Source organism: Hyla sarda, unplaced genomic scaffold (genome assembly GCF_029499605.1).
Source record: "Hyla sarda isolate aHylSar1 unplaced genomic scaffold, aHylSar1.hap1 scaffold_38, whole genome shotgun sequence".
Taxonomy (NCBI): Eukaryota; Metazoa; Chordata; class Amphibia; order Anura; family Hylidae; genus Hyla; species Hyla sarda.
Genome location: NW_026610399.1, coordinates 954,204 through 1,026,292, shown reverse-complemented (window position 1 = coordinate 1,026,292; position 72,089 = coordinate 954,204). Strand labels below are relative to the sequence as shown.

General features: G+C 42.9%; 2 protein-coding genes across 3 annotated transcripts in view; one reads left to right on the top strand and one right to left on the bottom strand.

Moving 5' to 3' along the window:
- SYT10 (synaptotagmin 10) overlaps positions 1–4,235 on the top strand; it is a 51,146-nt gene extending 46,911 nt beyond the window's left edge. For both annotated transcript variants that reach the window (XM_056553741.1, XM_056553742.1), the window contains exons 5-7: positions 125–296; positions 436–565; positions 2,919–4,235. In XM_056553741.1, coding sequence (XP_056409716.1) covers positions 125–296; positions 436–565; positions 2,919–2,990 — 374 coding nt within the window. In that variant the 3' untranslated portion in view covers positions 2,991–4,235. The remainder of the gene's footprint in view (positions 1–124; positions 297–435; positions 566–2,918) is intronic.
- Positions 4,236–33,651: 29,416 nt separating this feature from the next.
- Positions 33,652–47,013, bottom strand: LOC130332641 (uncharacterized). The gene is made up of 5 exons (XM_056553806.1): positions 46,819–47,013; positions 45,318–46,788; positions 44,351–44,477; positions 41,313–41,432; positions 33,652–33,810 (listed from the first exon to the last, which is right to left on the bottom strand). The coding sequence occupies exons 1-5, from the start codon at positions 46,976–46,978 to the stop codon at positions 33,652–33,654; spliced, it is 2,037 nt and encodes a 678-aa protein (XP_056409781.1). The 5' UTR covers positions 46,979–47,013.
- Positions 47,014–72,089: the final 25,076 nt, after the last annotated feature.

Genomic DNA, 72,089 nt, shown 5'->3' with positions numbered 1-72,089 from the left:
TCCTATATACAAGAATGTAACTTCTATAATACTGCTCCTATATACAAGAATATAACTACTATAATACTGCCCCCGTGTACAATAATAACGCTGCTTTTTATTACTCTATTTTCTCTCCTCCTAGATCCCTATGTGAAGGTGTCACTCATGTGTGAAGGCCGCCGATTGAAGAAACGCAAAACCACCACAAAAAAGAACACATTAAATCCAGTGTACAATGAGGCGATCATATTCGACATCCCCCCGGAGAACATGGACCAGGTCAGCCTCTCTATAGCGGTCATGGATTATGACAGGTAATCACCCTCCTCGCTATAAATGAAGGATATGTGACTGTTATTTCTCCAATTCCCCTCTAATACGCTTGTTTTGTGCGGAGGGGATCAATCTTCCCTCTGTGGGTTTTTGTTTTGGTAACTGCGCTTTATCTCACAGGGTGGGACACAATGAAGTCATTGGAGTGTGCAGAACCGGAGTGGATGCCGAGGGGCTTGGCAGAGACCACTGGAATGAGATGTTGGCATACCCAAGAAAACCAATTACCCATTGGCACGCATTAGTGGAGGTAACAAGAGTTCACATTCTCATCCGCCACACATTAAGCCATTTTATCTGATTCCTATAATGCGGATGATGTAGCCCACGATGGCGGTGGTGGCTCTGGCAATGCCCATGAATCACAATAAATGTATGAATTTACCAATTTCCATACTGACCAAGTACAAGCTAAGCAGAAGGGTTCCTCCTATCGGTAAAGCACAACTTTTTGGAAACTCCCAAGGAACCCTTTGGAAACAATCAGACGGCTCCTTTTATTTTCAAATGGGCCTTAGAAAATGGGAGCTGAAATCGGAATGGTTGACATGGCCAATGGATGGAACATCTGCCCATTTAATAAAAATAAAAAAAATGGAGATCCCCTTGTCGGGTCCTTTTATTGAATGTTTTTTTTTTTTTCTAAATGGGCCGATGTTCCATTCATTGGGCATGTCAATTGGTCATGTCTGCCTACAGAGGTTGTTCCAAAATCATAACTGACACCCGAGAACCCTATCCACCATGACAATGAAGGTCCCTTGTTCCTTGAATGAATGGAGCAGATGTCACGTGTGCTTGTTGCCACTCTATCAATCACTATAGGAGCACTGTACTAAACTATCTTCGGAGGTCTTATCGTAAGTGAATGGAGCGACAGCCAGCATGTGCCCTAGTGCCCTATTCACTTATGGGAACTCATTATCTTTTCCCCATTTTGTTCCCCCCACTATTTGTTACAGTCAATGACTCCACTCTCTCCCTAGTTCTTCAAGTCCGCTGTCTTTGGATCACCTTCTATTTTGCCCTGACCTTCACACCACCCATCCAGACTCTCACCACCTCCTCTCACTTCCACCTCTCTTGAATTTACTTCTTTCTCAACTTTGACTCCACTAAACTACTGGTACATTCCCTCATTATCTCCTTCTTGGGTCACTACAACTTCCTCCTCTGTGGTCTTCCATTAAACACTTTTGCTCCCTTCTTATCCATCCTGAACTCTGCTGCCCAACTTATCCACATCTCTTCTCGCTCCTCCTCCTGCCTCTACCCTGTGCCAACCCCATCACTGGCTACCCGTTGCCCAACAAATTCAGTTTAAACTCTTCACAATGACATACAAGGCCTTCCACAACATGTCTCCTCCATACATCTCCCGATCCCGCCCCTTATGTAATCTCCGATCCTCTCAAGACTTCCACCTGTGCTCTCCCCTTGTCTGCACCTCACACAACCTAAGATTTTTCCCATGCTTCCCCCATACTCTGGAACCCGCTACCCCGACACATCTGGCTCTCACCCACCATGTCATACCTTCAAAGTAACCTAAAGAACCATCTCTTCAAAACTGCCTACAATAACCCTACCTACACTGTATCACACTATGAACAGCTGTCCTCCTCACCTACTGTTTCCCTCCCCTCCTCTTGTAGACTATAATCCCTTTCAGGCAGGGCCCTCTCCCCATATATGTCTGTCATTTACTGCTTCATGTTTAATGTATTTTTTTTGTGTTTTGATCCTTATCATTTGTACAGTGTGGAGTCATTGACTGTTCAGGGTGCTCTATAAACAAATAATTTTCTGCTTCTTCTCCTTCTTCTTCTTGTTTTTCTTCTCCTTCTTCTCCTTCTCCTTCCTCTTCTTCTCCTTCCTCTCCTTCTCCTTTCTCTCCTTCTCCTACTTCTTATTCTTCTCCTTTTCCCCTAATTCTCCTTCTTCTACTTCTCCTCCCTCTCCTTCTTCTCCTCCTCCTCCTCCTCCATTTCCTCCTCCTCCATTTCCTTCTTCTCCATTTCCTCCTTCTCCTTCTTCATTTCCTCTTCCCTCTCCTCCCTCTCCTTCATTTCCTCCTCTTCCTTCTCGTTCATTTCTTCCTTCTCCTTCATTTCCACCTCCTCTTTCTTCATTTCCTCCTCCTCCTTCTTCATTTCCTCCTCCATTTCCTTCTTCATTTCCTCCTCCATTTCCTTCTTCATTTCCTAATTTCCTCCTCTTCCTTCTCCTTCATTTCCTCCTCTTCCATCTCCTTCATTTCCTCCTCTTCCTTCTCCTTCATTTCCTCCTCCTCCTTCTCCTTCATTTCCTCCTCCTCTTCCTTCCTCATTTCCTCCTCCTTCTTCATTTCCCCCTCCTACTCCTTCTTCATTTCCTCCTCCTCCTCCTTCATTTCTCTGTTCTCATTATCCGTGAAGGTCCTAGTGGTCAGACATCAACCAATCAGTTACTTCTCACCTGTGGATAGGTGATAAATATCTTGTCAGGAAGATTTTATTCATTGATAATTTTTTTTAAGAATGTCATAACTAAGATTCACTTAAAAAAATAATAAATAAAATAATAGTAATAATAATTAAAATAAATACATTGTATATTTCCAGATGCCAGGCAGAGCAACCAGTTTTGACAGTCAAGGATCTTGCTCTTCTCCAAAGCCTCCTCTGACACCTTAGAATAAACCGGAAGGTCTTACACGTCAACCGATTGCCTAACACACACCCGACCGAGTCAAGGAACTTGGTGTACAGCAACCAATCAGAAGTGAATTTATTGTGCGATGTGACAACACTCAACGTCTCCAGCAGGAGGCACTCACAGTCCCAGCGGCACAAGCAGAAGACCTGCCGCTGATGCGAGAATCGTGAGGTCACTTATGTTATTCCTTGTGGTGGGTCTTTCCCTGTAATGTGTGGTACTTAACACAAACGCACTCAGGAGTAATATTTCTATGTCGTTTTATATATATATATATATATATATATATATATATATATATACACAGTGTATCAATACCTAAATGTCTGACCAAAAGAGTAGATGCCCGCAGAGGAAGCGGTGAAACTTTTACAACTCCTCCCACAGTCAATGGGGCTTAACATCAAACCAGCACTAGAATTTTGACTGCGTTGAATGAGTTCAGCCTTTAAGTAAAGTCCAAATCTTATGCAGAGTTAAAAGAAAACTGCCTAAAAAGTTAGAAAAAATTTGAAAAGATGGCTTAAAAAGCGCTAAATTATTCATATTGTCTTTGACATTTTTTTTTTTTTATTATTTCTATTCATCGCTATAAGGGCTGGGCTCAGGGGAAATGTTCAGCTTGAGTTTTTTTTTTTGAATTTGATGCTTCCCTTTTGGACTTTTTTGGTGGTTATAAAACTTGAATTAGTTTTCTCAGAGTTAAAATTCAGAATTGTCATCGGGAAATGGAGAACAAAAAAAAAAGTATCTAGAAAAATTTTTGGCCCATTGAAAACATTTTTGGGTCTATGACACCATTGAAAAAAGCCAAGAACAGTGGTCGGTCAGTCCTGTAGATGGTGAAGTCATGGCGGTCACTCGCTGAGACTCTACTGGTCAGTCACCAGTCTGCTGAGTATCACATGGGAGCCTAAGAAGGGCGGGTAATTGACCAAATAGTTTTGGCCCACAGGGGTGCTACGTTTGGTGCTAAGTACCATATTGATTTGCTAGGTACCCTATTAGCTTCAGTCATGGCACCCTTCATATGCTCTCATTTAAAGGGCTGGCTTCATTCAGTTTTCTAACTCAAAAACTTGCGCCAGTCAACAGCAGCCAAAACTAATATTGCTGCCATTACCCAGCATGCTAGTCCTGATTGGCTGCCATGCTTTAGTGGGATTTTGCACAAAAAAAATGCCATGCAAATTGAGTATGAATGTTGACTTAAAATTATATTAATAAAGTATTCTGGCTTTTCCAGTTCTAGATTATTTATATATATATATATATATATATATATATATATATATATATATATATTTATCTTTTTTTAATTTTTTTTTAGTTTTTTGTATTATGGTATAGGTTGCCATGTTGCTGTAGTCTACAGCCAGGAAGCCTCCTGTGCATGCATTAAATGCTTCCCCAATGTAGTTAAAGGGGTCAGGCTTCTTATGCGGGGTGAGGCTTGTGACGTCAGTCATGCCCCACTCGTGACGTCAAGGCCACGCCCCCTCACTGCAAGTCTATGGGAAGGGGCGTGACGTCTGTCACCCCCCTTCCATAGACTTTCAATGAGGGGGCGTGGGCATGGCGTCACGAGCAGGGTGTGATCGTGATGTCACGAGCCTCCAGCGCTACAATCTATGCTCTAAACGAACATCGGGTGCAGCATGGAGATCGCAGACCGGGACCCCTGCAATCAGACATCTTATTCCTTATCCTTTTGATAGGGGATAAGATGTCTAGGGGCGGAGTACCCTTTTAAGTCTAATCCAAACCTGTTGAAATCCTTTCACACCCCACTTCTTTGTTTTTTAATGTAATGTTCCTTTAAGTGCATCATATTGAGTGTCCTCTGTATTTTTGCGCACTGGTATAAGATTACATCCGGCATTCAGTGAAGATCATAAAGTACAAGCCAATTCCTTCTTTAAGATGTTCTAGGTCCTATACCTGGACGTTTTCTGGGACATGGTCAAGTGATACTTCATACCATTGGAGTTTGATGCTGTCACTGCTAGGATCTATGATCCTGTTAGGAAATCATTTAATATGTATGGGGTCCTCCTGCCCCCCCCCCTAGAGGACAGCGCCTCATGTAACCCTGTGGGTCACCTGGTGAGGTCACCAAAAATGTTAGGACCCTCATCTGTTGATTGATTTGTGTGTAGGCAAATCAACCACACATGGGTTAGATTGTGCTCTTGGGGCAAGGCTCCTAGCCATGTTAAGACCATTCCTGGATCCAGCAACCCAACCCGTGAGAAGCAAAGGATTGAGTCGTAGAAAAATTCAGTCTAGAGAAGAGGGAATGCCGTTTGAAATCTTAAAAATGTCTAATGTCTTCTGGAGAAATCTGGCCAAATGGGCTATTTTTTGTACTAATTGACCATTGACTCCCCCCCCCCCCCCCCCAATGCTAGATGCCGAAGATGAGAGGGGTCAGGCATGTTGGATTTGAACGTGTTGGATCCCATTGAGGAGATAGGCCTGGCCGAGCATGTAGGTATATGGGGGCATTGGGAGAGATGGCTGAACAAACTGAGTTTGGAAAAGTATGGCCAGATTTGGGGTCTGTTGACAGTGAGTCAATAGTGATGTTATGATGGGTAATCAGACGTCTATAGGTCTCAGTGTTGCTTCATCTATAGTAATGTCCTAATGCCCACATACACATGGATTTTCGGTCCCCCCCATACACATGCATGTTCGGTCCCCCCCCATAGACATGCATGTTTGGGAGTCTGATGAGGGGTCACCGAGTAAAATACGTACCTTAGATCCAGAGATATGCCCCCCAGAAAATCCACTGCTATACTCCTGGAATCTCACACTCGTGGCGGGCCCCATATGCTCAATTTGCATATTCATTGTCACTGGTTAGTTGAGCGCTCACTAGGACGTGGAGTCTCAGACAATGAATACTCTATCTAAGCCGGCAGTGACCCCTCATCGGACTCCTGTTCACTCCCACTATAACCCAGTGTATTGGGATTAGTGTGGGTGAACAAGATGACCGCGTTTTCCTTTTAAGACGGCCATCAGGGTAATAAAACAATATAATAATTTACCCAATTATAAATTAAAAAAATAATAAAAATGTTAAATTATGAGGCCCATCTGGGTGAAAAGTTTTTATTTTTATTTGGGAGGCCCATCTGGGAAATGTAAGGTGAATCAGAACAAATCATTTACCCAACTCTATTTATAAAATTAAAAGTTTCTAAATTTTCTATTAAAGAGGGTCATAGAACAGTCATTTAACCAATTATGTACATTACTCTATACATTTTTATGCATTACAGGTGCGCAGTGCCTTATACCTAAATGCTTTGTGCCCACTTTTTGGAAACTTCATTTTTGGTTTGAATTTTTTTTTTTAAATTTCAGATACTTTTTCGTAAATTTGTTTACAGAATTAAATGCATCTTCTCCAGGGAAACAAATGATCTGTTCTCGGTACGAATACGATGCTATTTTTAGCACGTCGCCGCTGACCTTATGATTTTCTGGTACCTTCATGGGAATACATTAGACCCATCGCCTATTAGAACGTTGTTGAGAGCCAATTGACTCGGGGGCTGTCTGTTGCTATGACACGAGCCATTCAGTGCCTACATAGACGATGGTGCTTGTTGTGCACTAGTTATTAGTACACAAAGAGCCGTCCCTGCGCTGTGTGGCAGAGAAGAGATTTTTATAGATAGGGAAAAAAAAAAAAAAAAAAACAGGGAGGTCACTGCTTATGTTTTTCATGTAGGTCTATGACAGGAGCTGTGACATTAGATACATTTGTCCCAAATGTTTTTGATAATTTTTGGCAACAAAGTGTTAAAATATTTATAAGCTGCAGTGGGCTCCATGCCAACGACCAACAGCTATCAGGAAAGAGATGGTCGAAGAGTTTTTAACCATCCATCAGTAACCATACGAGGACCTTTATGGCTTCTGTTAAGTTAAACAAGTGGAACAATAATTTTGGTGGGGTTTTGGTTGAATTTTCGGTCTTCTTTCAGCTGGCAGACTTTCCTCTGTGACCAACTTAGGGAGGTTTGAATATTTAAATGGACACTGGCACTTTAAAAGAAAACTTTTCATATGTTGTAGAGACAGACCCAAACCGGTCAAAAAACTTTTGAGCTGAGTGTTCAGGCCTTGACCGATCAATAGAAGGATCTGGGAGAAGAGCTTGGCCGTGCGTTTCATGGCTCCGACTCAGCCGCCTACTTTTCACCAAAGGATAGGGGATAAGATGTCTGATCACGAGGGTCCCGTTGCTGGGGACCCCCGCGATCTCCCTGCTGCACCCGGTGTTCGTTTAGAGCCTCAGATGCAGTGCCGGAGGCTGGTGATGTCACGGTCACGCCCCCTCAATGCAAGTCTATGGGTGGGGGCGTGACGTCCGTCACGCTCCCACCCATAGACTTGCATTGGGGGGACATGGCCGTGACATCACGAGCGGGGCAAGGCTGTGACGTTACGAGCCTCCACCCCACATGGCCAGTCATCCAGCATGGAGCGAAGTTCACTCTGTGCACCGGATATCTGGGGTGCAGAAGCCGAAATTGCGGGGGTCCCCAGCGGCGGGACCCCCCACAATCTGATATCTTATATTCTATCCTTTGGATAGGGGATAAGATGTCTAGGGGCGGAGTACCCCTTTAATTGTGGCTCACAAAAAATAATTCAAATTTTATACAGAATTGAAAGATTTGGCTGTCAAATTTCAAAAACGTTGAGAAAAATAGTTTGACTTCATCCATGAGTTTGGAAAACAGGGTCATTTAAATGCCCCCCCCCCCCCCCCCAAAAAAAAAAATATATCCAAATTTTACACAAAATTTAAAGGGTCGGCTTTACATTTTATTTTTTTAATGTTTGAAAAATTTATAGAATTTATCTTTAAATTCTGAGAAATGAATCCTTTTCATCACCCAAAAACATATTGTAATTTTATACAAAATTGAAAGATTGTGAAAATGTTAGAAACATTTTCAACATTTATCCTTCAGTTTAAAAAATGTAATTCTTTTGATCCTCACTATCCTGAAGCATTTAATGTTTGCACAGTGTTGGCTATGGCAAGTTACACACAATTTTGCCCACTTCTGGTTAATATTGATGACAATAGTCTATTTTGGAGAGACTAATGAAATCCAGCGATGCAAAAATAAAAAAATATTGTTTATTTTATATCTTTTTATTTTTATTTTTTTATTAATTAATGAATTCATTATGTTTTTAAGTACCCAAAACCATGAACAAAGGAATGTAGCAATTCATATCTATCTTTATAAATTTTATTCCGGCCTGTAACACTTTATTTGAATGTGTTTTATGTAGTTTTGTTGTATAGCGTTTTGTGTCTTTTTTGAACATCACAATATACTGTAGCAGCAATATCTCAAGACTGTTATAAATCAATTCCAGGTAGTATGGTTTGATAATTACCAATACAAGTATTAACTTCAAATCTAAATAGATATATTTACGCTTCAAAGCAGCCATTTTCTGGCTTAAAAAAAGGGAATTTTTATTGATGATAAAAAAAGCACAATTTTTATTATATTTTTGCATTTATCTGTATTAATGGGTCTTTAAAACATTATTATCTTACATTTTAAGTTGTAAATTCTTAAACATATCAGAATGAGATTTTTTACTATTGACTGAATTGCCAGTAAATAATTTTGAATGTTAAATATAATATAAATAAGTAAAATTTTTATTTAAGTTTTATTTTTATTTATTGTTTTATCTCTCTCCACTTCTTGTTCCCTTCTCGACACACAGGAAATGCATCTTATCGAATCACTGGCTGAGGTGGGTCACTGCTGTGGTCAGTGATTGGCTGAGCAGGCATTTCCTGTTTGTCCAGACAGGAACAGGAAGTGGAACTTGGTTAGCACCAGAATTGAAGCAGTGTGTTATTAGTGAGGTGAGTAACACTAACTTTTTGTGTTAACTGAGTCTGACCCCTTTGAAAAAATAAATAAATAATTCCACCAGACAACCCCTTTAATGGTATCATAATGAAATTGGCATAAAAAAAAAATACATTGGTCAGGTTGAGTGGCTGACTTGCAGGCCCATTGGAAACAGAGATGCTGTACACAGTTTGGAGCAGTACCGGATTGGAAAAATAGTAGGGGTGGGGGGGGGGGGATTTTAATATAACACCAGATTGGCCAACAACCAGCCCAAAAATTCCAACGTGGTTGGTAATCGAAAGAACATGGTTGACCTATGGGCAGCAAATCGTAAACAAAGTTAAGATAGTCTGTATTGCCCATCATTTATCCCATGTCAACAGCCAGTTTTTGAAAATCAATTTTTTGGCCAAGTTAATGGAGAAATTGTAAACAGAAATAGTAAACAGATATGTTCCCCAAAATCTCTTGCCCCATGTGATCAACATTCATAATCTACCGACTACAAGCCAGTAATATCAGTCTTTGTTGGCAACAGTAGCATAAGTCCTGTCACCCAAGATTTAATTAATGGGGTCATCACATTAGGACATCCTCTGGCCATATGTTACTTCTCAACCCAACCCAGTCCTCCAGGCCCACCAATGTTCCAGTTTTTTTTCCAGTTACTCCATTGGAAAAGCACAAGGAAAATTGGTGTTGCTGTTGGTTGGCCTTGAGGTCTTGGTTAGGGACCTCTGAGTAAGGGCACTGAGGGGACCCCAGCTTGGGCAAACTCCTGTCTTACATGGACAACCATTCATCCGAGTAGCTACAATACCCCCTCACCCCACCCTAATAGTGGTCACTAAAGCAGAAATGACTGGCCAAAGTTCCTTGCTTACTTTAGACAGTTTTTGCATTGAATTGTATAATAAATCAGTCTATAGTGGGCTATTAAGCTCCCTCCAGTGGTGGCCGCAGGCTGTTAATACAATCTTCTAACTCCATGGCTGTATAGGGCATTTTGTTTGCAGCTCGGTACTAGTTCAACCACTCTAAAGATCTATTAAGAAACTAATCTGCTCACAATATGGACACGGTGATAAAATGTGGAGATTCACTTTAAATTAATATCCCTTATATTGTAATATATGCAAAGAAGAGACAGAAAGAAAGAGGAAATCGGGAACATGGGCGGTAAGAGTTGATTCTTTCCTAACTAAATTGATACCTGTCAGCTGAATGTAGATCTTTTCAGATTGTAAAAAAGAAAAAAGTAGTTCTCAGCTAAAAAGTTATTTCTCTACCAGACGGAGGGGAGAAAAAAAAAATATATATAAAAAAAAATAATATATATATATTAACAAAAATTCTTTATTATTATTAATACAAAAATGTATAATAATAAATAATGTAGAATATTTGACAATAAAAAAACAAAAAAGAAATAAAATCATAATTATTTGTTTAAATTATTTAAAAGAAAACATGTTCTCAACTAAAAAGTTATTTATCTACCAGATGGCGGGGAAAAAAATATATATAGTATAATTTTTTTAAATTGTCAATTATACTAAATAATTTGTTTAATTATTTAAATAGAAACACATTTTTTGAAATGATCCAAAGTGTAATATTCCATTATATTACTTCAATATTTAATCTTATAATTAAGACACTCAGTAATGTTACTTTTCTGATAGGTCCGTTTACTTAAAGGGGTACTCTGCCTCTAGACATCTCATCCCCCTATCGGAAGGTTGGGGGAAAAGATGTCTGATCGTGGAGGGGACCCCTGCAATCAGACATCTTATCCCTTATCCTTTAGATAGGGGGATGAGATGTCTAGGGGCAGAGTACCCCTTTAAGTCTCTGCAGTAAGGACTCCACTTGTGTTGACAAGTTGACTTCCAAATGGTCTTGTTGATTTTTGAATATTTTAGAATTTTTGGATAATTATTATTTTTTTGGCTTCAGATGTCCCCTAAAATGTAAAAGAATGCAATAACGCTTCCTATAACGTCTACATGCCAAGAATATTTAATTACCTCGCCACCGCCGGTGGTTGCCGCAGTAATTCGGGGGCCGAGAACCTAATTGAGTTTTCCATAATTCACATGCAATATGATCTGCCCGGATTATTAGACCAATCTACACCTTAATTGGAGAACGATGGAGGAGACAAATAAGAAAATCTTATTAGCGTCCGATAATTACATTTCTGATCTCTAAGGCGGCAAAACAAAAGTTTGTCTCTCTGACTACACGTACCACTTTGTGTTGTCCTTCTGCTGCAGTGCGGAGCAAGAACTTGTAGTTTGACCAGACATTAAAGGGGTACTCCGCTGCCTCAGTGCGAGGAACATTTTGTTCCGAACACTTGGAGCGGGCGGCTGCGTTCGTGACATCACTGCCACTCCCCTCGTGACATCATGTCACGCCCCCTCAGTGCAAGTCTATGGGAGGGGGCTTGGCGGCCGCCACACCCCCTCCCATAGACTTGCATTGAGGGACGTGACATCACGAGGGGGCGTGGCGGTGACGTCATGATCCCCACTGCCCCACACCAAGCGTTCTGAACGAACGTCAAGTGCTGCACAGAGATCGTGGGGGTCCCAGCTGCGAGACCCCCGTGATCAGGCATCCTTTGGATAGGGGAAAACATTTCTAGGGGCGGAGTACCCCTTTAAAGGAGAATTTCAGCCAAAATTAACTTACCCCCAACCCCAGGATAGGGGATTCCCGACCGCTGGGACCCCCCTCGATCTCCGGAATGTGATCCCAGCCGTGTGCCATCTACCGCTCCTCACTGAGAGTTGGGGTCCTATTCTGGATCAGCTACTTATCTTCTATCCTGTAGATAGGGGATAAGTTAATTTTGGCTGAAGTTCTCCTTTTAAAATGGATGGTATCTATTCCCGTCCGTCCTGTCCATTGACCATGGCATTTGGTTGCGCACACTGCCTGCTCATTGTGAGTACAATGTGGCTGTTCGCAGGTGCACTGTGCTTTCAGTCCCTGGCTAGCATTGATCTATATGATCCGTGCAGAACTAAAAGGGAAGCTGAATATTAGGGGCACACTGCGTTCAGCTTCCTGTCAGAAACAATATATGAGCAGGTGTAGTGTTGCTTCTGGACGAAATTAGTTATTTATCTCTATTTTGAACCTCTAACCACCAAGGAAATAAGTCTAATTCCTCCGTTACGCTAGACCACCAGGGAAACAAATGTGTTTTTTTTTTCACCCTAGACTACAATGGAAACAAATAATAAACCTTCAATTACTGTAGACCAGCAGGTAAGCAAATATGAATAATGCCTTTGTTACACTAGATCACCAGGGATGCATACAGAATATTATTCCCTTCATTACCCAAGACTACCAGAAAAGCAAATAATAACATGTCTACTACTCTAGACCACCAGGGAAGTATATCTAACTCCCTCCATTACACTAGAGTGCCAGAGAAGCAAGTGCTAATTCCTCCATTAGTCTAGACCACTAAGTAAGCAAGTAATAATGATACATTTACTACCCTAGACCACCAGGGAAGCATATACCAATCCCTACATAATCCTAGAACCCCATAGAAATATTTATCTCTTCATCACCATATACCACCAGTGATAATAATACCATCACTACCCTATGCCACAAGGGAAGCAAATACAAATTTTTTATTACCCTAAACCACCTGGGAAGCATATATATTAATTGCCCCGTTACCCTAGACCAACAGTGTACTAAATAATAATCAATCCATTACTCTAGAGTACCAGGAAAGCAAAAAAATACCCTAGACCACCAGGGAAGCAAGTAGTACATCTACTACCTGAGACACCAGTAAAGTAAGTAACACATTCACTACTCTAGACTACCAGGGAAGTAAGTAATACATCTACTAACCTAGATCACCAGGGAAGTAAGTAATACATCTACAACCCTAGAACACCAGGGAAGTAATAAATCTACTATCCTAAATCACCAGGGAAGTAAGTTATACATCTACAACCCTAGACCACTAGGGAAGTAAGTAATACATCTACAACCCTAGACCACCAGGGAAGTAAGTAATACATCTACAACCCTAGACCACTAGGGAAGTAAGTTATACATCTACAACCCTAGACCACCAGGGAAGTAAGTAATACACCTACAACCCTAGACCACCAGGGAAGTAAGTAATACATCTACAACCCTAGACCACTAGGGAAGTAAGTAATACACCTACAGCCCTAGACCACCAGGGAAGTAAGTAATACACCTACAACCCTAGACCACCAGGGAAGTAAGTAATTAATTTAATAACTTAGTTCACCAGGGAAGTAAATAATATGTCTACCACCCTAGACCACCAGGGATGTACGTAATACATCTACTACTATAGACCTCCAGGGAAGTTAGTAATACATCTACTACCCTAGACAACCAGGGTAGTAAGTTATACATCTACCAACTATACTACCAAGGAAGTAAGTACTACATCTTCTGCTACTCCCAGCAAAACATATATGTTAATCCCTTCATTACCCTAGACCACTGGGAAGCATATCAAAATTCCTCCATTCATCTAGACCACCAGGGAAGCAAATAATAATCCCTCTATTACCCAATTTAACCCACCAAGGAAGGAAACAATAACCCATATGTTACCTTAGACAAGCAGAATATCAAATAATAAGCGTTCCATTAGTGAAACACTGTGTACAGCATCCTCGGGCGGCCTGGTACATACCTGACATTACTAAGCATTAGGCTTTTGTATCCATTCAAAGATGTTCAATACAACTGACCTCACATGACCGCAGAAAACCAAAGTGTGTTTTTGTTATTTTTGTTATTTTTTTTATTTCTTTATTTTAAATATGTTCTAACTTAGCTAGAATTTTCAGTCAAAAAGTAACTTTATTGGTAAATCTCACTGGTATTCCTGTTCTTACTAGTATTTGGGGTTGGATTAGGGGGATGTAGGGTAATAGTTAGTCTAGTTCTTTCTTATAAAGTACCAATAGTAGTTGGAAAGTCTAAAAGCAAATTAAAGGGGTATTCCGCTGCTGGACATCTTATCCCCTTATCCAAAGGATAGAGGATAAGGTGTCTGATTGTGGGAGTCCCGCTGCTGGGGACCCCCATGATCTTCTGCAGCACCCAACGTTCTAAATAAATGCCAGGTTCCTGCGGCAGTGGTCGTGATGTCACGGCCCCGCCCCCTCGTGACATCATGCCACACCCCCTCCATTCATGTCTATGGGAGGGGGCGTGTCGACTGACACGCCCCCTCCCATTGACATGAATGGAGGGGGGCATGGCGTGACCATGACGTCACGATCATGGCCTCCGGCTCATAGTGTTCAGAATGCTGGAGCACCAGAGTACCCCTTTAAGGTTAAACCGGTAAAGTATAATAAATATATTATAAATATTAGAATAACATAAAAACTATATTTTCACAAGTATTTTTACTAGTATTTAAAAATATAGAGCAACTCATAGGCGAAGCTAAAGGGGGTTCAGAGGTAACAGTTACATATGGGCCCTGGTGCCTTAAGGGGGCCCATAGACCTCAACGTCACATTACCCCAATGCTATAAATACCACATGGATGGGGGTTGCCGGTAACAATGCATTGGGGGCCGGTTACGCCTCTGATGCTCCCAGAATGGCTGCCCAATAACTAAATAAATAACCTTTATCTGTGCCTCAATGTCCCTTACAGGGGGATGTCCTGTTTTTGCTTTTCCCCCCAAATATATTGCTTCTCTTTCCAATGTAGCATCTATTATATAGATTTTTTTTTTTATTCCCTGATGTGGTTGTTGTGTTGTTGTATATATTTGATTATGTATATAAATTCATGGTGAGCTTAATATTTCATACAGTATTATATTCACATGGGAAGTGCAGAGATCTGCAGAGATCAATGGTAATAAATATATCTCAATATATATAAATATATATATATATATATATATATATATATATATATATGTATATATAAATAATATATATATATATATATATATATATATATATATATATCAATTATATATCAAATATATATATATATATATATATATATATATATATATATATATATATATATATATATTATACACACATATAGTGCAGCCATGTAATCTGGCCAGTTTAACTCTGGATGCACGGGTAAAAAAAATAGATATATAAAACAATAAAATAAAAACATATTTTTATATTTATTAAATTATTTACCATATCATGTACTATCAATATGTCTTTAAAAAGGTCCTATATCGACTTGTTCATACCACCGTGTTTTTTTTTTTGTTTTTTTTAAATATTTTTTTATGTGCATTGTAGTTCATTTTTATTATTATGTCTTTTAGTGTTTCTAATATACTAAACAAATGGCCAAACTGGAATTATTTTCATTAAAATGTAAAGAGGAAGTTTAAAGGGGTTGTCCAACACTTAGGGATTTTATTTCAATGGGCGAGATTGGGTTTAGGAAAAAAAAAACTAGTCAACTTATTTCATCTTCACCTACATTAAAGGGGTTATCCAGGAATATAAAAAAAAAGAGCTAATTTCTTTCAAAAAACGCTCGCCGTCTGTCTCCAGGTTGGGTGTGGTTCTGCAGCTCAGTTCCATTGGAAAGAAGGGAGCCAAGTTGTAATACCATACACAACCTGGAGACAGACAGGGAATGGTTTTTCTATTCCTGGATAACCCCTTTAAGGAGATGTCTGCTCAGCCAATCAGTGATGACTTCTCATTTCCTGCCTGGGATCAGGAAGCTGGGAGCAGTGATGAACAGGCATTTCTGGCATGTCAAGATGCGGACCAGAAAGCTGGGAACCCTCCGCATTCAGTCATTGTCTGAGGTCATTTCCTGTGTTTCGGACCAGGAAGTGAGAACCCTGCTTCAGCCAGTGACTATTAAAGTGGTCATGTCCTGTTTGTCTGAGCAGGTCAAGGAAGCTGTGAGCAGTGAGGACCCCACATCAGCCAGTGATTGTCTAAAGGACATTTACTGTGCTTCGAGCCTGGTCCCTGCTTCAGTCAGTGAATATCTTCGAGGAGTATCCCTTTAAGTGGGGACATGGAAGTGAGGAAGGACCCTGCCTCAGCCAGTGACTATCTGAGGGGGCATTACCTGTGTGCCCAATTTGGGACCAGGAAACTATGAGTAGTGATGATTGGCTATGCAACCTTGAAATAAAATTCCTAAACACTGACCAACCCCTTTAAAAAATGTGGTTGTGTTAACAAAAGTTAAAAATGAAAAAATTCTAATTCTCTGCTGCTGATGAGATATTTTGTAGTGTGAAAATAGTTTTTTTTTAAATTGGCCAATCACTGGCTAAAACGGGCTGCATGGGACTGGCTAAGTGTTGAAATGGGACCAGGAAGTGGAGTTCAGCGAGGACCTTGTGATCATGATGAGCGATCAGGGAGGTTGTTATTGTAATAATAATAATAATTAATTATTGTTATTATTATCATTACTACTATTACTTCTATTATTAGTATTATTTTTATTATTATTATGTTTTTATTATTATTATATATTTTTTGTTATTTATTTATTTATTTTTTATTTTTAATCCAGTCAAATCTCTGGCCACATGAACCCCTAAAATTTTCTGGGTTTTATGTTATAAAAATGTATTAAATATATATGCAATTCTTAATAACATTTTTGGCAAAAATATGCAAAACGATTATGCAATTTTTTGAAAATGCATTCCGAATTTTTTTTTTTTCAACCCAGAAGACCATTTAAATTTGTTTAAATTATAATTTTTCGCTTTTATTTTCTGAACATAAAAATAAAAATGCCAGGTTACACTGCTGCACTTTAGGAAATAGTAAATTTATTTCTTTATTTGTATATTCGATAACACTCGATGGAGGATGGAATTTTAGGAAAATTTGGTAAATGGAAAGAAACATTGGTCAGAAGAAATGGAACCTTAAGAACCTATCATGCGGGATGTCAAATCTTTGTGCTAAATGTCGTCGGCTGACTTGAAATACTTGAGCGTTTTGTACACTTTTTTCCTCGTGTCCAGCATAATGTGAATTTTTGTAATGGGGTTTGTGATTTGATACTTGCCTAATGTTGAAGTCAATATCTCCAGCTTCTGTACTATTTACGATGAGAAAAAAAAAAAAAAAAAAACTTTTTGAAAAATTGTGTATCTGGCTTTTTGTATGCGCTGACACTAATGTTTGTGAAATTTGAGCTACAGAGAATATATATATATATATATATATATATATATATATATATATATATATATAAAATCTATTTATTGTATGACCTACAATCTACGTTTTTGTTTTATTTGGTTTGTTTGCACTGGCCTGGAAAAGATGTATCGCATTTTCAGTATTTTCCTAATTCGTCCGCTCTGGAAAGTGTGCAAACTATTTGTCTTATTACAGATGATGAGTACTGTAACAGCAAAACCTCAAAATTTATTTGTCATGGAGTGTACAGTTTGTGATAATTTTTTCTAATAAAATAAAATATAAAATAAATTGAAAAATATTTAAATATAATTCTGTTTCATATGTATTTTAAATAAAGAATAAAGATAATATTCTAAATTCACAATTTTGTGTTTTGCGTTTTGGTGTTTATTTCTTCAGTTGTTTGTCAGTTAATATTTAAATGAATTTTTGAAATTGTTTTGGTCCTTATTTTTCTTTATTTTTTTTAGGCCAAGTTTCAACTTGGATTTTTTTTTAAACTCCCCCAAAAACACCACACAAAAAATCGCAACAAAATTCAGTGGCAGTTTTTGTGATGTGTTTTTTTTTCTGACATTTTTTGAAAAAAAAAAAAAAATTCTAATAAAAAAGTGTGGAAATTTTGCCTTAAAAGCAATTAGAAAAAAATTATAAAAAATAAAAATAACTGCCAATAATTTTAAAAACAAAACTGCCAATTTTTTTTAAATGTTCTTTTTCTTTATTATTTTTTTAAACTATTGGCAGTTACGGTATTTATTATTTGCTTTATGATATTATTGACTGCTATTTTTATATTTGTAAAGTCACAAGAGACCCCCTTGTATTAACTCCTAATGTTCTAATATGGGGTTTAGAAAAGGGTTTTATACCAATCAACCCTTCAGAGCAGTGTCCTGGGACTGTAATATTGTTAGCCTATCCATAGAGGGGTACTATTATTGAAGGACTCTGCTCACTAAACCTCAGGATAGGGATCAGTGTCTGATCAGTGGGGGTCTGGCCAGTGGGACCCCCACCAATCTGAGATTCAGGGTGCTGTGTCCTGTGGTCGGGCATGCACTGTAGGCCTGATGGAGACATAAAAGTACAGTGCTAGGCACATGTCTAACCACTATTCCATTCAACTAGAGGGACATGAGACCCCTGTTCTCGTTATTGATGGGGGTCCCAGTAGTCAGACCTTATTCTCTAATCTGTACATAGGTAAAACGTGTTCTTCATTAAAAAATAAATAAATAAATAAACCTTTAAGATAGACTATCAACATCTGATAGAATGGTGTTTGACCGACACTGCTATTGAGTGAACTAATGAAGATGCTAGATACCATACTCTTGGTTGTGGCGGTGCCTGGTATTGCAGCTCCCTTGAACTGAGTTGCTGAGAGCTGCAGTACCAGGCACAGCCACTACATACCTTTATGGCACTGTAAACAACTAAAACAAATATCAAGATCCAGCTGACGTGTTGTGACCCCTATTCAGAGGGGGGGGGGGGGGCATGGTAAGTACAGAAGGGGGGAGGGGAGGGACTAAGACTTAACTTTTAATATAATACAATTAAAAGAGCAAAAACGCAAAAGTGAATGTAGATATGGGGTAGAGCTGATAATGTCTCCCCAACAAAAGACGCATTAGGTAACTTATAAACACTGTTAAATGAGCAAGAGTGTCAGATAATGCTTATATGTGAATGGTTATCCCCACAACGTCCGACGCATTTCGGTCACAGTATATGACCTCATCAGGGATAATTGGGATATCATTAAACCATATGGACCCTATTTTAGCAGCTCCGTCATTAACTGAGGGTGGTATGGTTGGCAGAAAATGGACCCCCACAATTTGATAGGATAGGCTACCAATATCATATTCCAGTAAACCCCTTTATTCTGAAGCCTCCATCTCCATTCGCTCCTCCGGATGTTCATTTCACTGTTTGCTTTTTCACTTAAACATTTATGAAATTTCTGATTAAAAAACACAGTAAATTGCTTCGTTCTCGGCTTCACGTAATGAGACGTCAATACGGTCTCCATATAAAATCCTGCATTATTTAACGCCGAGCTCCAACATTACATTACCCGCTGCCTAGCAATAGAAAGACCCTATAATTTAGGAAATATATTTCCTCTCAAACGGCTGAATAGGAAGATAAGTGTTCATTGGTAATGATACGGAAAAAAAAATACATAGGATGTTTTTACCATCTATGAGTTGTCCCTCGATATAAAAAACCGTTCACATGACTGGAGATCTGAACCATCTTTAGATAATGACCAATGACTTGATAGAAGACAAAGTTGTGTTGACCCATAATGGTGAGAGGTAACAAAGGGATATTCTGTCTGGTATCGGGAAATTATATTTAAAAAAAAAAATTAGCCTAAGATTACTATATGTACTGGATTCAGCATGTTTTTGCTTGAACCAGAAAGTTGTGTAGTCCCCTCATTATCAGTGGGGTGTTGTCTCAGCAGCTCTCTGGCTCCTTCTGCTCTCCTGAACAAAGTTGTGTAGACCTCTCAATGTCAGTGTGGTATTCTCTCAGAAACTCTCCAGTTCCTCCCTCTTTCCTGACAGGAAGTTGTGTAGTCCGCTTATTTTCAGTGTTGTGTTGTTTCAGAAGTTTCCTGTCTCCTCTCTTTCTTCTGATGAGAAGTGGTGTAGTCCTCTCATTGTCAGTGTGGAGTTGTCTCTGCAGCTCCCCGGCCCCTCCCATTCTCCTGACATGAAGTTGTGCAGTCCTCTCATTGTCAGTGTGGTGTTGTCTCAACAGCTTTTACCTCTCTTCAAACAGAAAGTTGTGCAGTCCTCTCATTGTCAGTGTGGTGTTGGCTCCACAGCTCCCGACTCTTCCCTCTCTCCTGACAGGAAGTTGTGCAATCCTCTTTTTGTCAGTGTGTTGTCTCAGCACCCACCCCAACTTCTTCCTTTCACCTAACAAGAAGTTGTGTAGTCTTCTCATTGTCGGTGTGGTGTGATCTCAGAAGCTCCTGGCTCCTCCCTCTCTCCTAAAACAATGCATCATCCTCAGCTGTCTTAGAAGGCATTGCTGGATCTTGTCTCTAAGCTCTAGCCCCGCCCCCTGAGTGATGTCACCACCTCTGACAGCCCCTACAGCTACATCACCATCTCCCTGTCATATACACATATATTTTTATAGGGACTTTTAGGAAAGAATAAGGTGTGGTTACAGCATTTTGCCTTGTATTGAACAAAGCAACAGGTAGAGGAGCAGACAGGGAAAGAATACAGCAGACTGTTTGGCTGTTTTACGCAATATTCTACTGAAGTTCTGGGGGAACTGACAGGAGTGCTGAGGGTAGAGATTAGGCAGGGTGAGAGGACTCTGATGAAGAGTTTAGGTGAAGCTAAGCATTCTGGGCAGTGTAGTGCTGAGCAACTGCTCAAGCAAAAAGTACAGCACTAAGACCACCCAAACAGATGCATTTATGGTTGTTTCAGATCTGCGGCAGATAGAAAAACAATGCTATATGCTTTTACATTTTTTTTTATCTGATGGAGTACCCTTTAAAAGAGTCCAGAGATTCGAGGATGATGATCCCCTGCTGACCGGAATGATGGAATAACACTTAATGTCCCTGACTGGTGCCGGATTGGAGATCACAGTGGCCAGAACCAATCATGCCTGCCCCCCCATGCGATCAGACATCTTATCCCTATACATAGGATAGAGATAAGATGTCTAGGGGCGGAGTATCCCTATAAATTATGCCCTATAAGTACATCTTACTTCTCAAGCTCTGACCCGTCAAGGCGACGTAGACCTGTGATGGTGTCCTGTTGTATCTGCACCAAGATGTCAGCAGTAGATCCTTAAAGGGGATCTCCAATGCTCCAGCACAAAATGGAGCTGGAGGCTGTCACCACAACGCCCCTTGTGACCTCATGCCACGCCCCCTCTATTCATGTCATTCGGGGGCCCCACTGCCATGAAGGGGGGGACTTTTTCTGTAAAATGGTTAGGTAGGTGGTACGTGTGGTACTGGAACATTCACATGATGCCAGGACACAAGGTCTCCAGCAGAACATTGGCCACTACAACTATTTGTCTTCTTCCCATTAGGCATCCTGCTGTTTCATCCCAGGTAAGTGACCACTCACACCCAGCTGTCCACTTTATGGAAAAGGTGATCCATCAGACTAGAAATTGGAAATATCCGCAGCACACTGAGTAGTAAAATTCAAACAAGTTTTATTCCATCACAGTGGGGGTGTCCAGAACAACGTTTCAACCAGCTCCCTGGTCTTTTTCAAGCTCCTTTTTCAAGCTGTTCTGGACACCCCCACTGTGATGGAATAAAACTTTTTGAATTTTACTACTCAGTGTGCTGCGGATATTTCCAATTTCTGCTTATACATGGATCCCTGACCCGGGTCTGGACTCTGCGTGCACCGAATTTTTCTTTTTTTTGGGTGCTGCTCTCCTTCTACTATATGATCCATCAGACTAGATAGACTAGCCTTAAAAGGGTACTCTGCCGCTAGATATCTTATCCCCTATCCAAAGGCTAGGGGATAAGATGTCTGATCACAGGGGTCCCGCCGCTGGGACCCACCGCTGCGGCACCAGAGGCTCGTGACATCACGGCTACACCCCCTTGTGATGTCACCGCCGATCAGACATCTTATGCCCTATACTATGGATAGGGATAAGATGTCCAGGGGCGGAGTACCCCGTTAACCCCCACAAATTCATAAGCCTTGGGCCCCATGACCCTGTTGGATGTTCTCTAGTTGACCTTACTTGTAGAATTTTAGGTAGGTACTAACCGTACGGGATTATTAATGTTATAGTTTATTAGTTTGGACAGTTACGACAGTCGATACCTTTTATGTTTATTTTGTTTATTTTTTATTATGTTTACATGCTTTTTATATGGAAAATGGTAAAAGGGGGGGGGGGTGATTTGAACTTTTAACATGGAAGGGGTTAATGGGTGTTTTTTTTTAAACCTTTATAAACTTTCTTTTTTTTTTTTTTACACTTTATTGGTCCCTTAGGGGACTGTTAGGAGGAATCATTAGATTCCTTATACAGATCAATGCAGTTCCATAGAACTTCATTGATCTGTGTGCTCTGTGCGGTCATTTGGTAGAGTCTGGTGCAGTCAGGCTCCATCAAATGCAGAACTGGGACCGGGACACAAGGAGAGGTAAGGGGAGGGGGACCATCCACCCCACAGGATCACCAGGGATGGTTTAAATCTCCCTTTAGATGCCACTGTCAGTTTTGACAGGGGCGATCTAAAGGGTTAATAGCTGGCTGCGGTTATCGCTGCATGCCAGCTATTAGCAGCAGCCCCCAACTTCAGGAATCATCTGATGGCCACCAGGTATGGAGAGGGCTCAAGTCAGGAGCCCACTCCATACACTCTGAGTGGCACCAGGATGGACTAGGTCCGCCATGGGTAGCGAAGGGGTCAAAAATGTGCCGCCCCTGTGAAGGTGCTTCCTGGATCCAATGGACTCAGCGGGACCCATTGTGGGGCTGGCCCTGGGTCAGTGGTTGTAATGTTATGGCTGATCGCTATATCTTCAGTATTCCCTATACATTGCTGGCTCAGGCCTTGGGATGTGGAGAATGAAGGGCACAATGACCTCGCGATTATTTAACATTCTGTGAGGGAGCTGTGATTGCAGATCTGACAGTTCTTCTGACAGTTCTCAGGAACAAGATGACAAAGCCATCAAGTGAAAAACTAACATTATATTATATGTTGTGTTATCACAGACGTCCATTCAGCCCCCACCTTGTAAGACATGAACGACAGACGATCCATGTGCGGTAGGTCGGAGCTGGCAGGATACAGGGGCTGGTAGGACTCGTATTTGACCCATTAGTTCCTTCTTGTCACATAGGCCTCAGAAAGCCTGACCTCCTGCCCCACATAAAGAGGAAGCAGACAGGGCACCACTGTACACTGTACTGTCCTGGAAGAAGGTGTGTGGTGGGCTAATAAAGTCAGACAACTTTTACTGTGCAGAAGCTTGATGGGTATTTGGTTCAGGAATGGTTACAGCCCCCAAACTTTGGTCTGTCCGATGTTTGGACAAGTCCATGAGGCTGCTAAATGGTGTTCTCCCCATCCTCCCATAACTTTAGACAGAGGTGTAACATCTGAAGCCTACCAGCCATGTGGACCTTTCATGAGAGGAGAATCGTGCACAAAAACGTATCCCCTATCCAAAGGAAAGGGGATAAGTTTTAGATTGCAGGGGGTCCGACCACTGGGAGTTGTGGTTTTGCAAAAGCTGGGGACACCGTTTGGATATCACTGATCTATGGGATTGGAACTCTGTTTGATTGTATCTTGGGGTTTGGAATGCCAAATTCTGCTTCGTTATATCTATGGGATTGGAATACCAACCTCTGTTTCATTGTAGTATGGAATTGGAATACCAACCTCTGTTTCATTGTATCTATGGAATTGGAATACCAAACTCTGCTTCATTGTATCTATGGGATTGGAATACCAAACTCTGCTTCATTGTATCTATGGGATTGGAATGCCAGATTCTGCTTTGTTGTATCTATGGAGGTGGAATACCAAACTCTAATTCACTGTACCTAAGGAATTGGGATATCAAACTCTGCGTCATTGTTACCATGTGTTGGAATACCAAACTCTGCTTCATTGTAGTATGGGATTGGAATACCAAACTGTGCTTTACTGTATCTATGGGATTGGAATACCAAACTATGTTTCATTATATCTATGGGATTGGAATACCAAACTCTGCTACATTGTATATATGGGACTGAAATCCTAAACTCTGCTTTACTGAATCTATGGGGTTGGAATATCAAATTCTGCTTCATTGTCTCTATGGGGATGAACTAACAAACTCTAATTCCCTTTACCTAAGGGATTGGGATATCAAACTTTGCTTCATTGAATCTATGGGATTGGAATACCATACAGAACAATGCACTTTTATATGGCGACATTATCTTTTCATTTTTGCTACATGCAGATAATAGAATATCTGTGATTTATCAGAATGTGGTGATAAATTACCAGGTAAATGGCCAAAGATATTTCCAAGAACATTTCACACATTCCTCCACTTACATTTCATCCCCATCTACCAGCACTGAAATAACTCGGCAGCGTCTTCTCATTAATCTTCACGAGTCACCGACATTGACACCAGACAAATAGATTATCTTCCCCGTCCGTGTCATCTTAGATTGTATGGGCCGGAAAATCAATGCAGCAAATAAGTCGCTTGTCTTTTCTGCCTGCCAACAAAACTGAGCACAATGACTGATATCTAAGATAGAGGGATTTTATAGTGAATATAAAAAATAATATATAACTTTAATATAATACTGCCTCATATATACAAGAATATAACTACTATAATACTGTGTCATATATACAAGACGAACTACTATAACACTGCTTCCTATATACAAGAATATAACTACTATAATACTGCTCCTATATACAAGAATATAACTACTATAATACTGCTCCTATATACAAGAATATAACTACTATAACACTGCTTCCTATATACAAGAATATAACTACTATAATACTGCTCCTATATACAAGAATATAACTACTATAATACTGCTCCTATATACAAGAATATAACTACTATAATACTGCTCCTATATACAAGAATATAACTACTATAATACTGCTCCTATATACAAGAATATAATACTATAATACTGCCCCTATATATAAGAATATATAACTACTATAATACAGACTTTCTCTCTCTAGAGACGAATGAGAATTGTGTAATACTTTATCTTATCTGTGGAGGCGCTGATAGTCTACTCCATATTTTACAACTGAACAGTAATAATAGTGTGAGAATTGGGATATTCTACGATCATCTTCTTGTAGGGAACTGTTTTAATAAAAGGGATTGTTCAGGGTGTACGACCCCTTTAATTTCTATTTACTGAAAACACTAAGGAGCCTGAACCCCCGGAGATTATAATCTGTGATCTGAATTATTGATGTTTTCTCCATCTGCCCTATGCGTTGTACCTCAGACAACCATGACTGATGGCGCCCCCCTGGGTTCAATCATAAGATATTTCAATGGGGTAAAGCTAATTTCTTATGCAAATGGAATAGTCCCTCAGACCTATAAGAAGTTCTGCGGAGTAACGGTGGAAAGTTCACAGTGCTCATTCCAGGTAATCCTTTGCTGCTTCCATCAGGTCCAATACACATGGATATCATGTGACTTATAAGACAAGTGTGCCGCATCCCTTTCTTACTCATCTATAGTTACATCTTCTTCAGTCACCTTCATGAATCTGTGAGACAAAAAAACAGGCGCCAACTGCACTTTGTAGCCAATGTGTTACGCCGAGCGCTCCGGGTCCCCGCTCCTCCCCGGAGCGCTCGCTTCACTCCCTCCGCTGCAGCGCTCCGGTCACGTCCTCTGACCCGGGGCGCTGCGATCCTGCTGCCAGCCGGGATGCGATTCGCGATGCGGGTAGCGCCCGCTCGCGATGCGCACCCCGGCTCCCCTACCTGACTCGCTCCCCGTCTGTTCTGTCCCGGCGCGCGCGGCCCCGCTCCCTAGGGCGCGCGCGCGCCGGGTCTCTGCGATTTAAAGGGCCACTGCGCCGCTGATTGGCGCAGTGGTTCCAATTAGGGTTTTCACCTGTGCACTTCCCTATATTACCTCACTTCCCTTGCACTCCCTTGCCGGATCTTTTTGCCTTAGTGCCAGTGAAAGCGTTCCTTGTGTGTTCCTTGCCAGTGTTTCCAGACCTTCTGCCGTTGCCCCTGACTACGATCCTTGCTGCCTGCCCCGACCTTCTGCTACATCCGACCTTGCTTCTGCCTACTCCCTTGTACCGCGCCTATCTTCAGCAGCCAGAGAGGTGAGCCGTTGCTAGTGGATACGACCTGGTCACTACCGCCGCAGCAAGACCATCCCGCTTTGCGGCGGGCTCTGGTGAAAACCAGTAGTGGCTTAGAACCGGTCCACTAGCACGGTCCACGCCAATCCCTCTCTGGCACAGAGGGTCCACTACCTGCCAGCCGGCATCGTGACAGTAGATCCGGCCATGGATCCCGCTGAAGTTCCTCTGCCAGTTGTCGCTGACCTCACCACGGTGGTCGCCCAGCAGTCACAACAGATAGCGCAACAAGGCCAACAGCTGTCTCAACTGACCGTTATGCTACAACAGTTGCTACCACAGCTTCAGCAGTCATCTCCTCCGCCAGCTCCTGCACCTCCTCCGCAGCGAGTGGCCGCTCCTGGGATACGCTTATCCTTGCCGGATAAATTTGATGGGGACTCTAAGTTTTGCCGTGGCTTTCTTTCCCAATGTTCCCTGCATCTGGAGATGATGTCGGACCTGTTTCCCACTGAAAGGTCTAAGGTGGCTTTCGTAGTCAGTCTTCTGTCCGGAAAAGCCCTGTCATGGGCCACACCGCTCTGGGACCGCAATGACCCCGTCACTGCCTCTGTACACTCCTTCTTCTCGGAAATCCGAAGTGTCTTTGAGGAACCTGCCCGAGCCTCTTCTGCTGAGACTGCCCTGTTGAACCTGGTCCAGGGTAATTCTTCCGTTGGCGAGTATGCCGTACAATTCCGTACACTTGCTTCAGAATTGTCCTGGAATAATGAGGCCCTCTGCGCGACCTTCAAAAAAGGCCTATCCAGCAACATTAAAGATGTTCTGGCCGCACGAGAAATTCCTGCTAATCTACATGAACTTATTCACCTAGCCACTCGCATTGACATGCGTTTTTCTGAAAGGCGTCAGGAACTCCGCCAAGATATGGACTCTGTTCGCACGAGGCGTTTCGTCTCCTCGGCTCCTCTCTCCTCTGGTCCCCTGCAATCTGTTCCTGTGCCTCCCGCCGTGGAGGCTATGCAGGTCGACCGGTCTCGCCTGACACCTCAAGAGAGGACACGACGCCGTATGGAGAACCTCTGCCTGTACTGTGCTAGTACCGAACACTTCCTGAGGGATTGTCCTATCCGTCCTCCCCGCCTGGAAAGACGTACGCTGACTCCGCACAAGGGTGAGACAGTCCTTGATGTCTACTCTGCTTCTCCACGTCTTACTGTGCCTGTGCGGATGTCTGCCTCTGCCTTCTCCTTCTCTACAGTGGCCTTCTTGGACTCTGGATCTGCAGGAAATTTTATTTTGGCCTCTCTCGTCAACAGGTTCAACATCCCAGTGACCAGTCTCGCCAGACCCCTCTACATCAATTGTGTAAATAATGAAAGATTGGACTGTACCATACGTTTCCGCACGGAGCCCCTTCTTATGAGCATCGGATCTCATCATGAGAGGATTGAACTTTTGGTCCTTCCCAATTGCACCTCGGAGATTCTCCTTGGACTTCCCTGGCTTCAACTTCATTCCCCAACCCTGGATTGGTCCACTGGGGAGATCAAGAGTTGGGGGTCCTCTTGTTCCAAGAACTGTCTAAAACCGGTTCCCAGTAACCCTTGCCGTAACTCTGTGGTTCCTCCAGTAACCGGTCTCCCTAAGGCCTATATGGACTTCGCGGATGTTTTCTGCAAAAAACAAGCTGAGACTCTACCTCCTCACAGGCCTTATGATTGCCCTATCGACCTCCTCCCGGGTACTACTCCACCCCGGGGCAGAATTTATCCTCTCTCTGCCCCAGAGACTCTTGCCATGTCCGAATACGTCCAGGAGAATCTAAAAAAGGGCTTTATCCGTAAATCCTCCTCTCCTGCCGGAGCCGGATTTTTCTTTGTGTCCAAAAAAGATGGCTCCCTACGTCCTTGCATTGACTACCGCGGTCTTAATAAAATCACGGTTAAGAACCGCTACCCCTTACCCCTCATCTCTGAACTCTTTGATCGCCTCCAAGGTGCCCACATCTTCACTAAATTGGACTTAAGAGGCGCCTATAACCTCATCCGCATCAGAGAGGGGGACGAGTGGAAAACGGCATTTAACACCAGAGATGGACACTTTGAGTATCTGGTCATGCCCTTTGGACTGTGCAATGCCCCTGCCGTCTTCCAAGACTTTGTCAATGAAATTTTTCGTGATCTGTTATACTCCTGTGTTGTGGTATATCTGGACGATATCCTAATTTTTTCTGCCAATCTAGAAGAACACCGCCAGCATGTCCGTATGGTTCTTCAGAGACTTCGTGACAACCAACTCTATGCCAAAATTGAGAAATGTCTGTTTGAATGCCAATCTCTTCCTTTTCTAGGATATTTGGTCTCTGGCCAGGGACTACAGATGGATCCAGACAAACTCTCTGCCGTCTTAAATTGGCCACGCCCCTCCGGACTCCGTGCTATCCAACGCTTTTTGGGGTTCGCCAATTATTACAGGCAATTTATTCCACATTTTTCTACCATTGTGGCTCCTATCGTGGCTTTAACCAAAAAAAATGCTGATCCCAAGTCCTGGCCTCCTCAAGCAGAAGACTCCTTTAAACGACTCAAGTCTGCCTTTTCTTCGGCTCCCGTGCTCTCCAGACCTGACCCTTCCAAACCCTTCCTATTGGAGGTTGATGCCTCCTCAGTAGGAGCTGGAGCTGTTCTTCTACCAAAAAATTCTTCCGGGCATGCTGTCACTTGTGGTTTTTTCTCTAGGACCTTCTCTCCAGCGGAGAGGAACTACTCCATCGGGGATCGAGAGCTTCTAGCCATTAAATTAGCACTTGAGGAATGGAGGCATCTGCTGGAGGGATCAAGATTTCCTGTTATTATCTACACCGACCACAAGAACCTCTCCTACCTCCAGTCGGCCCAACGGCTGAATCCTCGCCAGGCCCGGTGGTCTCTGTTCTTTGCCCGATTTAATTTTGAGATTCACTTTCGTCCTGCCGATAAGAACATTAGGGCCGATGCTCTCTCTTGTTCCTCGGATGCCTCAGAAGTTGATCTCCCTCCGCAACACATCATTCCACCTGACTGCCTGATCTCCACTTCTCCTGCCTCCATCAGGCAGACTCCTCCAGGAAAGACCTTTGTTTCTCCACGCCAACGCCTCGGAATCCTCAAATGGGGTCACTCCTCCCATCTCGCAGGTCATGCGGGCATCAAGAAATCTGTGCAACTCATCTCCCGCTTCTATTGGTGGCCGACTCTGGAGACGGATGTTGGGGACTTTGTGCGAGCCTGCACTATCTGTGCCCGGGATAAGACTCCTCGCCAGAAGCCCGCTGGTTTTCTTCATCCTCTGCCTGTCCCCGAACAGCCTTGGTCTCTGATTGGTATGGATTTTATTACTGATTTACCCCCTTCCCGTGGCAACACCGTTATTTGGGTGGTCGTTGATCGATTCTCCAAAATGGCACATTTCATCCCTCTTCCTGGTCTTCCTTCTGCGCCTCAGTTGGCTAAACAATTTTTTGTACACATTTTTCGTCTTCACGGGTTGCCTACGCAGATTGTCTCGGATAGAGGGGTCCAATTCGTGTCTAAATTCTGGAGAGCTCTCTGTAAACAACTCAAGATTAAATTAAATTTTTCCTCTGCATATCATCCCCAGTCCAATGGACAAGTAGAAAGAATTAACCAGATCCTGGGTGATTATTTGCGACATTTTGTTTCCTCCCGCCAGGATGACTGGGCAGATCTCCTTCCATGGGCCGAATTCTCGTATAACTTCAGGGTCTCTGAATCTTCCTCCAAATCCCCATTTTTCGTGGTGTACGGCCGTCACCCTCTTCCCCCCCTCCCTACCCCCTTGCCCTCTGGTCTGCCCGCTGTGGATGAAATTTCTCGTGACCTTTCCATTATATGGAGAGAGACCCAAAATTCTCTCTTACAGGCTTCTTCACGCATGAAGAGGTTCGCGGATAAGAAAAGAAGAGCTCCCCCCGTTTTTTCCCCTGGAGACAAGGTATGGCTCTCCGCTAAATATGTCCGCTTCCGTGTCCCTAGCTACAAGTTGGGACCACGCTATCTTGGTCCTTTCAAAATTTTGTGTCAAATTAATCCTGTCTCTTATAAACTTCTTCTTCCTCCTTCTCTTCGTATCCCTAATGCCTTTCACGTCTCTCTTCTCAAACCACTCATCCTCAACCGTTTTTCTCCCAAATCTGTTCCTCCCACTCCTGTTTCCGGCTCCTCGGACGTCTTCTCGGTCAAGGAAATTTTGGCTGCCAAAAAGGTCAGAGGGAAAAATTTTTTTTTAGTAGACTGGGAGGGTTGTGGTCCTGAAGAGAGATCCTGGGAACCTGAGGACAACATCCTTGACAAAAGTCTGCTCCTCAGGTTCTCAGGCTCCAAGAAGAGGGGGAGACCCAAGGGGGGGGGGTACTGTTACGCCGAGCGCTCCGGGTCCCCGCTCCTCCCCGGAGCGCTCGCTTCACTCCCTCCGCTGCAGCGCTCCGGTCACGTCCTCTGACCCGGGGCGCTGCGATCCTGCTGCCAGCCGGGATGCGATTCGCGATGCGGGTAGCGCCCGCTCGCGATGCGCACCCCGGCTCCCCTACCTGACTCGCTCCCCGTCTGTTCTGTCCCGGCGCGCGCGGCCCCGCTCCCTAGGGCGCGCGCGCGCCGGGTCTCTGCGATTTAAAGGGCCACTGCGCCGCTGATTGGCGCAGTGGTTCCAATTAGGGTTTTCACCTGTGCACTTCCCTATATTACCTCACTTCCCTTGCACTCCCTTGCCGGATCTTGTTGCCTTAGTGCCAGTGAAAGCGTTCCTTGTGTGTTCCTTGCCAGTGTTTCCAGACCTTCTGCCGTTGCCCCTGACTACGATCCTTGCTGCCTGCCCCGACCTTCTGCTACGTCCGACCTTGCTTCTGCCTACTCCCTTGTACCGCGCCTATCTTCAGCAGCCAGAGAGGTGAGCCGTTGCTAGTGGATACGACCTGGTCACTACCGCCGCAGCAAGACCATCCCGCTTTGCGGCGGGCTCTGGTGAAAACCAGTAGTGGCTTAGAACCGGTCCACTAGCACGGTCCACGCCAATCCCTCTCTGGCACAGAGGGTCCACTACCTGCCAGCCGGCATCGTGACACAATGTCAAATCATAGGGCCCTCATCAGGGGCATAACTGGAGTTATGTGGGCTCAAGGACAAATTTTGAACCTGGGCCTTCCTCCACCACCTTCTTTGTCAACAGGTATAATCTATGTCCCTCTGTGCCCCCATATACTAGTTAGGTCCCTGTGTGCCCCCATATACTAGTTAGGTCCCTGTGTGACCCCATATAGTAGTTAGTTCCCTCTTTGCCCCCATATAGTAGGTGCCCTGTGCCTCTATATAGTAGTTAGGCACCTCTGTTCCCCCATCTAGTAGTTAGGCCTCTCTGTGTTCTCCTATATAGTTGTTAGTCCCCTATGTGCCTCCATATAGTAGTTGGTCCCCTCTCTATATTTGTTTAGTAGTTAGGCAACCATATAGTAGTTAGGCTTCTGTGTGCCCCCATATAGTAGTTAAGCCCCTCTGTGCCCATATATAGTAGTTAGGCCCCTGTGTGCTCCCATGTAGTAGTTAGGCCTCTCTGTTCCTCCATATAGTAGTTAGGCCCCTGTGTTCCCCCATATAGTAGTTAAGCCCCTCTGTGCCCTTATATGGTAGTTAGGCCCCTGTGTGCTCCCATGTAGTAGTTATGCCTTTCTATGTTCTCCTATATAGTTGTTAGCCCCTTTGTGCCCCCATATAGTAGTTGCCCCCCCTCTTTGCCCCATATAGTAGTTAGGCCCCTGTGTGCCCCCATATAGTAGTTAGGCCCCGGTGTGCTCCCATGTAGTAGTTAGGCCTCTCGGTTCCTCCATATAGTAGTTAGGCCCCTGTGTTACCCCATATAGTAGTTAAGCCCCTCTGTGCCCCTATATAGTAGTTAGGCCCCGGTGTGCTCCCATGTAGTAGTTAGGCCTCTCGGTTCCTCCATATAGTAGTTAGCCCCCTTTGTGCCCCCATATAGTAGTTGTCCCCCTCTTTGCCCCCATATAGTAGTTAGGCCCCTGTGTGCCTCCATATAGTAGTACTGCTGCTCCTTTCTGTGCTCCCGATGATCCCCCCCCCCTCCCCACACACACACACAATGGGTCTTCTCTTTTCCTCACTTCCCACCATAGTACAGAAATGCTGCCTATACTGATAGTCCTGGCTGCTGTTTGACTTCAACTGTGTGCGTGCCAGCGTGCCATAATGATCCACAAACAGTTGAAAGCAGCCTGTGCTGGGGGAGAGCCGGGACATGTGTCCTAAGACAGGTGGGCCGTGGTTATGCTCCGGCCTCTAAACATGGTGCATGCATTGTGAGGGATGAAGATTCAGGTCAATAATAACGCCCATGTAGCAAGGGGGGGGGGGGGAGGGGCTCAGCATGGGGGCCCAATTGCAAATGCGACCCCTGCAACCTCCATGGCGATGCCACTGGCCCATACAATGATGGGAGCCTTGCAATTCTCCACTGGACAATGACAACAAGACTGCAGTAGGGTCCATGAGTGTGTACCACCATTGGTGTCCCTGACCAACTCAGTGTCCTCAGGATATAATTGTATAACACAAGGTGAGGAGGTAAAATTCTGTCATCAGGAGAACCACAAGTCCCAACACAAACCATTCCTAGTAGTGTATAACCCCCATCCTCTGCGGACGCGGAACAGCCGGTGCCCATAAATGATGCATATATAATGTAAATAGCAGCGGAACGTATAAATTACTGGTAATTACTCTTAATCTCTGGCAGAAATTACATTTATTACTCCTGGGAGAGAAACGTGAAAAATAAACATATTAAATTAGACGCAATAATTTACATCAATTCAATTAGACTTTGCTTTTCACGATGGCGGCAACAGAAGCCGAGGGTCGCGCGGATTTAGCTTGTGAAGATCCCGGAGTTAAAAAAAAATGCTAATATGAATATGTTTATGGTAATGAAGAGAGGAGAAGTCCATTACTGCAGGAATGAATAATTAAAGGGGAGCTCCGCATCTGGTGTAATACACAGTGCACTAACATTATAACACTACATAACACAGACACATGTTCTCTGTAAGGAATGTTTTATCTACACATGTCATAATAATAATAATAATAATGATGATGATGATAATAATAATAGTAATAATAATAATAGTAGTAGTAATAATAATAGTAATAATAATAATTACAATAATAACAGTAATAATATCAATAACAACAACAATAATAATAATAATAATAAATATGAGAACAGTAATAATAATAATAATTACAATAATAACAGTAATAATATCAATAACAACAACAACAACAATAATAATAATAATAATAATAATAATAATAATAATAATTATAATATTAATAATCTGTGGGTAAAAGAATGACACAAAAAAAGGCTGTCTACTTGTAATATGTACTCCCTAGGGGGCGCTGTATATACTCGCAAACAGAACCACAAAGAGGTGGGGCTATGTAAATTTGCATAAAAGAGGCCAATTTGGTCAGTTTGGGAGGGTTCTGACTCACAATGAGGTGGAGCTTAATTGTTTAGTCATTTAGAATTGGAAAGTCATGTGATTATCTGGTCATTCCGCTGCAGTGAGAAGTTCTGAGACATTTTCATCCACTTTGCTCTTCAGTTTCCCTCCTTCTTGTAAGATCTCTGCTTGCTGAATATTATCGTACTTGTTTACATCCAGGAACTGGTTAACTTGCCCTGACTGTGTGCAGAATACAGCTGAGATCTGTAACAATGTGTCAGTTCAGGTGAGATTACATAATAATAATAATACGAAGAAAGAAAAGGAGGAGAATAAAGCGGAGAAGGTTTGTCTGATGGGATGAGACACAGATGGACACGAGATGTGGAGAGGATGATCCGGACTCCTCAGAGAGGACACAGCTGCCTCCTCATTCTTCTCATCTCCTGGAGAAACATGAGGAACAAGTGTTTTCTTTAAATTATTCTGTATAATTGTGTATAAACATGAAATTCAGCGAGAAGAGGGGACACAGAAGAACAAGATAAATTATCTATCTAAGAAAGTCCATATAAATCCGCAGCACACAGGTCCAATATGGCGAAAAAAGAAAAAAACTTTATTCCATGATGTGAATGTCATACAGCATGGCTTTATATGGACTTTCTGTGAATTGGCACCCATAGATATTGAGCTCAAGACGGGAGTGCTGTTTTTCTTTGGATTACTATCTATCTATCTCATATCTATCTATATATCTATCTATCTCATATCTATCTATCTATCTATCTATCTATCTCTCTCATATCTATCTATCTATCTATCTATCTATCTCATACCTATCTCATATCTATCTATCTATCTATCTCATATCTATCTATCTATCTATCTCATATATATCTATCTACCTCCTATCTATCTATCTATCTATCTATCTATCTATCTATCTATCTATCTCATATCTATCTTTCTATCTTTCTATCTATCTATCTATCTATCTATCTATCTATCTATCTATCTAATATCTTTCTACCTACCTACCTCCCTACCTGATTACAGATGAGGTCTGATTACACACTGGACCCTGCCAAAAGAAGGGTATGTAATTGTGCTTCCCCTGCTGCGCTATAAAAGGCTCTAAGAGGCTCCTTTTGTGTAGTGTAACTCTTGTGTAGAGACGTGCCTCTACAAACCACTTACAGACATTTTGCCCAGGTGACAGACTTGGAGGGGGATAATCACTGAGAGAAGCAGTGTAGGCATTTGGTGAATTTCCCTCCATCCAGCCTGTTCAGACATGTTGGGAGCCGCAGTTACTAAAGAAAACACAAAGCAGAAGGGACTGGACGGCCCAGACAGATCACCAGCAGAGAAGATCATAGTTCAGACCGGAGTCCATCAAGTTCAACCTATAACCCTAATGAGTCCCTACTGGGTTGATCCAGAGGAGGCAAAAAACCCTCGTACTAGAGGTAAAAATTCCTTCCCGACTCCAAATATGGCATCAGAATAAATCCCTGGATCAACGTTCTGTCCCTATAAATAATATTAATAATAATAATCATTTTATTTATATAGCGCCTACAGATTCCGCAGCGCTTACAATTATGGGGTACAAACAAAGACAAGTCTAATATACATAACCAGCGATGTTATTATTCTCCAAAAATGCATCCAGACCCCTTTTAAACTATTTTACAGAGTTCCCCATGACACCTCCTCCGGGAGATAATTCCACAGTCTCACTGCTCTTACAGTAAAGAACCCTCGCCTGTGCTGGTGTAGAAATCTTCTTTCCTCTAGACGTAGAGGACGCCCCCTTGTTATATATTCAGTCCTGGGTATAAATAGATCATGGAGAGATCTCTGTATGGTCCCCTGATTTATTTATACATAGTTATTAGGTCTCCCCTAATCCTTCTTTTTTCTAAACTAAATAACCCTAATTCTGATAATCTTTCTGGGTACTGTAGTCCACCCATTCCCCGTATTACTCTGGTTGCCCGTCTTTGAACCCTCTCCAGCTCCACTATATCTTTCTTGTACACTGGTGCCCAGTACTGTACACAGTATTCTATGTGTGGTCTGACCAGTACTGTACACAGTATTCTATGTGTGGTCTGACCAGTACTGTGCACAGTATTCCATGTGTGGTCTGACCATTACTGTACACAGTATTCTATGTGTGGTCTGACCAGTACTGTACACAGTATTCTATGTGTGGTCTGACCAGTACTGTACACAGTATTCTATGTGTTGTCTGACCAGTACTGTACACAGTATTTCGTGTGTGGTCTGACCAGTACTGTACACAGTATTCTATGTGTGGTCTGACCAGTACTGTACATAGTATTCTATGTGTGGTCTGACCAGTACTGTACACAGTATTCTATGTGTGGTCTGACCAGTACTGTACACAGTATTCTATGTGTGGTCTGACCAGTACTGTACACAGTATTCCATGTGTGGTCTGACCAGTACTGTGTACAGTATTCCATGTGTGGTCTGACCAGTACTGTACACAGTATTCTATGTGTGGTCTGACCAGTACTGTACACAGTATTCCATGTGTGGTCTGACCAGTACTGTACACAGTATTCTATGTGTGGTCTGCCCAGTACTGTACACAGTATTCCATGTGTGGTCTGACCAGTACTGTACACAGTATTCTATGTGTGGTCTGACTAGTGATTTGTACAGCGGTAGAATTATTTCCTTGTCGTGGGCATCTATGCCCCTATTGATGCCCCCCATGATTTTATTTGCCTTGGCAGCAGCTGCCCGACACTGGTCACTACAGGTAAATTTACTGCTAACTAAGACTCCTAAATCCCAGCCTGGATTTTTCCTCATGTGCATTACCTTACATTTATCAGTGTTGGACCTCATCTACCACTTCCCAGCCTAACCCCCCAACCTATCCAGATCCATTTGTAACAGTGCACTGTCCTCTATTGTGTTCACACTAGCAGCTCCTACAGTTTTCTTGTCCACTATTCAGACGCAAGTCTCTTCATTACACTCCCCTGTCTCTTCATTACACTCTTTTGTCTCTTCATTACACTCCCCTGTCTCTTCAAAACACTCCCTGTCTCTTCATTACACTCCCATCTCTTCATTACACTCCCCTGTCTCTTCATTACATTACCCTGTTTTTTCATTACACTAACCTGTCTCTTCATTACACTCCCTATTTCTTCATTACACTCACCTATATTTTCATTAAACTCCCTTGTCTCTTCATTACACTCCCTTCTCTTCAGTACATTCCTCTGTCTCTTCATTACTCTCCCTGTCTCTTCATTACACTCCCTTCTCTTCATTACATTCCTCTGTCTCTTCATTACACTCCTCTTTCTCTTCATTACACTCCTCTGTCTCTTAATTACACTCTTCTATCTCTTCATTGCACTCCCATGTCTCTTCATTACACTCCTGGTCTCATCATTACACTCCTGTCTCTTCATTATACTCCCTGTCTCTTTATTACACTCCCTGTCTTTTCATTAACTCCCATCTCTTAATTACACTCCCCTGCCTCTTCATTACACTCCCCTGCCTCTTCATTACACTTCACTGTCTCTTCATTACACTCCCCTATCTCTTCAAAACACTTCCTGTCTCTTCATTACACTCCCATCTCTTCATTACACTCCTGTCTCTTCATTACACTACCCTGTCTCTTCATTACACGCCCCTGTCTCTTCATTACACTCCCATGTCTCTTTATTACAAACCCTGTCTCTTCATTACACTCCTCTGTCTCATTACACTACATTGTCTCTTCATTACACTCCTGTCGCTTCATGACACTCCCTTGTCTCTTCATTACACTCCCCTGTCTCTTCATTAAACTCCCCTGTCTCTTCAATACACTTCTCTGTCTTTTCATTACACTCCTCTGTCTCTTCATTACACTCCTCTGTGTCTTCATTAAACTCCCCTGTCTCTTCATTACACTCCCCTGTGTCTTCACTAAACTCCCCTGTCTCTTCATTACACTCCCGTGTCTTTATTACACTCCCGTGTCTTTATTACACACCCTGTCTCTTCATTACACTCCCCTGTCTCTTTTGCAGAACAATTGCAGATCACATGTAAATTGCAGCATATTCACTTGTTCTGTATAAGCTGCAGATTTTATGCTGCAGTATTCTCTTAATTTATGTTGATGTATTTTGCATACAATATGCAGCATACAAACCTCAGCACAAAATCTAGTAGGTGCAGACCCTAAGGCTATGTTCACACTGTTGCAGGTCAGTTGCCGAAAATGTTCAGTGTTTCTGCACCAAAATAAACAAATGGACTTTGATAAAGAGCTAAGAGAAAGCAATGCATTCTGGGAATTGTAGTTGTGATTGGAGAATGTCTAGGACTGTTCAATGCTTCAAATGGGTCCTAGAAACTTGATTGATGCTCAGCTACAGCTTTAGTAGAGACCTGCACCCCGGAGTGGGCACTGCAGCTCAGTTCTCAACATTTTCTTTCACTGACCTGCATTTTAAACCGGTAACCGCTCCTACATATGGAGTACAAACCGAGGATTGTCTAGATGGATACAGCTGTGAGAAGTATTAGAGATTTATGGAATTTTAAAGGGGTACTCCACTGGAAAACATTTTTTTTTATATATATAAATCAACTAAAGGGCAAGAAATTTAGAACAGATTTGTAAATGACTTCTATTAAAAAATATATAACCCTTCCAGTATTTATCACATGCGGTATGTTCCAGAGGAAGTTCTTTTCTTTTTGAACTTCCTTTCTGTCTGACCACAGTGCTCTCTGCTGACACCTCTGTCTATTTTAGGAACTGTCCAGAGTAGGAGAGGAGCAAATCCCTATAGCAAACCTATCCTGCTCCTGACAATTCCTAAAATGAACAGAGGTGTCAGCAGAGAGCACTGTGGTCAGACAGAAAGGAAATTCGTAAAGAAAAGAACTTCCTGTGGAGCATACAGCAGCTGATATGTACTGGAAGGATTAAGATTTTTAAATAGAAGTAATTTACAAATCTGTTTAACTTTATGGCACCATTTTTTTCCGTTGTTCGTCCCCAGTCCAAAGGATAGGGGATAAGTTGTCTGATCGTGAGGGTCCCGCAGCTGGGACCCCCCAATCTCTGTGCAGTACCCAGCGTTCGTTTAGAACGCTGGGTGCCGGCGGCAGGGGTCGTGACATCATGACCACGCCCCTCGTGACGTCACACCACACCCCCTCAATGCAAGTCTATGGGAGGGGGCGTGGCAGTCGCCACGCCCCCTCCCATAGACTTGAATTGAGGGAGCAGGGTGTGATGTCACGAGAGGCGTGGTCGTGACATCACACAATGTTCTGAACGAAGCGGAGTACACCTTTAATGCCCTATTTGTAATGTTTAGCAGTCCCCAGCTTTGGATTATCCCTCCCTGGCACATGGGCAAACGCTGGGCTAACCCTTTGTTCATTAGTTAAAATTGTGAATTAATTAATTAACTAAATTAATTAATTAATATATTTTTTTGGTACCCAGCTTTCCCAGAAATAGCTAGAATAGCTGATGCGGTTCATATAGAGAAAAGCAGAGACAATACACAGAAAACGTATACAATTACGTATTGTTTGCCCCATACAGAAAAAAAAAAAAAAAGATTTTCGGGGCATATCGCTGCCCATGTGGTGGGTAAATATTCAGGGAAAATGCCATTCTTTCCCCTGGATTGTAAAGTGCGGAAAACCATTCTGCTGAAAGCCCATTCATCAGGAGCGGAGCCGGTTACCATGGGCACGCACGCTGCTCTGTGTCATTATAACACGCCACACCGTGACTGCGCCGGCTAAAATACACACATCCAGGATGGAAATTACATAAATTTAAGGTTGTTTAGAAGTAAGAGGAATACCGCCCCCCTCCACACGGGACTATTGTATACCGTACACAGAGCTAAGAGGACACCGAGGACACCTGAGGGCGAGACTGCCATAATAATAAGGGAAAGGAATAGCGCAAAACAGTGCACAATATATATTATAGAGTACAACATAACAAGTAATATACGGAGTCCTGACATATGTCTACATTACAGTCCCATACCGTGACTTAATAATAATGATTTAGAGATATTAGATTTATTCTTGTATATAGGAACAGTATTATAGTAGTTATATTCTTGTATATAAGAGGCAGTATTATAGTAGTTATATTCTTGTATATTGGAGCAGTATTATAGTAGTTATATTCTTGTACATAGAAGCAGTATTATAGTAGTTATATTCTTGTATATAGGAGCAGTATTATAGTAGTTATATACTTGTATATAGGAGCAGTATTATAGTAGTTATATACTTGTATATAGGAGCAGTATTATAGTAGTTATATTCTTGTATATAGAAGCAGTATTATAGTAGTTATATACTTGTATATAGGAGCAGTATTATAGTAGTTATATTCTTGTACATAGGGGAAGTATTATAGTAGTTATATTCTTGTACATAGGGGAAGTATTATGGTAGTTATATTCGTGTATATAGGAGCAGTATTATAGTAGTTATATTCTTGTATATAGGAGGCAGTATTATAGTAGTTATATTCTTGTATATAGGAACAGTATTATAGTAGTTATATTCTTGTATATAGGGGCAGTATTATAGTAGTTATATTCTTGTATATAGGAGGCAGTATTATAGTAGTTATATTCTTGTATATAGGAGCAGTATTATAGTAGTCATATTCTTGTATATAGGGGGCAGTATTATAGTAGTTATATGCTTGTATATAGGAGCAGTATTATAGTAGTTATATTCTTGTATATAGGAGCAGTATTATAGTAGTTATATTCTTGTATATAGGAGGCAGTATTATAGTAGTTATATTATTGTATATAGGAGCAGTATTATAGTAGTTATATTCTTGTATATAGGAGCAGTATTATAGTAGTTATATTCTTGTATATAGGAGGCAGTATTATAGTAGTTATATTCTTGTATATAGGAGCAGTATTATAGTAGTTATATTCTTGTATATAGGAGCAGTATTATAGTAGTCATATTCTTGTATATAGGAGGCAGTATTATAGTAGTTATATTCTTGTATATAGGAGCAATATTATAGTAGTTATATTCTTGTATATAGGAGCAGTATTATAGTAGTTATATGCTTGTAAATAGGAGGCAATTTTTATTAGTAAAAAACAAACAGAAATATTACAGTACACTCGACCAAAATTATCAAAACAATATCAAATATTAAATATCATACACTTCCATTACAAAAGAAACAATAATGTTAACTTAGAAAAAGCCCATTGCTTTTAAATGAGAATAAAAGTAAATAAATAAATAACAACACAAAAGCATCATGAAGGTGAATATCATTCTATATACACGTTCCTCCATAATAAACAATTTTTCTCATCCTTCCTGATCTCCAAGCACTTTACCCACCTCAATTCTGTCAGGATCAGGTCTACTGCTCTCCTATCATGGAAGGGTTCATTATACATAGAGACTCGGGTCCTGGTGTGCCAATGATAGTATTTTATGACAGATATGATGATATATAAGGTCTCCCGGTCAATGCCACTTACACTAGATGTTACACCGTAAATTATTTCTGAGTATTTTAGGGTCTGTAATCTCGGGATTCTTAGCTTGTTGGATATTGCCTTCCATATGTGTCGCCCTCCCCAGCACTCCGATATAAAATGTGTCATGGTCTCCTCCTCCTGACACCCCAGGGGACACTGGCGATCTGACACACTTAAGTATTTTAAATTCCCTCTTACAAACAGTTTCCCATGCAGTGACAGCCAGGCAATATCATGGAATTTTTTCGGGAGCCGCACACTGTTTAGAAGCCTCAGACTGTCTCGTAAAATGGCGGATGTACAGTCCCTTAGTGCTGGCTGTAAAAAGAAAAAGGTCCTACAAACCCTGACATAAAGGTCCTTACGGGTCTTACTCTCTATATAGGACTTCTCAATGCGCCATCTCTTCAGACATCTGAGCCCGTATTCCAGGTACGGGGGGAGGTAGTCACGCGTCCATCTCCCCCTCTTGAGACTGCCGCCTCGCACCCAAGACTCTGCAAAAGGCAATATCCAGTCCCTGATACTATTCGCCCACAGGGAGCTGTTGTTTGAGTCCAGGCAACCAAAATTAACTTTTAGAAACATGGAATCAAAGAACACCCTTGGATTCAGCATATCCAACCCACCCTCTCTCCTCTGTAGGTAGGTGACCCCTCTTTTTATTGGGTTCAACCTGTTCCCCCAAAACATCTGGAAGAACAGGCTAAAGAGCCGAGCGGAGAAAGATTCTGGCAAAGGAAAAACGACAGAAACATACAAGAAGACGGGGACCAGGTAAGTCTTCAACATTTTAACCCTTTCTCTATAAGTCAGCCTCCAGTTCTTCCATCGCTGAACCTTTGCATTTCCGGTTTCCAACTTCTCTTCCCAATTTAGTTTGGCATTATCGTCCCTCCCGAATTTGACCCCTAGGATTTTAATATAGGTGGAGGCTCTCACAAATTGGGGCAGATCAAAGTCTGGATCAGTATCTGATACCCAGAGAGCTTGACTCTTCTCAAGGTTGACCAGAGACCCTGAGGCCTCCGAGTAACTTCTGATGGCCATAGACAACATCTCCACCTCACGAGGCTCAGATATCACTACAGTCACATCATCCGCATAGGCAACAACACTCAGGGGCAGGCAGTGGGGGACCGGCACCCCCTGAAAACCACACTCCTGCAGTGACCTCAGAAACGGGTCTAAGGCAAATACATACAGCAGCGGACTCAGTGGGCAACCTTGTCTCACCCCCGCCTCAACCCTGAAGGTGTCACCCTGCCAACCATTAATCAGAGGAAAGCTCTCGGCCTCACAATACAAAGTCTTCAGCCAATCGATGAATTGTCCCGGAATACCGTACTTTGACAAAGTGGCCCATAGATACTCATGATCTACTCTGTCAAAGGCTTTAGCCTGGTCAAGACTCACAACATATCTCCCACACCTCAGGGCTTTACATCTCTCAAACATCTCCCTTATGGAGATCACTGCCCCAGAGATGTTCCGCCCTTTTACTGTGCCATACTGACAGCCTGCCAACAGTGCCGGGGACAGACAAACTAACCTAGAAAACAGGATTTTTGCCAGAATCTTCCTGTCGACATTCAAGAGGGCAATTGGCCTCCAGTTCTTGATGTCACTCGGCTCTTTACCTTTAGACAGCAGAATCAGCGAGGACACTCTCATGGATGGAGGCATCAGGTGACTTTCTAGACAATTTGTGTAAACATCCACGAGGATTGGAGCCAAGAGGTCTCTGAATGTCTTATAGAATTCTGCTGTTATCCCATCTGGACCTGGTGCCTTCTTCAGATGTAACTTATCAATGGCCTCTTTGACCTCCGCCACCGTCAATTCTGCTGTCAAAGGAGAAAAGTCCAAATCATTAGTATCAGGGAGCGGAGTTGTCTCCAAGAATTGGGTCATCTTGTCTCTATCCAAAACCTTCCTCTGAAACAAGTCAGCATAGTACGATCTCACCACCCCCAGGATACCCTCCCGAGATTCCTGCAAAACACCCTGGGAGTCAGTGAGACCGGTGACAGATTTATTTGCCACCCGCTCCCGGCAATTCTCAAAGGGATCAGGAGACCCTAAGGACCCATAATCCCGTTCAAGAACCAGGGAGGTATACCTGCTGTACTGATACTGCCTTATCTCAGATTTCAGCCGGTCTATCCTTTGTTGGTCCCCACCTGCCGAATATAGTGACTCCAATTCTTTGCGCAGCTTGAGATACTGGCCATACTTACTCCTCCCCTTTTTAAAGGACAGTCTCTTTAAGAGGGTTCTGATCTCATCCTTGACATCCTCCGACCAGGCGGCCATATCATCATAGAAGTCCACCCGCTCTAGCTGGCCCTGTATAAGAGAGTGAATACCTCCTTTAACATGCACATCATCCAAGATATTAGAATTGAGCTTCCAGAGCCCCCTTCCAATATCTGGGCGCTTAGTGACACCAAGATGGAAAACTAAGGCCATGTGATCTGAATAAGGGACAGTTTTTTCATTTCTATCACTTATAAATTCTTCAGGACGCACAAACGCCATATCTATTCTACTGCTCCTGTCAGAACAGGTGTATGTGAGTTTTGGTTTTCTTCCACCCTGTGTGAACACATCACACAGACCGGCCTGCAAGATTATATTATTTAGGACCTTGGAGTCCCTGCCCACCGCTCTACCTGAGGACCTGTCACTTGATGTCCTAGTGACGTTAAAATCCCCGGCCATGATTACAGGAACAGATGTGAATAGATATGGCTTGACATCATTAAATAGCTGGATCCTTTCGGTCACTGTCTGCGGGCCATAGATATTTATTAGCCGGAGCCTTCTACCATGGATAGTGACCTCCAGGATCAGACACCTTCCCATGACAACCTCTGTCATCCTATGTACTGTCACATCCCTGGTGGTAAACAGTATGGCCACCCCGGCATAAGGCTCCACAGCCAGTGACCAGAAAGAAGGCCCAGGCGTCCATTCCCTCTCAGCCTCACGTAAATACCCTGAAGAAGTCAGGCGCGTCTCCTGCATGAAGATGACATCTGTGTCCAGATCCCTAAGATAGTCATAGACTATGTGCCGTGTCCTCCTCACTTTAATACTGTTCACATTAGTAGAAAGGACCCTTAAAGTAAACCCAGCCATGATAAGACAGAAGAGCAGAGACCTGATCCCCATCATCACAAGTCAGAGTCTGAGTCCCGCTGGCCACCACCTGTCTCCATATCTGACTCTACGTTATCTTTCACACTCTGCGGTTTTCTTTTTATTGGGGGTTGGTCCCTGGTGTCAACATCACATTCACCCTCTATTCTTTTTATCTCAGTGTCCAAATCTCCCTCGGACTCTGACAGGACCTCGTACCTGTTGGACACCACCATCACTCCTGCCCTGTTGTCAGCCCTTTTTTTCACACTTTGAACGATGCTGTTCTCCCCCTCAGGCCTGCGGGAGGACTTGTCTTTTTTTCTCCTTTTATTTTGCTGCATCCTATTCCCCTCAGACACAGAAGAGGATACCCCCGGCTGCTGCTGGTCTTGTGGCACAACCTCCATGTCCCCCTGTGTGCTCTCTGACTGCTGAGGTGTTGGAGCAGTGTTACCTAAGTCTGGCTGAACCTCCTGTCTGGTCAGTATAGGGTCTGATAACAAAGCCTCCTCCTCTACAGCCTCTGCCCCCGCCACAAGGTCCTCATCAGGAAGCTCCCGGCAGATGTTGTGCCAGGCATTGGGACAGTCCCGGTGAGGGTGACCGATCTCACCGCATAGATTGCATCTGATGTTCTGGCAATCAGCACTTACATGACCAGTCTCACCACACAGGTTACACTTTACCACAGTACAGGTATTTGCCAGATGCCCAGGTTTACCACATTTAAAACACTTTCTGGGCTGACCGGGGTAGAAGCAAACCCCCTTCTCTCTGCCAATAAAGAAGGAATTTGGCAGATGTTGGGTGATGTTCCCGTGTTGGCGCAGCTTCACCAGGACCTTCCACCCTCCAGTCCAGATACCGTCATCATCTCTGTTCTTGGTGAGATCAGACACCAGGTCACAATGTCTGCGGAGCCTCACCACAATGTCCTGGGGAGGAACAGCTTCATTCCAGAAGATGATGTTTATGATGACGGTATCTGGCTTGGATATGGGAATAAAACTAAATTTACTCCATCCATCCTTGTCTCTGAATCTGGGGAAGTTGGACCAGAACCTATCCAGATTAGACATGAGCTTAAAGCTGACATCATAGCCCTGTCTATCTGGTAGGTTTATTACAGCCAAGATGTCCGCTGGCACAAACCCCATCTGGTGGCACAGGAGCTCCCTCACCACAAACCTCCTATCTGGAAGGTCCTCCTTGGCACCTCTGTGCCGAAATCGCACAACATTCCTCCTTTTAAATGCCTGGCCAGTGTAATTGGCGCTGGAGGTGAATGATGGAGCACCACGGCTCCAGGCATTTCTAGGAGGAACCTGGCGGGTACCTGCGTCCTGTCTTACAGGGTTGGGGTCTACTCTAGGGGGCCCTGCCACAGCTGCTGTGCTTGTAGGTAAAGGGGGGAAATCCTGCACAGTATTGTGTACAACATCCCCTGTCCCATCCACCTCTATATCATCATCAGACACAACACCCCACACAGATTGTGCACCCCCTCCAGCCACCGACCCCTCAGGAACATCAAAGTCCGCACCCTCAGTCCGTGTCCCAACATCACCACAGTCCTCACCCCCAGTCCGTGCCCCAACATTAGAGCTCTGCTCCATCACCCCATCACCTTCATACACCGGCAAATGTCCACTGTCCTCCTGATGCACTGGGACTTCTGGGACTTGTAGTGCCTCTGCAGGTAAGTGAGTTGCAGGCTCCGGAACAGCTGCAGGTCTCTGAGGTTGCTGCTCCTCGGGCTTATGAACATGCCGATCCTTGAAGGTGAAACTTGGGGGTTTTATAAGGGGTCTTGTCACCTCCTGGGGCTCATCTGGGGTGATGACAGGTGCCACATCCGATCTGGGCTCTGCACCAAAACTCAGCTGGTACTGTGAAAAGCGCTCCTTGTTCCTATAGGATTCCGCCAAAGGTCCCATCCTCTCCAGTATAGAGTCCATCTCGCTCACTATGGTGGCCAGCTCTGTGCTCAGTGTATACAGTTTATCATCATGCATTGTCTTGTATTGTGGATTTGCTGTCTTCAGTTTATATACACAGTCTATCTGCATTTGCAGCATATATTTTAGGTGCTTCAGCTCCTCCATCCTCCTCACCAGTGCTGGGATCTCCTCCGCCAGCTGTAGCTCTGGTGCCCGGGTGGTCTCTTTGCCCTGCTGGAGGGGTCTGGACAGTCTCTCAGGCTGGGTGAACACAGAGGAGCCTTGGCTGCTTGTATCTCCTGAGGCCCGGTCACATACATTAGGGTCCGGGGCAGGAACAGTTTTGCAAACACTTTCATATTTCTCCACAGATTTCCCAGGTGTCACCTCCATAGACTTGTCAGTATTGTGGCTCTTACCTCCGGCCTGGGATCTTGTGCGGCCTGAGCGGGTCATGCTGGAGACCACCTCTTGTTGCTGTAGGTTCTCCTGTAATGTCTGTCTCTCCAGTGATGTCCTCCTCTGCCTCTGTGCTGGAGAGTGGAGCTGCACACCTGCTGCCTGTGATCCCCTCACCTCCTGTGCACCTCCATGTGATCCCCTCACCTCCTGTGCACCAACATGGCCTCGGTTAGCAGACTTTGGAGTTCCCACAATGGATTCTGTCTTGAATTCAGTCATATTACCATCACACTGTACACCATGGCTGGCAGACTGTTTCACATCACATTCCTTAGACATACTTGCTGCTGCTTTCTTTTCTTTACATACATCCATCGCTGTATTTTCCTTCTTTACAATGGCTGGACTTACATGCTCAGTATTCTTCTGTACTGCAATGACTTTAGGATTTACATCCACATTAGAAGAAGCCTGGGAGTTTTCCCCCAGTGTAGGCCGAGAAGCCTGGGCCTTGCTTGGGGAGCTTCCCCACCCAGGGTGGCCCCGCCCCGGGCTTTCTCCAGACATCAGGAGAGCTACTCACACACAACCTCACAGCTAGGAGGCAGTATTATAGTAGTTATATTCTTGTATATAGGAGCAGTATTATAGTAGTTATATTCTTGTATATAGGAGCAGTATTATAGTAGTTATATTCTTGTATATAGGAGGCAGTATTATAGTAGTTATATTCTTGTATATAGGAGGCAGTATTATAGTAGATATATTCTTGTATATAGGAGCAGTATTATAGTAGTTATATTCTTGTATATAGGAGCAGTATTATAGTAGTTATATTCTTGTATATAGGAGCAGTATTATAGTAGTTATATTCTTGTATATAGGAGGCAGTATTATAGTAGTTATATTCTTGTATATAGGAGCAGTATTATAGTAGTTATATTCTTGTATATAGGAGGCAGCATTATAGTAGTTATATTCTTGTATATAGGAGGCAGCATTATAGTAGTTATATTCTTGTATATAGGAGGCAGTATTATAGTAGTTATATTCTTGTATATAGGAGCAGTATTATAGTAGTTATATTCTTGTATATAGGGGCAGTATTATAGTAGATATATTCTTGTATATAGGAGCAGTATTATAGTAGTTATATTCTTGTATATAGGAGCAGTATTATAGTAGTTATATTCTTGTATATAGGAGCAGTATTATAGTAGTTATATGCTTGTATATAGGAGCAGTATTATAGTAGTTCTATTCTTGTATATAGGAGCAGTATTATAGTAGTTATATTCTTGTATATAGGGGGCAGTATTATAGTAGTTATATTCTTGTATATAGGAGCAGTATTATAGTAGATATATTCTTGTATACAGGAGACAGTATTATAGTAGTTATATTCTTGTATATAGGAGCAGTATTATAGTAGTTATATGCTTGTATATAGGAGCAGTATTATAGTAGTTCTATTCTTGTATATAGGAGCAGTATTATAGTAGTTCTATTCTTGTATATAGGAGGCAGTATTATAGTAGTTATATGCTTGTATATAGGAGGCAGTATTATAGTAGTTATATTCTTGTATATAGGAGCAGTATTATAGTAGTTCTATTCTTGTATATAGGAGCAGTATTGTAGTAGTTATATTCTTGTAAATAGGAGGCAGTATTATAGTAATTATATTCATTTCATGCAAATAAGGGACACAGTGAGAGAAGAATGGTACCTGACAAGTATGTGTTGTAATCCCATTGGGCTCAGACCATACACAGTGATAATATCATTAAACATCAGTTTATTGTAAAGTCATTTGTGCTGATTTGTTTTCCTCGTCTGTCAGTCAACCTGAAAGAAATCACATCAGGATTTCTTAACTGAGCAGCTCTAGTGATAACTTTTGTTGGAGGCGATTATTTACTGTATATAGCGATAACAGCGTCAGCAGATCCCTCCCATCAGTGCAACTATTGTGCAACATAACAGTGTCAGTTATAATGTCTGGCTATAATATTGCCTCCTAGATTACTTGTTGTCCAGGCAGCATGAAGTGAGGACAGGATCGCTGTAATGAAAAAATCCCAAACAGACGATGCAGAAAACATCTTAAATAAACAGATCTAAGTTATTAAGAAGAACTTATCACACATTCCATTGACAAAATCTGTCTCTTTAATTTGACTGTAAGTGTTTCTGGATACAGCTGTGTGAACAATATTGCATAATATGTTCTGTTCTCAGGAGCACAAAGCGCACATCTTCCCTTCACTCCGAAATGTGTAATTATTTTTTCTTTTCTACAAAGTGTTAGTATTAGGATTAGTCATTCCCCCATCCTCTCCTGTGATAATAGAGGACGACGAACCCATAAATACCTGGGATTGTCTGTGACATAATCTACACTGAAATCTCAGCACAAAACCTACCTCTAAAGTAAGTGTTTTGTCACTATGTAAAATAATAGTATTAACTATTACTATAATACTGCCCTCATGTACAAGAATACAACTACTATAATACTGCTCCTATGTAAAAGAATATAACTACTATAATACTGCACCTATATACAAGAATATAACTACTATAATACTGCTCCTATATACAAGAATATAACTACTATAATACTGCCTCCTATATACAAGAATATAACTACTATATTACTGCTCCTATATACAAGAATATAACTACTATAATACTGCTCCTATATACAAGAATATAACTACTATAATACTGCTCCTATGTAAAAGAATATAACTACTATAATACTGCTCCTATATACAAGAATATAACTACTATAATACTGTCTCCTATATACAAGAATATAACTACTATAATACTGCTCCTATATACAAGAATATAACTACTATAATACTGCACCTATATACAAGAATATAACTACTATAATACTGCTCCTATATACAAGAATATAACTACTATAATACTGCCCTCATGTACAAGAATACAACTACTATAATACTGCTCCTATGTAAAAGAATATAACTACTATAATACTGCACCTATATACAAGAATATAACTACTATAATACTGTCTCCTATATACAAGAATATAACTACTATAATACTGCCTCCTATATACAAGAATATAACTACAATAATACTGCACCTATATACAAGAATATAACTACTATATTACTGCCCCCTATATACAAGAATATAACTACTATAATACTGCTCCTATATACAAGAATATAACTACTATAATACTGCCTCCTATATACAAGAATATAACTACTATAATACTGCCTCCTATATACAAGAATATAACTACTGTAATACTGCTCCTATATACAAGAATATAACTACTATTATACTGCTCCTATATACAAGAATATAACTACTATAATACTGCTCCTATATACAAGAATATATCTACTATAATACTGCTCCTATATACAAGAATATAACTACTATAATACTGCCCCCTATATACAAAAATATAACTACTATAATACTGCTTCCTATATAAGTATATAACTACTATAATACTGATCCTATATACAAGAATATAACTACTATAATACTGCTCCTATATACAAGAATATAACTACTATAATACTGCTTCCTATATACAAGAATATATCTACTATATTACTACTCCTATATACAAGAATATAACTACTATAATACTGCTCCTATATACAAGAATATAACTACTATAATACTGCTCCTATATACAAGAATATAACTACTATAATACTGCTCCTATATACAAGAATATAACTACTATAATACTGCTCCTCTAAACAAGAATATAACTACTATAATACTGCTCCTATATACAAGAATATAACTACTATAATACTGCTCCTCTATACAAGAATATAACTACTATAATGCTGCTCCCTATATACAAGAATATAACTACTATAATACTGCTGTCACGCCGAGCGCTCCGGGTCCCTGCTCCTCCCCGGAGCGCTCGTGGCGTTCCTTCTCTGCCGCGGCCTGCTTGGACTCTGGTGCTTCTGGAAATTTTATTCTGGACTCTTTGGTGAATAAGTTCTGCATCCCGGTGACCCGTCTCGTCAAGCCAATCTACATTTCTTCCGTCAACGGAGTGAAGTTGGACTGTACTGTGCGTTACCGCACAGAACCTCTCTTAATATGCATTGGACCCCATCACGAAAAGATTGAGTTGTTCGTCCTTCCCAACTGTACCTCTGATGTCCTCCTCGATATGCCATGGCTCCAGCATCATTCTCCCACCCTTGACTGGACCACGGGGAGATCAAGAATTGGGGTCCTGCTTGCCGCAAGAAATGCCTCACGTCTCCTCCCAGTCCCGTCAGGCAAGCCTCAGTGCCTCCTCCTACACCTGGTCTCCCCAGGACTGTGCCGTGCCTCCTCATGGCCCCCGTCCTGGTGACACCCTGCCCCATGCCAAGCTTCACCCTCTGCCCTCCCTCCCCATTCCCACTCCTGCTGAACTGCCTGCCTTTGATGGGGAAACCCTACAATCGCTCCCAGTGTTCTCGTCCCACGTGAAGCAATTGCCGGACAAAAAAAGGGGGGGGGGGGTACTGTTACGCCGAACGCTCCGGGTCCCTGCTCCTCCCCGGAGCGCTCGCGGCATTCCTCTCTCTGCAGCACCCCGGTCAGACCCGCTGACCAGGAGCGCTGCACTGACACTGCCGGCGGGGATGCGATTCGCATAGCGGGACGCACCCGCTCGGGAATCGCATCCCAAGTCACTTAACTGTCCCGGCCCCCAGCTGTCATGTCCTGGCGCACGCGGCTCTGCTCCTTAGGGCGTGCGCGCCAGCTCTCTAAGATTTAAAGGGCCAGTGCACCAATGATTGGTGCCTGGTCCAATCAGCCTAATTAGCCTCCACCTGCTCCCTGGCTATATTACCTCACTTCCCCTGCACTTCCTTGCCGGATCTTGTTGCCTTGTGCCAGTGAAAGCGTTTAGTGTTGTCCAAAGCCTGTGTTCCAGATCTTCTGCTATCCACATTGACTACGACCCTTGCCGCCTGCCCCAACCTTCTGCTACGTCTGGCTTTGCCTCTGCCTAGTCCTTCTGTCCCACGCCTTCTCAGCAGTCAGCGAGATTGAGCCGTTGCCGGTGGACACGACCTGGTTGCTACCGCCGCAGCAAGACCATCCCGCTTTGCGGCGGGCTCTGGTGAATACCAGTAGCATCTTAGAACCGGTCCACCGGTACGGTCCACGCCAATCCCTCGCTGACACAGTGGATTCACATCCAGCTAGCCGAATCGTGACAACTGCTCCTATATACAAGAATATAACTACTATAATACTGCTCCTATATACAAGAATATAACACTATAATACTGCTCCTATATACAAGAATAAAACTACTATAATACTGCTCCTATATACAAGAATATAACACTATAATACTGCTCCTATATACAAGAATAAAACTACTATAATACTGCTCCTATATACAAGAATATAACTACTATAATACTGCCTCCTATATACAAGAATATAACTACTATAATACTACCCCTTATTACACTTTTTGAGCCCAAACAGTGTATGTGGAGTGATCAGTAGGTGATATATAGGTACACATAATCTTTCTTACTATCTTCCTCCCCTCTGTGTCTCCTCCATCATATGTTGGGGTCTTTCTTGTCTTTTGTATTATAGGACATTACACATATCGTCGGGTGACAACAGAGGTTTCCTCTTCCTTCCCTCCCTCATTAAAATGCCACATTCTGGTGTAACATTCAGGGTTGTCAGGGCAACAGGTATCTCCATTGAGTGTACAGAAGACCCCGGCTGTAATTCTATGCCATAAATATCCACATTCTACAGGGAAGATGATGGCTCCTTAGAGTCACGTTCAGCCGTATCTGTGAAAGCTGGAGGACAAACAATATGGCGGCAGTAATGGTCAGAATGAGAAATATTCCTTCCCTTTTATGTAACTCCAGGGAAAAGCATTAGCAGGAATCTGGGGTCACTTCAGGAAATTTGGTTACCTGTAATAAAATTGCAAAATGTCAAGTGGTCTCCATTAATCACATCCAGAGCTGTATTTATAATGCTTCTTGAAATGAGGGTTGCAAAAGAGGTAAAAATGTAACCCATCTGTATTAGTTTATGATTCTTGGGTCTGTATTAGTTTAGGGCTCTTATATGTGTTGTATTAGTTTAGAGGACTGATCTGGGGTCTGTATAAGTTTAGATGTCTGCTCTGGGGTCTATATTAGGTAAGTGGTCTTGTCCGTGGTCTGTATTAGTTTAGGGGTCTGGTCTGAGGCCTGTATTACCTTATGAGTCTGGTCTGGGGTCTGTATTAGTTTAGGAGTCTGGTCTGAAGTCTGCTTTAGTTTAGTGGTCTGGTTTGAGGCCTGCATTACTTTAGGAGTCTGGTCTGGGGTCTGAATTAGTTTAGATGTCTGATCTGGGGTCCGTATTTAGTTTTGATGTGCCTGGGGATTGCATTAGTTTAGATGTCTGATCTGGGGTCCGTATTTAGTTTTGATGTGTCTGGGGTTTGCATTAGTTTAGAGGTCTGATCTGGGGTCAGTATTAGTTCAGGGGTCTGGTCTGTGGTCTGTATTAGTTTAGGGGTCTGCTCTGTGGTCTGTATTAGTTTAGGGGTCGGGTCTGTGGTCTGTATTAGTTTAGGTGTCTGATCTGGGGTCTATATTACTTTGGGAGTCTGGTCTGGACTCTGTATAAGTTTAGGACTCTGATCTGGGGTCTGTATTAGTTTAGGGCTCTTGCCTGTGGTCTGTATTAGTTTAGGGCTCTAGTCTTTTTTCTGTATTAGTTTAGGGCTCTAGTCTGTTGTCTGTATTAGTTTAGGGCTCTAGTCTGTTGTCTGTATTAGTTTAGGGCTCTAGTCTGTTGTCTGTATTAGTTTAGGAGTCTGGTCTTGGGTCTGTATTATTTTAGAAGTCTGATCTGGGGTCCGTATAAATTTAATGGTCTGGGGTTTTTATTAGTTTAGGGGTCTGATCTGGGGTTTGTATGTGTTTAGGGGTCTTCTCTGGGGTCTGTAATAGTTTATGTGTCTGGTCTGGGCTCTATGTTATTTTAGGGATCTGGTCTGGGGTCTGTATTAGTTTAGCGGTCTGCTCTGGGGTCTGTATTAGTTTAGGGGTCTGATCTGGATATGTATTAGTTTTTTTGGGAAGGGTCTCGGCTCTGAATTATTTTAGGAGTCTGGTCTGGGGTCTGTATTAGATTAGGGGTCTGGTCTGAGATCTGTATTAGTTTCAGGGGTCTAATCTGGGGTCTCTATTACCTATGTACTCTGATCTGAGTATTTTAGGGTATCTAGTCTCGTATACATAGTTATATAGTTATTTAGGGCAGTGGTTCTCAAACTGGGGTAAAAGTACCCCCAGGGGTACTTAGCAGTTCTCCACAGCCACTGGTTACTGGTCTGGACCGCTTTGAAAGAAATGGTCGGCTGAAGTCACTGCAACAAGGAGCGGAGCAGGAGGTCAGCAAAGGGGAAGCGCGGGCACTGGGCTGCTGTGGGCAGTAACTACCATCAGCTTTGTTGTTCCACTGCCCCTGCAGACTGGATACCTACTTCTATGAGCCAAAGCAATAGGTCCCTAGACCAGAGGAGCAATGGATCACCAAAGCGGGACAGTATGGTGGCCTACAGCTATATATGGGGGCAGTTTGGGGGCCTACAGCTATATTTGGGGGCACAGAGGGGGCTAACAACTTTATGGGGACACAAAGCGGGTACTATTACTGTGTGTGACAATAAACATGAGGGGTTTGTAAATAGTTGGGTATTGTACTGCAGAAAGGAGCCTAAGATGTTTGTTTGGCTGGTTCTGTGGATACATCTTGTATGGGAGAAATCTTAATGGCGGTCTAGGCCAGATAGAGAAGAAAATAAAAGTAAACAACTCCGGTTAAAGAAGACGTCATCTGTAAATCTGGGGAATGGGGATATAGGGAAAGGAACAGGGGGCCTGTTATAGAGGAAGGTAAAGCATATGAATTATACTATAATCATTACAAAATATCTCTAATATGGGGGTACAATTTTTGGGGAATGGGCTGTCAAGGGGTACTCAGGCAAAAAAGGTTAAGAACCACTGATTAAGGGAATCTGGTCTGGGGTCAGTATGAATCTGGGAATAAGTGGGCTAAATACATAACTTGTGAATTCACATACTTTAGGCCGTGCCCTATATAAATAGGCAGAATTGGGATATGTTCAATAAATAAATGAATTGCACTTGGCTTCTTATAGTCCCCCTGATGTTCTTCCTGAGTCGTGACGGAATGGATCCCATTGACTCATGTTTCTGACGGCAGGAATAGAGCAGCAGACTACGACAAACACTGGAAATAACACCAGTGAGAACCGAGCCGAACATGGCGCTTATTCACATGGACGTCTGCCCATGTGTTACTTGTGATAAACATCCTTTAATTTTTTGTTCTATTTTGGGCAGTGTTGGGATGAGATCCGGAGACAGCTCGGTATTCTGGGTATAGATGATGTATACTTTCCTCTGCTGATCACCCGGGATGCATCATCCTATCTTATCTGTGCTATATAAAGATTGAAATTACACTTTTCTTGTATAATATGTTTTTAATGACAGTTTACTCACCGCCCGCACTCCCCACCCGCACTCCCTGCCATTATCCAATATTGCTGCATATTGTAATTTATTTTAAAATACTTCTCAGTGCAGCTTCTATACTGTACTTCTATAAATTGTGATGATTAACATGTTGCATTTTTCAACCCCCCCTCCCAAAAAAAAAAAAAAAAAAAAAAAATTTAATAAATGAATATAAAATAAATAAATAACTAGCTTCAGCTGAACACTACCCCTCCACTGCCTTCTTAATGTAAGCATCATAATGTAAGCTGCACCCCCTATAGCTATACAGTCATTATGGTCTCGCCATGTAATACCACTTTTGCCCACTAGGGACCATTTGCAGCATCCTCCAGTTTCAACAAATAATCTGGCCAAAGCAGTGGCTTGTGGGTGCCCCAACCCCAGGGTCAGATGATAATCCCTCCCCAACTATCTGCTTGAAAAAGAATATTTCCAACTAATATTGCGGTCGCGGTTTTTCCTACTTTCCTAAAAAAAAAAAAAACATAAAGGAAAACAAACCGCACAGCGATGCTGATTTTGCCCTGTTCCAAGCTGTTCTAAATAATCTGTTTGTATCAGAAAAAAAAAAAATAAATAGCAGCACTCTCCCATCCACCACGCCGTACACAACAAACCGCTCCAAATGCTCGAATTGCCAACCCCGGCTTGACTCCCCGAATGGATCGAGAAGTGACAAAAGGAGAGAGGAAATTGAAGAGAACATCAATTGGACAATCACCAGGAGACACTTGGTAAGTACAGACAGCGCTAAACGTGTAAATGACCGAGACACATGGAAGAAGAAGAAGAAACAAAAACTGAGATATAAAACTCTGCCATGCCCAAAATCTATTTTTTTTCAATCAAATCAACTATTTTAAATAATAATAATAATAAAAATTTGAACTTCTGAATATTCTATTCAGAATGTTCAACTGGAATGCTCTAAGACCAGTAGAATGCTCGCTGTGTTATACTGAGGTCTTTAGAATGCTGTCTGTGTTATATTTCTGTTACTAGAATACTCCCTATATTATACAGAAGTTAGTATAAAGCTTTATATATTTTTTTTACTTTTGCTTTTATGTAGATCAATAGAATTGTCTATATGTTGTACAAGGGTCACTAGAATAACCTTTACTGTACAAGGATCACTAAAATGCTCTCTATATTGTACAGAGATCACTAAAATGCTCTCTATATTGTACAGAGTTCACTAGAATGCTCTACATATTGTAGAGATCAATAGAATGCTCTATATATTGCACAGAGATCACTAGAATAACCTTTACTGTACAAGTATCACTAAAATGCTCTCTATATTGTACAGAGATCAGTAAAATGCTCTCTATATTGTACAGAGATCACTAGAATGCTCTATGTATTGTAGAGATCAATAGAATGCTCTATATATTGTACAGAGATCACTAAAATGCTCTATATATTGTAGAGATCAATAGAATGCTCCATATATTGTACAGAGATCACTAGAATGCTCTATATATTGCACAGAGATCACTAGAATAATCTCTATTGCACATAGATCACTAGAATGCTCTCTATATTGTACAGAGATCACTAGAATGCTCTCTATATTGTACAGAGATCACTAGAATTATCTCTATATTGTACAGAGATCACTTGAATTATCTTTATATTGTACAGAGATCACTAGAATCCTATCTGTGTTTTATAGGGATCACTAGAATGCTATCTGTGTTTTATAGAGATCACTAGAATGCTATCTGTGTTTTATAGAGATCACTAGAATGCTATCTGTGTTTTATAGAGATCACTTGAATGCTATCTGTGTTTTATAGAGATCACTAGAATGCTATCTGTGTTTTATAGAGATCACTAGAATGCTATCTGTGTGTTATAGAGATCACTAGAATGCTATCTGTGTTTTATAGAGATCACTAGAATGCTATCTGTGTTTTATAGAGATCACTAGAATGCTATCTGTGTTTTATAGAGATCACTAGAATGCTATCTGTGTTTTATAGAGATCACTAGAATGCTATCTGTGTTTTATAGAGATCACTAGAATGCTATCTGTGTTTTATAGAGATCACTAGAATGCTATCTGTGTTTTATAGAGATCACTAGAATGCTATCTGTGTTTTATAGAGATCACTAGAATGCTATCTGTGTGTTATAGAGATCACTAGAATGCTATCTGTGTTTTATAGAGATCACTAGAATGCTATCTGTGTTTTATAGAGATCACTAGAATGCTATCTGTGTTTTATAGGGATCACTAGAATGCTATCTGTGTTTTATAGGGATCACTAGAATGCTATCTGTGTTTTATAGGGATCACTAGAATGCTATCTGTGTTTTATAGAGATCACTAGAATGCTATCTGTGTTTTATAGAGATCACTAGAATGCTATCTGTGTTTTATAGAGATCACTAGAATGCTATCTGTGTTTTATAGAGATCACTTGAATGCTATCTGTGTTTTATAGGGATCACTAGAATGCTCTTTATGGGGAGATCACTAAATGCTTTCTATATTGTACTGGTAGCGCTTTCTGCATTGTACTAAGATCAGTAGAACTATTGCCATGTTGTGCAGGAATCACTAGAATGATCTCTGTATGCAACTGAGATCACCAGAATGCTTCCTGTACTATACATATAGGTATTAAAATAATTATCTCCGTATGGAACTGGGATCACTATTATAATATGTATATTTTATGGAGATGTCTAGAATGCTTTCTGCTTTATAATGTGATCAGTGGAACACTTTTTTTTTTTGTACAAGGATTACACAATGTTCTCTGTATAGAACAGAGATCACTAGAGCATTTTCTGTTGTGTACTGATATCACTAGAATGTTCTCTGTTGTGTACTGGGATCACTAGAATGCTCTCTGTTGTGTACTGGGATCACTAGAATGCCCTCTGTTGTGTACTGGGATCACTAGAACATTTTCTGTTGTATACTGGGATCACTAGAATGCTCTCTGTTGTGTACTGGGATCACTAGAATGCTCTCTGTTCTGTACAGGGATCACTAGAACATTTTCTGTTGTGTACTGGGATCACTAGAATGCTCTCTGTTCTGTACAGGGATCACTAGAACATTTTCTGTTGTGTACTGGGATCACTAGAATGCTCTCTGTTATGTACTGGGATCACTAGAATGCTCTTTGTTCTGTACAGGGATCACTAGAACATTTTTCTGTTGTGTACTGGGATCACTAGAATGCTCTGTTGTGTACTGGGATTACTAGAACATTTTCTGTTGTGTACGGGGATCACAAGAATGCTCTCTGTTGTGTACTGGGATCACTAGAATTTTCTCTATTGTGTACTGGGATCACTAGAACATTTTCTGTTGTGTACTGGTTTCACTAGAATGTTCTCTGTTGTGTACTGGGATCACTAGAATGCTCTCTGTTGTCTACTGGGATCACTAGAACATTTTCTGTTGTGTACTGGGATCACTAGAATGCTCTCTGTTGTGTACTGGGGTCACTAGAATGCTCTCTGTTGTGTACTGGGATCACTAGAATGCTCTCTTTTGTGTACTGGGATCACTAGAATTCTCTCTGTTGTGTACTGGGATTACTAGAATGCTCTCTGTTGTGTACTGGGATCACTAGAACATTTTCGGTTGAGTACTGGTATCACTAGAATGCTCTATGTTGTGTAATGGGATATCAAGAATGCTTTCCTTTTATTTTGATCACTAGAATATTTTCCTGCTGTGTTATGATTGTATGTGTATGTATGTGTTATGATTATGATGTACTAAGATCACTAGAATGTTCTCTGTTGGGTTCTGGGATCACTAGAATGCCTTCTGTTGTGTACTGGGATCACTAGAACATTTTCTGTTGTGTACTGGTTTCACTAGACTGCTCTCTGTTGTGTACTGGTTTCACTAGAATGCTCTCTGTTGTGTACTGGGATCACTAGAATGCTCTCTGCTGTGTACTGGGATAACTAGAACATTTTCTGTTGCATACTGGGATCACTAGAATGCTCTCTGTTATGTACTGGGATCACTAAAATGCTCTCTGTTATGTACTGGGATCACTAGAACATTTTCTGTTGTGTACTGGGATCACTAGAATGCTCTCTGTTATGTACTGGGATCACTAGAATGCTCTCTGTTGTGTACTGGGATCACTAGAATGCTCTCTTTTGTGTACTGGGATCACTAGAATTCTCTCTGTTATGTACTGGGATCACTAGAATGCTCTCTGTTGTGTACTGGGATCACTAGAATGCTCTCTTTTGTGTACTGGGATCACTAGAATTCTCTCTGTTGTGTGCTGGGATCACTAGAATGCTCTCTGTTGTGTACTGGGATCCCTAGAACATTTTCTGTTGTGTACTGGGATCACTAGAATGCTCTATGTTGTGTAATGGGATATCTAGAATGCTTTCCTTTTATTTTGATCACTAGAATATTTTCCTGCTGTGTTATGATCACTAGAATGCTTTTCTTTCATTTTGATCATTAGAATGCTTTCCTTGTTGTGTTTTGATCACTAGAATATTTTCCTTGTGTTTTGATCACTCGAATGCTTTCCTTGTTGTGTTTTGATCACTTGAATGCTTTCATTGTTGTGCTTTGATCACTCGAATGCTTTCATTGTTGTGTTTTGATCACTCAAATGCTTTCATTGTTAGGTTTTGATCACTCGAATGCTTTCATTGTTGTGTTTTGATTACTCGAATGCTTTCATTGTTGTGTTTTGATCACTCGAATGCTTTCATTGTTAGGTTTTGATCACTTGAATGCTTTCATTGTTAGGTTTTGATCACTCAAATGCTTTCATTGTTGATGATGTTCACTAGAATGCTCTCTGACCTGGATTAACAGAATGCTCCTACATGGCACTAATATCACTCAAATTCATTGTTTTGTACTCGGATCACTAGAGTGCGCTCTGACTTGCACTAGGTTTGCTTCAATGAATTATGTTATGTTCTTTTTCAATATTGTTTAGTCTGTATGAGCGGTATATTTCTGAGCATGTTACATTTACATTGAATTTAGAATAATCCCCGCTCCTTCGGTTCTTTCATCTGTTGCTTTTCATTTCTCCTGTCAAGTGGAGTCGAATCACGGAGATTCATTCATAATGACTTTTCATAATGACTTATGGCTCGTGCAGCGAGAGCGAGAGCGGCGCAACTCATTATACGGAAAGACGGGAAAATCCTCGGCACAGCACAAATGGTCCTGGGGGATGGACTTCATTAACCAGATAAGTGTAAAATAAGAAGTGTCGCTGTATCAGATGGAATGATCCAGACGATATTTACATATAGTTTACGGCATTTCTAATAATACAGTATAAAGTATCTGCTCGTGTTCTGTATGCATGGACTCCTGGCGGTATAATCCTAATATGTATCATTACATGATGGGGAGTGTAGGGCTCCCTGGTTCTGTATCACACATTAAGCTTAATGTATTCCTGTAGTCCCTGTAAATATGGTAAATTTCACTTGTGATAATATCATCTCCCCCCCCCCATCATCTCCCCCCCCCCCCCATCTCCATGTACTTACTGAAAACCTCAATCTGTGAAGGAGTATTCCGGTATCAGAAAATTGTATTTATATAAGTTATACAACTTACTAATATAGTGTTATCATAAATAATACTGGCTTTAGTATGTTTTGGTTTGAATTAGCCCTAACAGGAAGTTGTGTAGTCCTCTTATTGTCAATGGGGTGTTTTTCAACATCTTGCCAATTCCTCCTGCTCTCCCATAATCCTCTGCTGTCTCAGGAGGCATGGGTGGATCCTGTCTCTAAGCCCTAGGAACGCCCTCTGGGTGATGTCATCACCTTTCACCAGCCCCTACAGTTACATCTCTATCTCCCTGTCATATACTGTGCACGTGTACATATATATATATATATATATATATATATATATATATTGGGACATTTAAGAGGAATGCTGTCTTGTTCTGATTAATGCCACAGGCAGAGGAGCAGAAAGGGAATGACTACAGCAGGTACTGCAACCTCATTGATTCTGTAATAGTCTGCCGTGAAATTAGATGTTCTACAACAGTTCGGTGGGGAGTGGGGGGGGGGGGGGGGGGGGGGGAGCTAACCTGAGTGCTATGGGAGGGGAGTAGTACTGAGAAGGCCCAGAACCCCCAGAACAAATAGATTTTCGATTGTTTCAGAACTGGGACAGACAGGTTAGCACTTTTATATTCTTCTAAAGCATTTCTATGTTTTTTTTAACCTTATGTTGAAATACCCCTTTGACCATTTTAATACCCTAGATCCCCAGGGATGATGACCCTCTTTTTCGCCAAAGACCACAGGTGTGTTATCATTTAACACCTACGGTAAGTATCCTACACCACCATTGATGTTGATCTTGACTTTAATACCCTAGTCCCCCAGGGATGCAGACAAAAATCCCTCCATTTCCCTAAACCACCAGGGATGCAGACTTTAACCCTCCACTTTGTCCTAAACCCCATGGATGTTATTATAAGTGCTTTAACTAAATTGCTTCACATTGATCCTCTTATTAACCTTAATCACCGGAGATGCTGACATTAACCTATTTTCTTTCCTAGACCACCAGGGATGTTATTATAAACACCTTAACTATCTTTTAACAGAAGAGATTCTGGCCTTGACCTCAGTAATACCTAACCCCCCCCCCCCTCCTCCTTAAATAAGGACAATAATGCAACCTTTGGGATTTTGTCATAAAGCTCTTAACTACTCTAGACCACCAGGGATGTTACTATGAACCCCTAAACTTTCCTACATAACAAGAGATACCGGCCTTGACCTTGGTAATAACCTAGACCCCCTTGAATTCAGACAATAACCCCACCATTACTATAGACCCCCGTGATGTTATCATAAAACTCATTAAGTTTTTCAGACCACCACAGATATTGACAATAAACTTTTTTCTTCCCTAGACCACCAAAGATGTAATAAACCCCAAAACCATCCTACACCACAAGAGTTGTTGGTTTTGACCTCAATAATACCTTAGACCCCCCCCCCCCCCCCCACACACACACACACACAGAAATATGGACAATAAACTCACCATTACTATAGACCCTTGGGATGTTACCATAAAACTCTTAAAGGGGTACTCCGGTGGAAAACATTATTATTATTTTTTTAATGAACTGGTACCAGAAAGTTAAACAGATTTGTAAATTACTTCTATTAAAAAAAAAAAAAAACATCTTTACCCTTCCAGTACTTTTTAGCAGCTGTATGCCACAGAGGAAATTCTGTTCTTTTTGAATTTCTTTTTTTGTCTTGTCCACAGTGCTCTCTGCTGACACCTCTGTCTGTATCAGGAACTGTCCAGAGCAGGAGATAATCCCCATAGCAAACCTATGCTGCTCTGGTCAGTTCCTGATACGGACAGAGGTGTCAGCAGAGAGCACAAAAAAGAAATTCAAAAAGAATAGAATTTACTCTGTAGCATACAGCTGCTAATAAGTACCGGAAGGGTAACAATTTTTTAATAGAAGTAATTTACAAATATGTTTAACTTTTTAGCAACAGTTCATTAAAAAAAAAATAATAATAATGTTTTCCACTGGAGTACCCCTTTAAGTTCTCTAGACCACCAGGGATGTTAACAATAAACGTTTTTCTTCCCTAGACCACCGGGGATGTTACTGTGTACCCCTAAACTATGCTACACCACAAGAGATGTTGGTCTAAAACCTCAGTACCCTAGACCCCCTGGAATGTGGGCTAAATCCCTCACTATTACTATAGACCCCTGGACCCCAGGGATGTTGGCATGGACCCAGTTTTTAACGTAGATCTTAGAATTTTAGCGTAAAATCTCTAAAATGAATGAATTCCTCCCTCCCTACATACACCAGCTATGTCCTGAGAGGTTGGTTTGCTGCATGGTTCATCTTTTCCATGGTACATATTGGCACGAGAGGGGTAGGTGGGGGTGTTGGTGTAAGGGGGGCCCATAGCCGCTGGATGACATTTCCCTGTATGTTGCATCTGGGGGGTTTTCAGCATTACTTTAATGAAGTGTTCACTTTTTATGACAATCTTTGGAAGCAAAAATTGCTTTGTCGCTATAGTAACTGCAAACAGGTGGGGAAGATATGGATCGTGAGAAGCCGGGAATGTGAAAGACGAGCCAGACGGCTTAAAGGGGACCTGTCACTACTTGTACGTAATAAACAGAGGAGCGTGACAAGATTTGGGGGTGCACGTCTTCTCTATAGGAGAGGCAGGATCCCCCCCAACTCTTCTCGGCAGCCAATGCAAATCTTTCTTATGGTATTTAAAGGGATACTCCGCCCCTAGACATCTTATCCCCTATCCAAAGGATAGGGGAAAAGATGTTTGATCGCATGGGTCCTGCCACTGGGGACCCCCACGATCTCAACTGTGGCACCACAGACATCCACTACGCTCCGAGACGGATGATTGGCGATGCGGGGAGGAGGCTCGTGACGTCACGGCCACTCCACGCTTGTCAAATCATGGCCATGCCCCCTCAATGCAAGTCTATGGGAGGGGGCGTGACGGCTGTCACGCCCCCTCCCATAGACTTGTATTGAGGGGGATTGGCCGTGATGTCACGAGCCTCCAGTGCTGCACCCCGCGCTCTAAACAAACGTTGGGTGCAGCAGGGAGATCGCGGGGGTCCCCAGTGGTGGGACCCCGCGATCAGACATCTTATCTCCTATCCTTTGGATAGGGGATATGATGCCTCAGGGCAGAGTACCCCTTTAAGGAAATTACCGCAATACTGATACAACCGGTGACATACATTTCCCCCCCATGTAACTTTTCGTGAATTTTGTGCGAGCCGTAACCCGCTTGACAACGCTCATCCTTTACTTGAAACGCATAAAACCTTCTGTGTAAGAGGCGAAAAAGACGAGATAAACGCAGGAGACAAAGCAACACCATTAGATGCGGGACGGCGCTCTCCATTAATCTGCTAATTAGACTGAATCCGTCTCCCGGGATCCTGCCGCGCAATATTTTTGGGCTACAGAAAAGAGAAAAGTTCTTTGATGGTGAAGAATAAAGATATTTGTAGATTCTAAAGACTGAAAAAAAGAAGAGAGAAGCTGCGGCGAGTTCTGAGGTCATCGCACTTACGGACGCACTTACTCCGCTTTCATCTGCTAATTATCGGTGCCGGGGAGACGGTAAATTGTGTGCATCTGGATGAGTGCAAAAATAGACACTATTCTATAATGATAGTCTTATGAGGGGGTGCAGAAGCGGGTGGGGTGGTGGTGATGGTAATGGGGTTGTCGACAAGAGGGTAGGGGTACAAGGTGGCAGCCAAAAGGCACAAAGGGTGGAAAAACAAAGTATCCATATAATATTTTTTTGATTCTATAAGCCAAATCCTAAATATTGATAATCCGATGCAAAACAGAGCCAAAGCGCCCATAGATACATCCAGGGTCATCTAAAAGGGGATTTTATTTAACCGAGAGGGCAACATCCCCTTACAGGGCGACAAAATGATCAATGTGTAAATAGAATTTTAGACATTTTTGCTAATTTATGAAAAGATACAAAATAAATTTTGGCATGGGCATAAGTATTCAGACCGTTTGCTATGACACTTAAAACTTAGCTCTGGCTCCTCCCATTTCCCTTGATCATCTTTGAGATGTTTCTCCATCTTGGTCGGAGTCACCTGCGGTAAATTAAACTGATTGGACAAGACACAGCCCTGACTATATTAGGTCTCACAGATGACAATGTATATCAGAGAAAAAACACCAAGACATGAGGATGAAAGAACTGCCTGTTGAGCTCAGAGACAGGAGCCACACCTTCCCACACCTTACATATCTGGAGGATCCAGGCACTGCCCATCACCTGCCCAATACCATCCCTACAGTGATCATGGTGGGGGCAGCATCATGTCTGGAGGAAACCAGGCACTGCCCATCACCTGCCCAATACCATCCCTACAGTGATCATGGTGGGGGCAGCATCATGTCTTCGGGAAACCAGGTACTGCCCATCACCTGCCCAATACCATCCCTACAGTGATCATGGTGGGGGCAGTATCATGTTTGGATGGAACCAGGCACTACCCATCACCTGCCCAATACCATCCCTACAGTGATCATGGTGGGGGCAGCATCATGTCTAGGGGAAACCAGGCACTGCCCATCACCTGCCCAATACCATCCCTACAGTGATCATGGTGGGGGCAGCATCATGTCTGGAGGAAACCAGGCACTACCCATCACCTGCCCAATACCATCCCTACAGTGATCATGGTGGGGGCAGCACCATGTCTGGGGGAAACCAGGTACTGCCCATCACCTGCCCAATACCATCCCTACAGTGATCATGGTGGGGGCAGCACCATGTCTGGGGGAAACCAGGTACTGCCCATCACCTGCCCAATACCACCCCTACAGTGATCATGGTGGGGGCAGCATCATGTCTGGGGGAAACCAGGCACTGCCCATCACCTGCCCAATACCATCCCTACAGTGATCATGGTGGGGGCAGCATCATGTCTGGAGGAAACCAGGTACTGCCCATCACCTGCCCAATACCATCCCTACAGTGATCATGGTGGGGGCAGCATCATGTCTTCGGGAAACCAGGCACTGCCCATCACCTGCCCAATACCATCCCTATAGTGATCATGGTGGGGGCCGCATCATGTCTGGAGGAAACCAGGCACTGCCCATCACCTGCCCAATACCATCCCTACAGTGATCATGGTGGGGGCAGCATCATGTCTGGGGGAAACCAGGTACTGCCCATCACCTGCCCAATACCATCCCTACAGTGATCATGGTGGGGGCAGTATCATGTTTGGATGGAACCAGGCACTACCCATCACCTGCCCAATACCATCCCTACAGTGATCATGGTGGGGGCAGCATCATGTCTGGGGGAAACCAGGTACTGCCCATCACCTGCCCAATACCATCCCTACAGTGATCATGGTGGGGGCAGTATCATGTTTGGATGGAACCAGGCACTACCCATCACCTGCCCAATACCATCCCTACAGTGATCATGGTGGGGGCAGCATCATGTCTAGGGGAAACCAGGCACTGCCCATCACCTGCCCAATACCATCCCTACAGTGATCATGGTGGGGGCAGCATCATGTCTGGAGGAAACCAGGCACTACCCATCACCTGCCCAATACCATCCCTACAGTGATCATGGTGGGGGCAGCACCATGTCTGGGGGAAACCAGGTACTGCCCATCACCTGCCCAATACCATCCCTACAGTGATCATGGTGGGGGCAGCACCATGTCTGGGGGAAACCAGGTACTGCCCATCACCTGCCCAATACCACCCCTACAGTGATCATGGTGGGGGCAGCATCATGTCTGGGGGAAACCAGGCACTGCCCATCACCTGCCCAATACCATCCCTACAGTGATCATGGTGGGGGCAGCATCATGTCTTCGGGAAACCAGGCACTGCCCATCACCTGCCCAATACCATCCCTATAGTGATCATGGTGGGGGCCGCATCATGTCTGGAGGAAACCAGGCACTGCCCATCACCTGCCCAATACCATCCCTACAGTGATCATGGTGGGGGCAGCATCATGTCTGGGGGAAACCAGGTACTGTCCATCACCTGCCCAATACCATCCCTACAGTGATCATGGTGGGGGCAGTATCATGTTTGGATGGAACCAGGCACTACCCATCACCTACCCAATACCATCCCTACAGTGATCATGGTGGGGGCAGCATCATGTCTGGAGGAAACCAGGCACTACCCATCACCTGCCCAATACCATCCCTACAGTGATCATGGTGGGGGCAGCACCATGTCTGGGGGAAACCAGGCACTGCCCATCACCTGCCCAATACCATCTCTACAGTGATCATGGTGGGGGCAGCATCATGTCTGGGGGAAACCAGGAACTGCCCATCAGCTGCCCAATACCATCCCTACAGTGATCATGGTGGGGGCAGCATCATGTCTGGGGAAACCAGGCACTGCCCATCACCTGCCCAATACCATCCCTACAGTGATCATGGTGGGGGCAGGGAGACTAGTCAGAGTTGACAGAAATCTGAATGGAGTAAAGTACAGAGATATTATTAATATAAACCTGATCCAGAGCTCTGGACATCAGACTGGGCTGATCTTCACCTTCCAACTAAGCACAATAGGATATCCTTGAGTGGCCCAGCCAGAGCAAGAACCCAATGGAACATCTCTGGAAGACCTGAAAATGGCTTCTACCAACAGTCTCTATCCAACCTGACATTCATGAGAGGATCCTCAGAGAAGAATGGCAGAAAATCCTCAAACCTGCAAGAAGACTGGAGGAAATTAGTAAAGATTTGTAACATTCTGTGATGACTTTGTCATTATGGGGGATTGGGAGCAGAATTAAGGGGAACACAAGGAGTAACACAAGAAAATGCATATAGTGAACGGGAGTGAAGACTTTCTGAATACATTGTATATAGTAATCGGGGTGAAGACTTTCTGGATACATTGTATATAGTGACCGGGGGTGAAGACTTTCTGGATACATTGCATATAGTGACCGGGGGTGAAGACTTTCTGGATACATTGTATATAGTGACCGGGAGTGAAGACTTTCTGGATACATTGTATATAGTGACCGGGGCTGAAGACTTTCTGGATACATTGTATATAGTGACCGGGGTTGAAGACTTTCTGGATACATTGTATACAGTGACCGGGGGTGAAGACTTTCTGTATACATTGTATATAGTGATTGGGGGTGAAGACTTTCTGGATACATTGTATATAGTGACTGGGGCTGAAGACTTTCTGGATACATTGTATATAGTGACCGGGGGTGAAGACTTTCTGGATACATTGTATATAGTGACCGGGGTGAAGACTTTCTGGATACATTGTATATAGTGACCGGGGGTGAAGACTCTCTGGATATATTGTATATAGTTACTGGGGTTGAAGACTTTCTGGATACATTGTATATAGTGACCGGGGGTGAAGACTTCCTGGATACATTGTATATAGTGACTAGGGGTTAAAACTTTCGGATTAGTCGTAAGTCGCTTAGCGAGAATCAGCTGAAGACGTGCGGCTGCTGTTCTCCCTTCATACAGTTAATGTGAGATCAATACATCGATGGCGGCTCTTTCCCTGTGTGCTCTGAATCGCCTGTGGTCGGAGACTGAATGTCAGTGTGATCGGCTCCGCGGGAAGGAAACGATTTACGTTAATGAAATATGTCTGTGAAGCACGGAGCGAATCCATCCCCAGAACTGCGCCGATCACCGGCTGCTCGATGGTAATTAGAATTAATCTGCAATCACAATATTTAGCCGGTAAATATAGAGTTATAGCAAAACAAGACGTCTCCAGTCACTTCCAAAGCTGCAGCTACGATTCTGCTGCACCACATCTATAAGACATCAGGCACTGCTGCAGCGCATCATGGGAGATGAAGTAAAGAGTATTCACAACTCTTGTAATCAGTATTCTGGGATCTGTCACAACAGAAATGGAAAAGTCATGTGACGGAGAAAAAACTAAGTGACCCCACCAGCAGAATGATCAGTACAGCTCTGGAGTAATATACAGGATATAAATCTAGATTTTCCTAGCTTGTGACGGAAAATATTAGTTATATGAAGACAGGAGGCGAGTATCTTATGCATTAATCTTCCTTTATTAATGCCCATAGCAGAAATTCAAAACTCTTTTGATGAATTTTTACTAAAACTTTAAAGAACCACTTAAAACTACAACTCCCAGCAGTCCATAGGGTGTATTGACCAATCCCTGGTCAGGATGCTTGGTATATAAAGGACTGCTTCCATCGTCTCCTCCTCTTTCTTGATGCGAAAATCGTAGCCGTAACTTGAACCTGGAATCACGGTAGAACCCAAACCGATTCCATAAGACCTTGAATCACCGGCCGAAACCATGTCCCAACGGGGACACCATAACGAGTAGGAAAATTTCCGGAACACCTCAGCCTCCGACATGTAGGGCGCCGTCTTCAGTATCCTGAGAAGAAAAGGAATACCATGACAGGGTTGGGTCGGGTGGGAAGATACTCGCCTCCTGTCTTCATATAACTAATATTTTCCGTCACAAGCTAGGAAAATCTAGATTTATATATCAGACAGGAGGCTCATATCTTATGCAAGTTCAAAGCTAGACATAAGAATGACACAAAATGATATAAATACATGACAGAAAAATTACAAAATTGACATAGATATGTGTTCCTCCGGTCTAAAATAAAAGTGACGGAAGGTGTCCTCTGAAGACCAATCCGCTGCCATTAAGAGGTCTGCCAGGGAACCTCCCGCGGTGACCACTTTAGTAGCCATCGCACCTCTGGTCGAGTGGGCCCCGAACAGGGAAACGTCAATCCCTGCCATGTCCATGGCAGAGCGTACCCACCGTGCTAGAGTGGCTGAAGTCACCGGTTGGTGAGGGCGCACGTAAGAGATGAGGAGTTGGGAGGATTCCGAGGAACGTAGCAAAGCAGTCTGAGACTCATATGATTGAAGACAGCGGACCACGCACAAGCGTGGATGTGCGGGAAAAGAAGGATAGAAAACAGAATGAAGTCCGGTTTTTGTCCTACGTACGACAGAGAATTTAACTCCTAATGGCGAGAATTGTCGCCTGGAGATATCTAAAGCCCGAACGTCCGATACGCGTTTAATGGAGATCAAACAGAGAAGCACCGTAAGCTTGAAGGACAGCAATTTCAGAGAAAGTGCGTCATTGTCCTCCCATGCCGAAAACATGGATAGGACTTTAGATACGTCCCAGGTGGCTTGATACTTGGGGCGAGGAGGACGTTTAAATTTAACGCCTCTCAGGAGGCGACATACTAAGGGGTGTTTGCCTACTGGTAGGGAATCCACTGGGGTGTGATAAGCAGATATTGCAGATCGGTACACATTGATAGAACTATAAGATTTCCCGGATTCAAAAGAATCCGCCAAATAGTTGGCCACTACAGACACAGGTGCCTGAACGGGATCAACTTGCCGTTGATCACACCAACGTACCCAGAGTCTCCAGGCTGATCGATATGCCGATCTAGTCCCGGGGGCCCAGGCCAAGGCAAGGAGGTCCCTAGCTGATCTTGAAAGGTCTTTATCCGTGTCTGGCACCCCGAAACCAACCATGCGAGGAGATGCAGGGTGTGGTCTGTGATCAGAGGATGAAGATCCCCTGTCGGATTGGACAGGAGATGAGGGAGCTGAGGGAGCAATCTGGGAAAATCCACAGTCATCCCCAGAAGAAGGGGAAACCATGGCTGTGTCGGCCACCAGGGCGTGATCACCACCACCAACGCCTTCAGGTTCGTCACCTGTAAAAGCACCCTGAGGATCATTGAGAACGGTGGGAATGCATAGTGCGTCCCCCGGGGCCATATGTGGCGGAAGGCGTCTACCGCGTAGGCTTCTGGATCCGGCCTCCAGCTGTAAAAACGGGGCAGTTGATGATTGAGTCGGGAGGCGAACAGGTCCATAGAGAGAAGACCCCACAGGCGGCAAATGGACTGAAAAACTAATCGGTCCAGTCGCCAATCGCTGGAATCTGTCAGGTAGCGTGAGTTCCAGTCCGCCACTATATTGGAAATCCCCGGAATGTATTCCGCTATGGGGACAATGTTGCGGGCAAGGCAAAAATGCCAAAGCTCTCTCGCGAGGTCTGCAAGTACTCTGGACCTGGGACCTCCCAATCGATTGACATATTGGACCGCAGACATATTGTCCATGCGCAACAATACACAGCAATTGGATACTCGAGGTAGAAGGCTCCTGATGGCAAAAAATGCTGCCAGAAGCTCCAGCGCATTGATGTGCAGCAGAGACTCCTCTGCGGACCATGTCCCTCCTGTTGAAGAGAGACCGCATCGAGCACCCCAACCGTGCCGGCTCGCATCCGACTCCAAAATGAAGTCTGGAGTGGGATTGAAGATGGTCTTGCCGTTCCATTCGACGGCATGACGTAACCACCACCGAAGTTCCACTACGGTTTCCGGACATAGGGGAACTTCGTCCGCGTAACGGAGCCCTCGTCGCAAATGTAGCGACTTGAGCCTCTGAAGGGCCCGATAATGGAGAGGGGCGGGAAATATGGCCTGTATGGAGGCTGATAAAAGTCCGACCAGGCGTGCTAGCACACGTAACGACACTCGTCGTTTGTGTAACACGGTCTTGATTTCCTTGCGGATGGTGGTCAGCTTGGCTTTGGGTAATTTGAGGACAGCATGATCGGTGTCCACCAAGAATCCCAAAAATTCCATCTCCCGAGTTGGGACGAGAACTGACTTCTCGTGATTGATGATGAACCCTAAGTGTTGTAACAATTGAACCGTCCAGCCAGCATGTTCCTCCGCTTGAGGTTTGGAACGAGCCATGATGAGCAGGTCGTCTAGATATATAATCAATCTCACTCCCCTGCTCCTTAGGGCTGCCACCACCGGTTTCAGAAGTTTGGTGAAACACCATGGGGCGGACGAGAGACCGAAGGGTAGGCAAGTAAATTGCCACATTCTGGCCCTCCACAGGAAACGTAGGAAGTGTTGGGAAGCCTGATGTACGGGAACCGTGAGATATGCGTCCTTCAGATCTACCTTCACCAACCAGTCTCCCGGTTGTAGAAGGTCTCGTAGAAGGTGGATGCCTTCCATCTTGAAATGTCGATAAACGACATGTTGATTGAGATTTCGCAAGTTTATGACGGGGCGATAACCTCCCCCTTTCTTTTTGACCAGAAAGAGGTTGCTGAGGAAACCCGGGGAAAGGGGGTCCACCTCCATCACCGCTTGTTTGGACAGAAGGTCCTGTAATTCGTTGTCTATAAGAGCAACGTTTAGTTCGGAGAACCGGATGGGGTGTGGAATTGAAGTTAAGTCTGGTAGGGAACAGA

Coding starts and splice junctions, on each gene's coding strand:
- LOC130332641 (XM_056553806.1), bottom strand. CDS start 46,978: ATGGATGTATGTAAAGAAAAGAAAGCAGCAGCAAGTATGTCTAAGGAA. Junction 46,789..46,818: donor TGCTAACCGAGGCCATGTTG/GTGCACAGGAGG, acceptor GATCACATGGAG/GTGCACAGGAGGTGAGGGGA. Junction 44,478..45,317: donor TCTAATCTGGATAGGTTCTG/GTCCAACTTCCC, acceptor GGTGTCCAACAG/GTACGAGGTCCTGTCAGAGT.